The sequence below is a fragment of the Equus caballus genome, chromosome 1 (assembly GCF_041296265.1).
Source record: "Equus caballus isolate H_3958 breed thoroughbred chromosome 1, TB-T2T, whole genome shotgun sequence".
In the NCBI taxonomy this organism is placed as follows: Eukaryota; Metazoa; Chordata; class Mammalia; order Perissodactyla; family Equidae; genus Equus; species Equus caballus.
The window spans coordinates 144914187-144986275 of record NC_091684.1 but is presented as its reverse complement, the minus strand read 5'-3'; the positions used below and the strand labels follow the sequence as shown (position 1 = coordinate 144986275).

At 42.5% G+C, this 72089-nt stretch overlaps 1 long non-coding RNA gene across 10 annotated transcripts; it reads right to left on the bottom strand.

The window, feature by feature from the left end:
• Positions 1-19710: 19710 nt before the first annotated feature.
• On the bottom strand, positions 19711-50631 carry LOC102149812 (uncharacterized). 10 transcript variants are annotated; one of them, XR_011439941.1, is made up of 8 exons: positions 50514-50614; positions 36728-36956; positions 34786-34974; positions 33102-33209; positions 30990-31189; positions 29713-29802; positions 21895-22027; positions 19711-21093 (listed from the first exon to the last, which is right to left on the bottom strand). It is a non-coding gene; the product is annotated as an uncharacterized lncRNA (long non-coding RNA). The 10 variants fall into 10 exon arrangements; XR_011439922.1 differs by having other exon boundaries at positions 20432-21023; positions 50514-50608; XR_011439937.1 differs by lacking the exon at positions 33102-33209 and having other exon boundaries at positions 50514-50608.
• Between the last annotated feature and the right edge of the window lie 21458 nt (positions 50632-72089).

Sequence of the window (72089 nt, the reverse complement as noted above, 5' to 3'; positions counted from 1 at the left end):
GTTGAGGTAAAGGCTAAGGGTATATAGTTAACATGACAGTTAGTGTCTGCTACACTCTTCCACTCAGGAATTCCACTCCTAAGTACATACGCAACAGAAACACATGTATCTGTGCCCAAATAACAAGTACAAGAATGTGCATAGGAGCATTACTTGCCATGGCTTCCAACTGGAAACAACCCAAATGGCCATCAGCAGTTCAATGGATAAATAAATCGTGGTGAATGTGTACAATTTTCACTGCTCCAGTGCTAGTCCGGGCTACCATCTCTCACTTGTAGCCCTGCTGCAGCCTCCTAACTTGTCTTCCTGCCTCATTTTTGCTCTGTATAGTTCTTCCCCCACCTTAAAACCCTCTAATGGGGTTCCACTTCACTTAGAATAAAGTATAAGCTCTCTGACATGGACCCTACCCACCTCTCTGTCCTCTGTCTGTCCTTCCCCTTGCTCACTACACTCAGCCATAGTGGCCTTTTCCTGGCAGTCAACATAGCCACATGGGTTCCCACTCAGAATCTTGAAGCTTGCAGCTCCTGCCACTGGGATGTTCCCCAGACCTTCTCAGCTTGGCTACCTCCTTCCCTTCAATTTTTATTAAGGCACAACATACGTACAGGAAAGCGAAGAAATTTTAAGCAACGGAAAGGCATAGAAGAATTTTAGGTAAAGGCGACAGGGCGTGCTTTGAGTTTTAGAAAGATAGTCCTTGCAGCAAGGAGGAAAGGGAAGTGGTAAGAGGAAGCCAAGATGAAGGGAGACTACAGTTGAGGTGTTCGCCAGAAGTGAGATGAGAAATCACGAAGACTTGAACCAAGGCATTAACAATAGGAGAGAAAAGGAGGGGACAGAGAGATTCAAGAGAATCCATCTGGCATCTCAGGCCATCTGTAGTGGCTTGTAGAGACGTTAACCATCTTATTGTAATCAGTTTATAGATTTACCTTGATCTAGAAATAGGAAGCTCTCTAACTATAACTTGGATCGTAACTTAGTGTTTTTCACTAACCAGATTTGTAACTGCTTTTTCTTAGGAAGCCTAAGATTTTGGTCATGCCTTTTTAAAATTCCTTTGCTCATCTAAAAATCTGATTATTTTGATGCACTATGTTAATAATAATTCCTTCCTTATCTTGTATCCCAGTCTTCCCCCTACTTTTTCCCAGCCAGTATATGAATAAAATATTGAGCTGCTGATTAATGACCCTATACGCACCACTTTGAGATGTCTGAAGGAATTATCCAAATGCCGAGACAGCTCTATAATGTCACATTTAAATAGAGGCTGAATCTTTAAAAAGTTGTCCTCTGTTGCAAAGTCTGTGTTGTCAGGATGGTAATCAGACCTAACTTCCTTTTAAGAGCAAGAATAGAAGTATTATCTTTTAATGCCGAGAAAAGAGCATGAGGCACACTACTTATAATAGGCAAATATGTAAGTTAATACTTTGACTTCAGCTACGCCTAGTCCTAGACTGAAAGTGCGCCTTCTCAGGAGAGCCTAAGAACGGATGGCATTCTTGTTTTCGTTTTTAATTGCTTTTGTCTTAGAACAGAAACAATGTCACTTTGCCCTCCTTTGGCTCTTTTATGGGCATTGCACTTCTTCCCCTAGAGGGCACTGGTAGTTGGCATCGACTCCTTGTTACAGAAAAACACATCACCTATGAGGGCTATAAAGCAGTCAGCACAATCTTCGAGCTGACTATAACTGAGATTCCATATGGAAACACAACAACAAATCCACGAGGAGCTCTCAGTCCTCTTGATCATGAACGATAAGCAAAAAAATAGGCAATCGCAGCTGAACTAACAGTATTGGTGATAGCGATAATACAGCTGACGTGACTAAGCATATACTATGTTCCAGGTATTGCTGAGTAGTTTACACACTGCATCTCGTTTAAGCTTCTCAATTCTATGAGGCAGATATTCTGCTGTTATCCAAGGTCACGCTGCTGGGAAGAGGCAGGGTAAAGATCCAAACCAACATCTGTCTGATGCTAAAGAACATGCTTTTCACCACTGGATTATACTGTAAGATCTGTGCTACTACAAAACTTGATATTCATAGACTTAGCCCATGATGGCTGTCTCCGTGAAGCTATATCTTGGACAGTTTAACCTATGTTATTAAAAGGAAAGCAAACACTACATGGATGGGAACGCATAACCCCAAACGGAATGTCTGAATCTAGTGGCTGCATGACCAATAGTACTACAGACCTCAAAGGTTCCAGGGCAGCTCAAATTCATAACATTAGTTCCCTTATCAGGCCACATATTTGAATTTCTGGATTAAAAACTATGGTCGCGATAACCACGCTGATATTTTTAAGCCATGAAAAGGTGACATTTGTCTTTACATTGAGAGTCTTTTAAGACCTAAATGTTACTGAGCCCAACCAACATTGACCATGCTGCCTCCCAGAGGCCCATCACAGCTGCAAATGCTTTCATGTTACTATGTATATTACCTCACCCCAAAGCAACGTTTAGTGTTCTTGCGAAACCCCAAAGTCCTATCTAGAAAATGAGAAATAGTTTCAATGAACTTCAATGAACATGTGCAATGAACTTTTCTGAAAATGACAAAATTATTCTAAAGTTCATCTTGAAACAAAATATAAAAGAAGAATTGAGAGAAAAACAAAGCCTTGTATTTTAAAATGTACTTAAAAGTTTCAATAGTTAAAACAGTATGGTACTGGTACAAATATTGACAGATAAATATGAACTGATATATATTAACATATCTATATATATATTGAACTACATATATGACGAAGAAACAGTCACACACCAGTGATAAAGTGATGTATTATCACTCCTGTGGTATGAGAAAAACCAGCTCTGGGGAAAAAAGATTGTTAGCTCCTCACCTCAAACTATAGCTCTAAATACATTCCTCCTGCTGTGAAAAGTAAGCGTAAACATTAAAAACTTAGTTTTACTTTATTTATTTATTTTTTTTTGGTGAGGAAGATTGGACCTGAGCTAACATCTGTGCCAATCTTCCTCCATTTTATATGTGGGATGCTGCCACAGCATGGCTTGATAAGCAGTGCTAGGTCCACACCCAGGATCCAAACCCACAAACCCTGGGCCACCAAAGCAGAATGTGTGAGCTTAACCACTCTGCCACTGGGCCAGCCCCTATTTTAATATTTTTCAATGGGAAGAAAATATATAGAAGTATTTAACTTTTCTTAAATCTGGCAAGGAATGCCTAAGCACTAGAGAAATGGATGAAATCACAAGGAAAAGGTAAACAGATTTGACCACTTAAAAATTAAAACTGCCTGATAGTCAAAAAAACACAATAGAAAAATTATTTCCAACGAGCAGAGTAGATAGAGGATTAAAGTCTTTGATGTATTTTTTTCAGTTTTCAGATAATTACCAAAATAGAAAAAGAGCAAAATACATGAGAACTAATAAACTTATAAACATCCATAAAACTGAGCTAGTCCATTTTACTTGTAATAAAGAGATTTACTTATCATATTAAAAAGTTAATGTCAATGGGAATGCAGTGAGATAGAAACTCAAACATTAGTGGGAATGTGTATTATTACTACCTTTCTGTACAGCAATTTGACAAGTATATTAAAGTCATGACAAAGTTCACAGTCCTTATCAAAATAATTTTAAATCTGGAGATTTTGGTAAAAATCTTATCTACAAAAGTATTCATCAAAAGAATACTTATATTGTTCACAACTGAAAGGAACCAAGGCTCCTTGGAGAAACTGCTGACTCCAGAGCTGAGGCAGGAAATGTAAAAGTAATTCGGAATACACGGAACCCCAAAAGCAAGGAAACCCAAAGACGACCAGCGGGATCCCAAAAGACACGGAAGCCAGCCTGGAGGGGTGCCCAGTAGACGACCTGCGCATCAGAAAGTTATTATAGTTGATTGTAAAACACTCAAGAAAAATCCATGAGTCCATGACGACACTGAAAAAATAGTCAAATAAAGGAAAGAGAGAAAAACAAAACTCATTTATCTCACTTTTTAAAGTAGTTCTTAGAATATAAGAAGTAAATATTTACTCTGCATTTGGAGACAGAAAACTCCTTTCTAGAAGAATAGTAGCTATTAAGTGTAGGTGAAATAACAGAATTAGAAAACCACCATTTGACTCTCCCAATAAAACAATTAATTTAGGCAAGGTTGCTAAAAACCTTTAGGTGAAAAATTGTAAAAATTGTTGGGGACTAGGACAGTCATACGACATCAAAGCAGCACCCTATGACTGCGTACGAATTGCGAGGGGAAAAACAAAGCTCTAAGTAAAGAAATCTAGTGGTCACCACCTTGCCCAAGTCATTAACCTTCCCATCACTGATCATGGGCCAGCCTGATGTTACAGCCTCCTGATGACACACTCATCTAGGAATTGTCCTTCCAAAATTTTTTACCTAAATCAAATCCAAGACTTTAAACTTCCAGTTTACAGGAAATCCAGAGACTGGAGGAACAAGGTAAATGATATGACAAGGGAACAATCAGACAAGCCCAGCAGATGGAACATTCTATAAAACAACTGGCCTGGTATCTTCAAAAAGTCATTGATAAAACCGCAAAAGGCAACTGTCCTATGCTGGAGTGAAAGAGAAAAGAGTCACAACAACCAAATGCAGCGTGTAAACCTCCATGGGGTTCCGGGGGGAGAAAGGTAGCTATGAAGACTCTTCAGGGACACTCAGGAAATTTGAATACGGACTAGATATTACATGGTATTAGGGAATTACTGCTAATTTGCTTAGGTGTGATAAATGTATTGTGGTTACGGAGGAGAGTGTCTTTATTCTTAGAGGCATGCTGAAGTCTATGAGACTGAAATGTCATGACGTTTGCAATTTTCTTTAAGTGGTCCCACAAAACAGTAAAAAACCCTCAATATACGTATCTATATCCAAGAGATATGTGCACAGGAACACACACAAAAAAAGAGAAGATATGGCACAATGTTTAAAAAACACTTAAAATATGGGGGTGCGTTGTACTCTTCTTTCAACTTCTGTATACGTTTAAAGTTTTTCATAATAAAAAGTTAGAAAATACTATCTACAGAAAAACTAACATGTACATGCCCCAAATTATATGATGGTTATTTAAATTAGAGAAGACTCATAGACACCTTTTCAAAGAATTTCCAAACACATAGTCACGATGCAGCGGTAAGGGAGAAAAGCAGGATGCAAAACTTCATACATGCCTGGAACTCTTTTAGGTGCATAAGAAGAAAATACACCTTAGTGTTAATAGGGTTGTCCCTGGCTGTTAGGGTTGTAGGAGACCCTTATTAGCTTCTGTATAGTATATACTTCTGTATAGTATAGTATAGTATATAGTATATACATGTATATATGTATAGTATAATATTAGGTGAACAAACAGTACACAAAATCATGTACTTTTCTAAATTTTTCAAATTATATGCAATTATTTTTATAGTAAAAATAATAAGCATTTTGCTTAAAAGCAGTCGTTAGGAATTCGATATTAATAATAGCTATATTACCCAAGCACCTGGCGTGTGGCAGCCCCTCCTCTCCATGCTCTACAGGAACAAGCCTGCTTAGCCTGCCCAATAGCTCCTTCAGGTGAGTCTTATTTTTATCTGCATTTTACACACACACAGACACTGAGCACTGAGAGGTCTGGTAATTGGCCTAAGGCGATGATGCTTAAGATGGGGAGGCATTGCCCCCAAGGAACACTTAGCAATGATGGGAGACATTTTTTTGTCACACAAGGAGGAGGAGGAGTAGAGGCCAGGGATGTTGTTAAACATCCCATGATGCACAGGCCAGCTCCCCACAGCAAAAAGGTATCAGTCCCAAATGTCAATAATGTTGAGGTTGAGAAATGCTGGCCTAAGGTCACTCAGTTGGCAAGTGTCAGAGCCGAGCTTGGAGCCCAGGCAGCCTGCCTCCCAAGTCCACGCTCTTCATCACTCTACGCTGCCCTTAACCACTGCCAAACTAACATTTTGTCATTAAATATTAGAATATTTAGGGGCCGGCTCCGTGGCCGAGTGGTTAAGTTTGCGTGCTCCACTGTGGTGGCCCAGGGTTTGGATCCTGGGCGCGGATATGGCACCGCTCATCAGGCAATGTTGAGGCGGTGTCCCACATGTCACCACTAGAAGGACCTGCAACTAAGATATACAACTGTATACATGGGGGGTTTGGGAAGATAAAGCAGGAAAAAAAAAAAAAGATTGGCAACAGTTGTTAGCCCAGGTGCCAATCTTTAAAAAAAAATAAAAATAATAATATTTATTTATCGGGGGCAATTATTAGTAGCAATAATAATTGCTACCATATATGATGCTTTGTGATTTATCAAGAAATTTAAACAAAATATGAAAACGATAAAAAAAGTTCAGAAGGTACACACGAACTAAAATGGCATGTGACGTGGGGAAAGGGCATTCTTCTACAGCTGAAGTGAAAACTGGTCTAGTCAATTCTTTTAGAAAGCAATTTTGTAGTTTGCATCAAAATCTTAATATTTATAACCTTTGATCCAGAAATTCCACTTTGGGGAATTTGTTCTGAGAATATAAATCAAAATATAGCAAAATCCTGGTGTGCAGAAAGGAATTTACTCAGATGTCTAATAACAGAGGAGCTTAATAAACTGGGCACATGTGCTTGAGAGAATTTCTGTAAGGCTGTGGAAAATCACATACAGTATAATAGTAGGCGAACAAAAGAAATGGTATACAAAATCAGGTACGTTAAGTTTGCAACCGTGTTAAATGGCAGCATCTTTTAAAAGATAAAAAGGAAACATCGCGAGAGTTGCTGACTTAGGATAGTAAAGAGTGATTTCTTTGCCTTTTCTTTTTTCTGTCTTTTATCTTCAAAATTGCCTGAAATGTAGCTATGCATTTTTAAGGAGTCAAAACAATCAAAATATTTTTAGATGTCCTAAATCCTGGGAAAACGATATCTTTTTAAAAGAGAGGCCCTTTATAAATCCTGAAAGATGTGTAAACAAGCTTATGACCTAGATCTGTGCACTTTAAATGTAAAAACAAATCTGAGAACAGAGCCAGTGATCCTCCCAACACATCCTCTGTGTCGATATGAGATGAGAAAAATCTCCCTGGCAATCTTAATGTCTACTTCTCCCTCTATAATGACTTGATGCATAAAAATTAATCTTTTTCCTCCACTTTGATCCCTGAGCTCCTTAGCGAAGATTCCATCTTGTTCTATAACACATGATGAAGCATTTTCCCTGTTATAATGTGACAATGGCCCTACTGAGCACAACAATTTGAGTCTGAATGTGCCACAGCCAAAGAGGAAATCTTAAGAGGCAATTCCACCTAGAACTATATCGCAAATGCATAAAAAAGACACATTAACACTGTCTGAAAATAGTGCCCTTAACAAAAGAACACAAAACAGAGCTGGGAAAGGGGGAGAAGGAGACGGATGGAGAAAAGAAAAAGCAAAGACGAAAGATGTTCCTGGGGTTTTCCCCCAAAAGTGCTGTTCCTGTGGATCAGTCAGTTTCAGCCCCCCCAAAAAATACATTTGAAAACTTTCAATACAAAAGATTGTTTGTCAAGGCTAGGAAAAAAATTCTTTAATTAGTTTACTCAAATATTAAATCTGACATCTAGAATCTCAATATTAGCAAAAATGTGATAATTATAGCTAGAGGGGTTTTTTTATTGAATGTAAATTCATGTATAACACTTTCCGTGTATCTCACTCCCTATTGTTATTTCTCATACAATGTTCACACTTAACTGGAAGCCTTTGGGCTCCACTCTGAAATCTGATCTCAAATTCACAGTCTCCATCCTACCTTTTAAAATAGCTGCAGTTCAGCGACAACTACTATGACAAAGAACATGCAGAGTCCATCCCAAGGGACGATGCAACCTTGAGACATTATACCTGCCGACTTGGGGGTACTAGAACCTTTGGAATGCCCAGGCTGCTCCAGAAAGGGCTTTCTGTATTAAATGAAGTCCCACATCACACTACTTCTCCGCATAGAGGGTTCTCTGCGTTTTCTGGCAACCGTTTTGACCCATTTGGCTCTCAGTTCGGTAAGAGAGTTGGCCAACTCAATCCAGTTACCGGCTTGAAGGGGGAACAGAAGAAGCAGGGAACATGTGTTTGGTGTGAAAGTGGGTCAGGTCTGTGCAAACAGGCATTGCTCATTCTACCCTCACAGCATCCTCATTTTATAGAGGAGGATACTGGGACTGGATTAAATGTCTTGCCCAGCATCACATGATTAGTGAATGGCACAACCAGAACGGGAAGCTAGGTCTGCCTCACATCAAAGCTGGTGCTCTGCCCTCTGTATGACTTGCTGGGGTTGGGGGCGGGGAGAGAGTGCATGGCCACAAAGTGCACTGTGGACGCCTCACCACAGAAACAAATTAATATACACATGCCCAAGTGTGGGCTGACCATGTATACCTTCTCTCAAATAACAATGTATCATTGTGAGTTCTTGTAATAAACATCGAGAAGTGGTGGCATTTGGGCAGCGTGCGGAGGGGAGAGGTGGCAGCCATCGACAAAACTTCTAGGACTGTAATCTCAAATGCCCACAGTGGCCAAGCTGTTTTCAAGACACCAGGAAGAGGTGGGGACCATGGCACCCTGGAGGGAATATGCCCCTCCTAAAAGGACAGCTATATGACCAGTACCTCCTGTCACTATGAGCAATCGTGGGCCCTGTGTGCAGAGCCCTGGATTTTTCAAAAGATGGTGGAAATAAGGATTTTTACACAAACGCTCCCGATTTGTTTTAAAGTTGCCAATTATTAAAAAAAATATATTTTTTTCAATTGTGTGAGCCAAATAAAACATGTCCATGAGGCTTATTTGGCCTCAGCCCTTTGCTTCGCAGCTTCTGGTCTAGATGATATACCTGGAGACGATAAGGTAGGAAGGACCGCAGGTTAGCCCTCGTAGGAATAACAGACTCAGCTGAATCACTCCCACCACGCAGTCGGCGAAGAAACACCTTGTCCATTTCAGGCAGTGTTTGTCGTTCTAACATTATTATTTGAATAAAGGAAACAATTATCACAAATTCTATGTTAAAATATGCATAAATATCAAAACCAATGATCCAGAAAGTGGGCAAGAGAGGGATTTTACAGTTTAGCAAAATAGAAAAAGTACCCCCCCCCAAAAAGGATCAGTATTAAACAAATGCTTAACAGGAGTCGCATTCCAATCACCAGTGAGATACCCATCGCAGGATTTCCCTGTCAACTATTTTTTCAGAGGGAGAATGTTTCCCACCATCCATCCCTTCTCCCACCTCTTTTCTTTCCACCTCATTACCATCCTGTTTCTCAGGATGCTGATTCAGTCACAGACCAATTTCAGCTGCATTTTATTACTGAAATCCTCCTCTTGCAAAGGAGGAAATTGAAAGTGAAACATAACCTGGTGTTCCCAGCCATGTTGGCTCAGGCGCCCGAAAGAGCATCTTCAGACCACCTCACTATCTAGCAAGGTGAGCGCTCTCGTATGAAAATATGCTTAGAAGGAAGTATTTGAAGGCACATCTTTGCTCACAGAAACATGCGGATGCAGGCATAGCTCACGGTGCTGGGTTGAGAAGTGGAGGGGTCGAATTATAATGAGCTCACAGATGTGAGAGAACATTTGGGAAAATCCTATATTATTAGTTTGTTGCTAATATTTTAAATATCTCTCCAAATGGGACCTACCTTGTAACAAATTAATTCTAGCAGAAAAATACTTCTAGTAAAATAGCTCAAGTGTATAAATTTCTAAGTCTAAATAAAACCACTTTGCTGCTATTTGTGGGAGGGAAGCTGTGTCCTCTCTCTAGTTCACCAGGAAGAGGCGAAGAATTGTATGGGCCTGGAAATTTGTTATCAAGCCCAAGCCTTAAGCTCAGACCCTTGATTTTGTGGTCTGTGATTTCATTGGCAGTGACATAGTTTGATAGAAAAGCTTAAATAACATGGCCTTGCCCAAGGTCACAGAGCCAGCAAGTAGCAGACTGGGCACTCTATGAGGACATGACCTGGAGCAAGGCCATGATATTCAGCTGTTGTGGAGGGTGTGTCCCAGAGAAAACTGACATGAAATTTCAATCCCCACCCTACTCTGACTAGCTGTATAAACCTTGGGCAAGTTCCTTAATATCTCTGAGCCTCCTTGTCTCTAAAGGTAAGGGTGAAGACTTTAAAAATCACAATAGCTGACTTATTGCATGTCTTTTCTAAGCAGAAAACTCAGTGCTAAGTGCATTACACACCTTATCTCACTTATTATCGTTAATTATTAATGATAACATCAATAATTTATAAAGTTAATAACAATTGACAATACCATCTTCATTGGATCGTCATGATGATTAAGTGATAGAAAATAGGTTAAAGGTATTTGCCAATCAAAAAGATATATATAGATGTTAATACAACATATTGTCAAAAACAACAGGCCCAAAATGAAGTCGCCTACACTAAGTGCCTTGTCGCCAAACCAAGGCTTAATTACAGTTTTTTCTCTCCCAGAAATGGAATCTTAAACCAGTCCATCAGGAATCATCGGATCAGCACTAGTTAGGTCATCTACCTGACAGACCCCTGCCATCACCTAGAGGAAAGTGACATTGCAATAACCAACTGGCTTTTTTGTTCAGCGTAACTTCCTTGTTCCTGTTCCCTTCTGCTATATAAAAGTCTTCCATTTTGTACGGCCCCTTAGAGCTTCTTTCTATCTGCTAGACTGGACGCTGCCCAATTCAGATCAATTTTTGCTCAAATAAACTCTTAAAATTTTTAGTATGCCTCCGTTTATCTTTTAATAGGTCTGGTATCAAAAGAGGGAACCAAAAGAGACCCCTGACAGCCCCCAGGAGCAACGAGCAGCCAGGTGCACGTACCTGCTGAGTCCCTTGATCTGGCTGCTTTCTTGCTGCTTCTGGAGGTCATGGTTAAGTCCCTGTCGGTTCTTAGCTCTATAATCTTTCAATACGAGCTTTAAGACTTTATTTGAGGATTCTTTTGCCAGACTGGGTCCAGAAACTTGCCAGAGTAGGACTGGGTCCAGGGTCAGACTGGTTCCAACTTAAAAACTGGACGGCGTCCAGGGTCAGACTGGTTTTGATTTAGAAACTAGGCTGAGTCTGGGGTCAGACTAGTTCTGACTTAGAAACCAGACCAGGTCTGGGATTGGAATGGGTCTGACTTAAGCTAAACTAGGCTAGCGTGAGGCCTCAGGTGAATAAAACTTTGTTTTAAGGTTGAACAAGCAGGTTAACCTTACCAAAGATATTCTCAAATGACAGCGGCCACAGTGAAGCTATAACCCAGATAAGTGTATCCATTTATGAGGTGTCCTAGAGATAAAGGGGTCTCAGCTGGGCACTCACCATAATGGGTAGAAGGAAAATTATTTTTCCTTCTGCAGAGTTTCTGGTGACCAGGATGACACCTGCTGGGACACCTTACTCACTCCAGCATCTGCAGACGGGATCCTGGGAGAACCAGCAGAAGTTGCCAAAGAGTGAGAATTCTCACCAATGTGAGCTCTTTCAGATCTCTAACTATGTTGCCTGGTCGAGTGAGGAAGGTAAAATTTCATGTTGTCCCTTCCTTTCCAAATACAGATTGGCAGGAAAAAACAATTCTAAGAGTTAGATCTTGAATTGCGGCTCGTAAATTTGCTTTCGGGTACCCACTGGTTATCGATCTTTTCTCTCCCAGGGACGGCTATTGCCTTCGTTTGTCTCTTTTTGTGTCCTAAGAACTTGGCTGGGCAACCATCAGGTTGGGGGCCCAAAAAATATGGCTACACAGAAATATGGGCTGCACTCCATTTGTGGCGAGGGTCCTATCGACCTCTGCCAGTTCTCAGGGGAACTATCTAAGTCTGTCTTTCTTTTGGTTATGTGCGGGAGTAGCTCTGGATCTTGGAAGGGTAGCATCTTTTGCATCCTCTTTGCGGATGCCTCTTGCATCCGTGGGGTCATTCAATACTGCCAGGAATATTTACTGTTTATTCTAGCTGAAAACTGACAAGATATTTGAAAGGATTTTTTTTTTCTAAGTAGCTCTATGGTCAGAAGTTGGCCAGATTGCAAGCTGATATTCAGAGCTTGATAGGAATTTTTTGTTTTTGGCCTGTCCCTTAAGCTAAAATATACCTATGTAGCTAGAGGGAAAGAAAAACGTTCTGAAGCCTTTATAGAAGGATTTACTAAAACATTACAAAGACACACAGCTCTAAATCTAGAACATAGGAATCTTGATTTCCATCTTAGTTGAAGATCTTCTCCCTGATATAAAGAGGCAAATTGAAGACAATGTAGTTGGATGGGTGGGTCGGCCTCTGATATCATTCAGATTGCAACCCAATTCTTTGAGTAATTAAAAACAACTGTGTTTGTCTTACAACTCTGGTCTTTAAAAGAACAGAAATGTAGTTCTAGAAACAATTCAAAGCCCACCCATCCTTTCACTAATCCCCAAACCTCCTTATTCATCTTGAAAGGCTTGCAGATGTTGTAAAAGATCTGGATTTAGGAAACAAAAGTCCTTCTTGGTGGAACTTGCATTCTTTCTCTGTGCCTTTCGAGGTGTAAGTATTCCACCTGGTCTTCTCCAGGAACCAAGGTAGTTCCTATCAAAAGGAGGAAAAAAGAGGCTATTTTGAAAACTTGGCCTGTGAAAAACCTTAAAAGTCTCTTCCGCAAATAGTAAAAAGTTTAAGCCATTTCTGAGAAGGTAACCTTAACTTACGCCATCTGCCAGAAACCAATTTGGATCCAACTGTTCTTTAGAAACTAGTGAGTTTTGCATTATCATACCTGTTTCATGGCTAAAATTTTTAAATGAGAGCTGTAAGATCTCTGTTTGCATCTGTCCGTATGTTTATGTATAACTATGTATGTATGCTTTAAAAGCGTGATTTTTTTCTTGCCTCCAGATGACAATGCCAAAATTAGTTTGTAAAGAGCTCTACGTAATTGGTTTAAAGACAAACACGTGTTTATATAAACCAAGTACACTCTCAGAAATAAAGAAGCTAATCCGAATTTTTTCAAGTTCACGTGATTTAGGATAATCTTTGGTAAATAAAAGCTAGTTTAAGTTTGTTGGTTTATTTAAAAAGACAGGTCTTTAGAGTTATTAGCATTAAACATAGTGCTTTTATCCTATCTAGGTTTACTAAAATTCAAATAAGCTCCTGTCATCTCTGTTACAGAAATTGTCAGCAAGAAAGATACCTTAAGATGATGGCGAGCGGTTTAATGCCTTGTAAAACTTTCATGAGTAAGCTAAACATAACTGTTAACAACAAGTAAATTTAATAGATGTAAGTAGGACAAAAGTTTATAAGTGAACATTTCAATAATAATTATGCTTTATGGCATATCTACTTAAAAATAGTTTTGAAAATCTTTTTGGCAATTTGAAATCTTAAAGTTATATGGAGGTAAGTTAAACAATGGCTATTCATTGACTATCCAGATCATTTCCAAATAAGATAAAATACTGAAATGTTAATTACTGAACACAGGATTACCCACTTTTGGCTTCCCTTTACAAAGGAATTAAAGATATTAGGATCTATTAGTAATCAAGTATTGTGTCACACTGGAAAATTTACTGTGAGAAAGAATATACTTCTAGAAATTATACAATGTATTTATAAATTTGCCAATCCACAGAATGCTAGTGTAACAAACAGTTCACAATTACTTACTTCTTAGTTTTCACTAGGAATTAAGGATTCTAAGGGCTAAAAATTCTTATCAATATGTGTAATTAAAATTACTTAGAAATAGTAATAGTGAAAAGAAATGACTGTGAATGAAAAGTACGTAAGGCAAGTAAAATGATTGCTTGTTCCAGAATGAGAAAGAAGAAAAAACTTAGGAGAAAATCTGAATGGATGTAAGAGAGTTACAGAAAGTTTCTGTGAAAGAAATGCTGGGAAAGAAATTTGATGTGTGGTCAAGCTGACTAAGATTGGGATGAATTTAAGTTTTTAAAGGATGAATTTTAATATCACAAGCACACTGGTGCAAATCAGAATTTGGTTTCCTGTCTGTTAAAAGGACAAAGTTTTCTTAGATTATTGGTCTGTTCTTAAGATGAAATTGTAACTAACGATTTTTATTTACCTTTTAGTAATCTGCCTGGACAGCAAAGATTTTGTGTCTTACCAAAATAAGTTACTGTGTTTCATGTTGTCCTTATCAGGTCTTTGATTACTTAAGAAAAGCCAGTCTTCTCACTACTAAAGGAACTAAGTTTTGCTCACAACTATGTAACCTTTCGTGTTTGCCTTTAACATCTTCTACTGTCACTTTAGTTAAATAGATAACTAAGTATTATTTCACAATGATCTGTGATCCTGATTAAGCAAATGTTGAAACCTTTTGACATTTTCTCAAAATCAAATTCTAAATGGAGTCTTTTTGACCTTAAACCAACTTTGAGATTTCCCAGAGGGCCTGTGGAAAATATCAAAGATTTTGTCTCTCATCTTGTAAAAGATTGATGTTAAACTAATTAGATTTATTTGGTTTGTTAAATTACATGGAAAGCATGGTCAAATAAGTGATGATAAATGTTCTTAGGTTATGTTTGCATGGATGCATGTTAGGAATATAAGTATTCTTGAAATTGTATGAAATTCCTAAAAATCTAATATGTCCTGATATAATGTTATCAGTCATAATTCCAGTTATTATCTTAAAATGTGGCATGTCACAGAAATAACAAAACTTCCCTGTCAATTCCACTATAATGAACTCTCATCAGATCTTTAACCATGAGTTAAACATTTACAAACAGTTGTTGTTTTACTCTGATGCTTTTGCAAAAGTGAGATTCCTGGAAACAACCCACCCAATCACTCTTGATCATGGACACTGCTGCCAAACCACAAGGTGTCAAAACTTGAGTGCATATTTCACAACTGAAGAAGGTTCCACCTGACATCTGACTTTGTGCAAATGCTGGAGACCTCAAAATCAAATAAACTAGGAAGACAAGTAGCTGACATCGAAGTAGAGTCTTCCTCCCAAGACGCTGGATCAAGAATATTTCTTTCCATTCCTCCTTCCCTCTCTGACCATCCATTTCCTAATTCTTACACCATTAAGGTCTTTCTGGTTCTTTTGTTCACCTTTTATCTTGCTCTTGCCTAGACAGATAATTTCATTGTTCATATATCTCAGGCCATTGCAAGGGGGAGTAATCTAACCTCCAAACAACTGTTGGATTTGCCATGATGCTCATATGATGCTCATGATCCTATAGTTCTGCTTTCCACAAACTTCTCCCTGATTTCCAATGCCTCAGTTTCTCTGGAACAAACTCAGCCCTCTCTCTATTGTGTCAGGCTCCCTAACCCTGGAAGTCCATTTCCTTGTCTCTGATTAACAACCCCAAACCTGGAGAACCTTGCATCCAGATTCTATACAAAGAAAGGGACACAAGGCAAGGATAACCAGAATAAAACCACCTGTGCAGTCTACAGACCCTTGAATTTTAGTGGCTTCCATGGCTGTCACCTTTGCAGTCCTGCACCATAGACTCAAACAGGAATTACCTGGAAGCATTCATACTTCAATATTAGCTTCCTTTGGCAGACCCCTACTATTCCCACTAGGAGTAAGTGCAAATGAGGCTATGATCAGGAACTTCTCCTTACCTCTTTAAAATATTGTAGAATCTACTGCTAAAGCAATAGCTGCCCAAGAAAATCACTAGACTCTCTGGCCAAAGTTGTTCTTGATAGTAGGACAGCCCTTGATTATCTTTTAGCTGAGAAAGGTGTTCTATGGCCAACACCACTTGCTGCACTTGGATTGACATTTCTGGGGAAGTTGAGACTCAGCTACACAAGATCACTGAGCAAGCCTGTTGGCTTAAGAAAGTGACTCCTTCACTGGGGTCTTTCTTTGACTTATTTGATTCTGATCGGTTTGGGTCTTGGGGACCATGGCTCCGAAGTGCATTCCAGACATTTGGGAATTATGCTGCTTATAATAATCATGGTAGTCTCCCTGGTGTGCTGTGTTCTTTCAAAAGCTATAAATGCATGTTCGCAGCCACTAACCACCAAGCAAATGATCTCCCTAAGATTAGAACATCAGAAAAGGAACAAAGAAAATGAAGGACTTAAAGAATATGAACCCAATGCTGTGACCTGTGAATACCACACAGAGATTCAGCAAAAAACTGCAAGAACTCCAGAGTGGTAGCTGGGAATAGTGCTCATGCCTTAAATTTTGATCATATCTCTCAGTTAGGCTGAGAGTCTGATCCAAAGAGAGGAATTGTTTAAAACAAGACAACAGGCCCAAAATGGAGTCACTTACACTAAGCCCTGTGTCACCAAACCAAGACTTAATTATAGTTTCAGCTCTTCCAGAAATGGAATTGTAAACGAGCCAGTCAGGAAATGCCTGATCAGCACTAGTTAGGTTGTCTGCCTGAGAGATCCCAGCCACCCCTAAGGGAAAGTAGCATGCAATAACCAACCCGCTTTTCTCGCCTAGTAGAACTTCTTTGTTCCCAATCCCTTCTACCCATAAAAGTCTTTCATTTTGTACAGCTCCTCAGAGCTTCTTTCCATCTGCTAGCTTGAAAGCTGCCTGATTTGAATCAATTTTTGCTCAAATAAACTCCTAAAACTTTTAATATGCCTCAGTTTACCTTTTAACAATACACAATAAAATGTTAAAAGCACCCAGAAAATCCACAGATTACAAAATTCTTATCTGTGCACTGAAATACCTTTATCAGAGATCAAATGGTCTTTTACTCCAAAATTGCCACAGAGTTCAAAACCCATGAACCTGGAACCTCTGTTTGGGGATTTAGTGATCTAAATATCATACCAAGGCAGATAACATGGGTCATAAATCTTTTCTTAGGCCTGAGTTTTGCTCAGGCAGAGGGTACAGAAAGAACACATGGTCCTTGAAATCTCGGGAGGAGCAGGTAACAGTCTGGATCACAGAGAGGGGTAGGATGCAGAAAGGAAGGCTGGGACAGTTGGAGGCTGGCTGGCTTTGAGAACGGACTTCTCATAACGGACAGAGAGGAAGCTGTAAATTCTTAATCATAATAACAACAACATAATAGATATTTCCTCCGTTATAATACAGGGCATTTCATTCTATCAGCTAGCCTAATGCAGCTGTAACACCAGCATACCGGGACAATTACATCAGGAGAACCAACTTCAAATTTGAAAAGCTAAGAAAATAAATCCACCAAAGGTTTCATTAATTTGGACATCAATATGTCGGAATGCGTGATGACTTGAGTCAGGGCGAGGCTGATGCTCCCCTTTGCTTGGCAAAATGCCTCTTCACTGATCATGCAAATTGTGACTGCAAACAGTATCTCTGGGGGGCTTCTAAAGTACTTAAGGGAACACACTGCGTACTTCAGAAGCATTCCTTTTATATGCAATTAGTCTGTTCATGACACATCATTCTTATCTATTCATTAAAATAAGTCCCTGGCTTAGTCAGAGGTGTTTTATGGATTTATAAAAATCCCAGAAGCCCAGAATTGGCTGGAGCCTAAAGGTCATCCAGTTCACCACCTTGATAATGGTCACTCCTGCCTCCAACCTCTGTGCCTGGGCCACTGTCATTTCGGATCTTGTTCAGTGAGAGGCCACTCTTGACCTCCTCTAGCAGCCCTTGGAAAGATCATGAACTCTGTAGTCAGGAGGACCTGCCTCAAATCTCAACTTTATCCTTCACGACTTACTTGAGCCTCAGTTTCCTCAAGAGAATGGTGTGCACTGTGGCTGACATAGAGCCTGGTCTCAAAAATATAGACAGAAAGTAGATTAGCATTTGCCTGTGGGTAGGAATAAGGAGTAAGTACAAAGGGACGTGAAGTTTCTTCTGAGGGGGTGGAAATATTCTACAACTAGATTCTGACGATGGTCGCACAACTCTGTAAATTTACTAAAAGTCATTGAACTATAGACTCAAAACAAGTGAATTTTATGATACATAAATTATGCCTCAATAAAGTTGTTAAAAAAACAAGATAGAAAAATACATGGGGACTTTTGCCTTTAATTACAGAAAAAAAATCCAAGGTGCTAAGCATAGTATTCAAGAAATAAAAGCTAATTTGGGGTATTGTGGGAGAAAACATACATGATTAAAAAGCAAAAAGAATTTTAGAAAGGCATCTACTTGGTATTCGCAAGAAAATTAAAGAAAATCTATCTCTATAAAAGATAAAGATGAGATCATAAGACAGACTGAAAAAAAAAATAGTTCCACAACCCCTTAAAAGAAATCCATGAGACCAGTGTGTTTAAGAATTCAGAATTTTTTGAATTTTAGAAAGGTAATATGGGGCACTTTCCATAAATTACATAACACCCCCAACAGGGTATGTGGCAGCATCTCATAATTAAACACATTAATATTTCTTTAATGAAGTGTATGAATATTCATATTAAGTAGGATAAATACAAGACTATAAATAGATTCATGTCAGTTCAGGGCCTGGTTTTGCCACCCAGGGAGTTTGCTACAAACTTCAGGAAAATCTTGGTGTGTCAGACTCTTGGATTTCCGGGATAGGGATCTGGGGCTGTTATCATGGTTATCACGACCTTGCCCTTCACATTGGTGCTTTAGTGACTGTTACTTCCCTCTCCTCTCCCCATATCTTCTTATTTTATTTTATTTATTTATTTTTTTGAGGAAGATTATCCCTGTGCTAACATCTGCTGCCAATCCTCCTCTTTCTGCTGAGGAAGGCTGGCCCTGAGCTAACATCCACGCCCATCTTCCTCTACTTTATATGTGGGACGCCTACCACAGCATGGCTTGCCAAGCAGTGCCATGTCCGTACCCGGGATCGGAACCAGTGAACCCCGGGGCCGCTGAAGCAGAACGTGCGAACTTAACCGCTGTGCCACCGGGACGGCCCCTCCCCTCCCCATAGCTTATCCCCAGAGACTGTGACAGTCTTTCCCAAGGGAGACCTTGAAGTTGGGGACCAAGCTTGGAGATAGATTAGAATTTTTTTGCCCTGCCACTACTGACCTTAGATGAGAGGGACATACTGAAAGAAAATAGGATAAAATGGGAATTTTAAATGAGATATACTGTTGAGGATGTGGTGGGAAGAGAAGGAAAGACCAAGTTGTTTTAGCTCAGGATAATGGATAGAGAGTACATGCCCTTAAAAACTAGCACAAAAGCACAGGAAACAGAAAAATGAACATTTCTGGTCTGATTCATTAGTAAGTTCTGTATCACTTACTTGGCTCATTTATTTATTTCAGACTTACCCTTAGAAGCTTATGAAGCCTTGCAAATGATTCACCACCTGCTCTTCTCTATCTTCGAGGCAGTACGTGAGTGACCCCATCCTTCTGCCTCCACAATAGGATCCTGGCTCAGCAAGGGTCCAGGGTGCTGTGGCACCATGCCCAAGAGAGCCAGACTTCTCCCTCAGTCTGGTGACAGTGATGTGACAGCCCCCATGGCAAGTCAGACCACAACCTATGTCCCTGAGTTTCAGAGCAACACTTTCCCACTAGACTCAAAACTTCCTAAGGGCAGGGACCTTGTGAATCAGCGTTATATTTCCAGGGCCCAGCGAGGTGCTCAATAAATACATGTTAATTAATTAAACGGATGAAAGAACAAATAAATCGAATGTCAAGTAAAAGTAGTTTGATAGTTTACTGTTCTGCAAAGAGTACCAATCCTGCTCTAGGATCAAAAAACATTTCACAGGAAGGATGATTTTTCTTGGGTTCTCCTAATGCTACCCCAATGACACGTGTTCTAAGTACTTGCTTCTCCTTGTGGATAACCAGCATTAGGAGCCATGGGAGGTGAGCCGACTCTGGGGATGAATGAAGTGGTATACTGGCATCCTAAAAACTAAACGTAGCTTCTTAACACCTGACTCTCATCCATGGAATCATTAACCACTGGCAAGACTACAACAGAACATGCATTTTTATCTTCAGAGTGTTCTCATCACATTGATCAAGTTCACTAAGTTATAGGACAAGAGAGCCCCCAGTTTTCTACATGAGAGGGGCTTAAGAACCGGGGTGAGGGGCAGGTAGGGGACTTACGTTGATGGTGAATTTCCACAGCAAGCAAACAATTTGGGCTTAGACTGTGTATTTATCTGGGTTGTCTTAGAGACACTGAGGAGGCCCTGGAGGGGCTGAAGGCCTCCCCAGCCAACCTGTGGCCACTTTAGAGAAACAGAGCCTACTTCATTCACAGCCAGAGACTTCAGATAAGTCTATTCAAATTATCAGCTTTTTCCTTGGAGCTTTGTTTACCTCGTCACTACGTCTCCCCCGCCCCCCCCCCCGACACACAGACAATTTCATCAAGTCACAAAATCACAAGACTCTCAGATTCTGATGAGGCCTTTAAAATTAACAGACCACCTATGCAGTTTTAATACCCTCTCTGATGTAACTCCAGGTGCAAGGAACACGGAAGCCAACATTTATGGGCTTCCTGACATATGCCTGGCATTTTACGCATATCCACACACTTTACATTATTTCATATCCTTATAAGTACTTACCTCAATTTCCCCCCTCCTTTCTATGGATGAGGAAACTGGGACTCAGACACATTGCATGACTTTCACGTGGCCTACAGCTAATAAGAGTCAGAACGAGATACACACCCAGAGAAACTCCAAAGTCAGTGCCCTGTCCATGAAGTCTGTGGCCCCACTGGCTGCCAAGGAGCTGATTCTACTGGCGGTAAGAAAATCCCTTCTGAGAACCAGTAGAAATCACTTTCTTGAGCCTTTCACCCGTTGGCCCTGTGTCTGATCCTAGGAGGCCTCAGAGCTCAGGTCTAACTGCTCTTGCTCAGGCCAGCCCCTCGGATGCATGAAGACACATCTCAGGTCCAGCCCCGTCCTCGGGCCCAACTCCTTCAGCTGTTATCCCAGTGCCAGGTGTCTCCTCAGAGTGACCAGTGCTCCTCCACCCTGCAGAGTAGGACAGAAGAGGGAGCTGCGGAGAGCGAGCCACGAATACGTGCTGTTGATTATTCGGTGACTGCAAAAACACAGAGAGAAATGGCTTTGTTTTTTGAGACCCCTAGTCTGCAGCCTGAGAAACCAGCTGGTCTTGTTCCTCTGTTATCTAGGTGGGAGGTAAGCAGACAGGTGCATACAGGATGGACTGGGGGCGCCCTTTGCCCTCCCTGCCCGCCCACAGAGCACCAGGGCCACAGATGCCATTTCAGCCTTTTTGTTTTTCTCTTTCTTCTTTTCTCCCCAAAGCCCCCCAGTACATAGTTGTATATTCTAGCTGTGAGTGCCTCTGGTTGTGGTATGTGGGATGCTGCCTCAGTGTGGCCTGACGAGCGGTGCCATGTTGGCGCCCAGGATCCGAACCGGCAAAACCCTGGGCCACCGAAGTGGAGCACGCGAACTTAACCACTGGGCACGGGGCCGGCCCCAAGCCTGTTTGTCTTTTACAGCTTTTCTCCTTCCTTCCTTCCTCCCTCCCTCGCTCCTTTCCTTCCTCTTCCCACAGCATCACATTACAATAGAAATTCCAGTGAACTTAGAATCTGAAAGTCTGGGTTCAGAATCCGGCTTTGAGACTCACAGTTGGGGCGATCTTTGATAAGTCACTGCAGCTTCTTGAGCCTCAGTCCCCTCCCTTCTGTAAGGATTAGACTGACCCAGCACCCAGCGGTGACAATTAGACTAGAGGACGAAGCGCTCTGGAAGCGTAAGTGCCGCACACCGCAAGGGCCGTTTACTGCATGAGGGAGGGGAGTGGGAATGACCAGTAATAAGCGCTGACCGGCCCAGGGCTTATCTCAGAGCGTCTGCACATGTGTGTTACCTCGTATGGCGTTAGGACCTGAAGGGATGTGGCCTGTAGCTTTCATTCACCATTTAGTAATAGCAGGAAGGAGGACACTGTTTTGGGTGGTAGTATTTCAAGACGTACATTCATCTGGCTGTGGTTCTGAGGCCTTCAACAGAAACACATTAGGTAAGTTATTAACTAAATAAACATAGGCAATGACACATCCATTCAATAAGTTATCCCACAGCCAAAGAAAATGACATTGTAGAATATTTAATGACGTGGAAAAATGGCCCCAATATTTTTAAGTGAAATAAGCTGGTTACAAAACAGAATATACATTATGAGCCTTTCATAAATAATACAGGTTTACATAGAGGAGGCTATATCCCAACTTGTTTGGTTTTGTTATTTCTAATTGGTAGAACCGTGCGTGAGTTTTATTATTTCTTTTTCCTTATTGGTACTTCCTCAATTTTATGCAATAAAGATGTATTGCCTTTGTAATAAAGATTTTTAAAATAAACTCAAGCAAGTCCAATTCACCCAGTTCATTAACTTCTCATGTCCAGAGGATAGTGCTTGGCCCAATTACTTCTCCAGCAGCAGCAGGGTTGTATTTCTTGTAAATAAACTGCATCCTTACCCATGAATTCTAAGAGACTCAACCTCGATCTCAGGGTTGGCTGAGAAGTCAGTCACTCCCCTGGCTGCCCTGGAAACCACTGCCTGACCACAGTCTGTACATGGATGAATCCAAGACACGACACCATGCTGGTTTGGAAGCCTGGTACAAATGCTCTGCCATATTTTATAACGCACATATGAATGTATTTCCACAAGTGCAAAAGCAATTAGTAATCACTCTTTATAATGCATGTATTGTGCATGTATATGTGTTTATACCTGGCAAATTATGAATTCCCAGTGGCTATTAATACATATATAATTTATATAGAGAGATCAAAGTCTGGTTTAGCAGAAGGCCAGTGGACTGAGAATGAAATATTTGTTCTGGTTATTTTCTGCAATTTGTTCAAGACCATTTAGCTGCACGTGCCTCAGTTTACTCTTCTGTGTGGGAGCCATACCTTGGTTTAGTGGTGCCAGCAAGAACCTTTAAATAGACAAGCTGAGTTTGAATCCCAGTGATGTGCTTTGGTGGTCGTGTTACCTGAGGCGTGTTACTTAACTTTGTGAGCCTCGATTTTTCTCTCTGCCCAATGGGCAGTAATACCTACCCGTGGGGTATGATATCTGGTACACAGGAACTCTTCTGCCAATGATAGGGAGAATGGCCTGGCAATTGCATCTTTCACTTGAGTGGAAGACAAGAGAACTCGGTTCCTTTTTATTTCCCCATTGAAGTTCTGCAGAGTGCCACGTAGACACAATGCTGAGCATCATCAACAAGGTACATTGCTCACCTGATACGCACCTGCCGTAAAACAGTCTCCTATCTTCAACAGCATCAAGAAACAACCACTCCAAAGATACACTTTATCTTGACAATGAGGTTTCCTCTTTCCAGCAAGAAAATTTTGTGTTGACGGTTTTAGAGAAAAATCTTTCTAAAGTGTATTTTATAATAATTACCCATTAACCTGGCTTCTTAAACTAAACATATGTGTGTAACCTTTCATTGATGTCTCAGGTCCCCATTATTATGCTGTGCGGTGACAGCTCTCTCCCTGTTGCAATGTTTGCATCCTCTCCCTTCCTTGGCTCTCGTTCATGTTTCTTTTGCTGCTCCTGTCCCTCCCCTGAAAAGCAATCCTTATCACCTTCTGGGTGCAATAAAATCAGTGCTGTAGGATTACCTAGTGCAAACTCCCTCTTTGAGAAATAAGAAGCAAATTTGGAGAGGTGAAGAAAAACAATGGCGATAAAGTCTCCTCGAGGTGTTTAATCGACTGTGCATTGGGGAGCTGAGTAAAAGAGCTTAATAGGAATTGCATGGTAAATAAAAATCAATAAGGATCAGAGAAAAGTCTGTTGCAAGAAGGAAAGCACATGGCTTGAGTCCAGCCACTGTGCGGCACTTCATTTCCAGTCACCCTCAGAAATATTTTCTATACACCTCCGGGGATCAAGAGGGCTGCAGGAGCTGGGAAGCTGACCTCCAGATAAGGGAGGCTGCCCATATGTGTACGCGTGCACACACACACACGCAAGCTCCACAGGTGCATACACAGATACACATCCACGCACAGAGGAAGAGATTGGGTACCTATATGCATTAGCTCAACGAAATAAGCCCCTTTTAACCCCTCTTGGCTTAAACAGGTCTTCTTTTAAACAAGGCACTTTGAGATAACCTGCAGGAGATCTGGGCACTGCATGGGTTAAAGGGCTCGAGAAATCTACACCAGAGGGGAGTCAAATCCTTATTCTTATTTCCTGCCTGTTTCCTGCAGCACCAGCCTCGAATACCTATTGAAGAAACATGCCTTTTCTCTCCAATACCACAGATCGCCTGCCAGCGAAGGAACAAATACGAAAACTTTAACAGCATCTCAAGAGTGTTCCCCCTTTGCTCCTCACCAACTACTGACAATCAATGTAAAAGTAATCCTAGTTTTTATTTGAAGCTATCTTGGCTTTAAAAGAACTTTCCAAAAAATGATTGATGCGATGAATTAAACCCATAGGTAACCCCTGAAATCTGCTTTGAATAGCAACAAATTCCTAACAATATCTTCAACGCCTGCAGCAACGAAATCTAATCTCTGAACTCCTAAAGGTCAAGATTGGCTGTCTGGTAGCTCGGCTCAAGAGTAAGTGCTCCCTAACGCTGCGCTAGGCGATTGCTTTGCACTCAGACAATGTCAATTTTGTCCAAGTAGCTGCAGATGTGTCTAGCATTAAGTCAGAATGGTGTCAAGGGCCCTTCTTGAACACCGGCTGCTTCTCAGAGAAACTGGTCCTAAAGCCCTAGTCTATTACAGTCCATGCCCAAAAGGCAGACATTTAAGGCTTAAAGGAGGATGGAGAATAAAGCTGCATTAGATTTTTTAATGTTTCTGAGTCAGAAGACCTAGGGGAAGAAATTCTCTGCTGATCCAAATGTCCTTTCCTCTCCCCTCCCACCACCAAAAGCCTCTTGGATTTCCTGATTAAGCTGCTGCCACGATGTCTATGAAGTCCTATCCTCGAGCTGCTTTCCTGATAAACCATTCATCACCACTCTGGCCCATTCTAGGTATGGAAAAGCTATAATAGACTAATGAACCCATTAAATTAAGAAATGTATGTGTTGCAGGAAGTAATGTGCCAAGGGAAGGCATGGGGTAGGGGTAGGAGAGCAGAGACTGAGCAGAGTACTCGGTATAATGAAGTCTGCAAATGCACCCGCCCCTCCAGCCCCAGCTCTGCAAAGAAGACACGCCCTCCCAACACAATCCGCTTCTCTAATTTAAACCTTTTTTTATTTTTGAAAAGCAAGAAAACATTACAATTGATTTAAAGCATACTTAAAACTAGAAGATCTGAATGGAGGTATTTTGCTTTTTAAAATTGGTAGGGCCGAGTATAAGCCAAGTAATAGTTCTCATATTTTACAGAGAAAACCCATTTATCTGCCACCATTGGCATCTCTGCTGCTTTGGAGTAATCAATTTTTTATTCCTTTCCTTCTATATTTTCTTCATCCTCAGTTAGCCTTCAAATAAACAAATGTCTACCCGGGGCAGGTTGCCTTGAGTTTTCAGAGGCGTGCCTTGCCGGTCTGTAAAGGAAATTGTTCCTAAGACAGGGAAATCAAATGCTGTTCCTTGTGTCAAACAAAGGAATCTTCTCTTTGGCAACACATCTCACATTTCCACTTGGCCACATCCGTGACCCAGGAGGAGGGAACATGACACATAGTTTTCCAACATTTTCTGAGTCTCTTCCTTAGCAACAGATGAGTAACAAGTGGCAGAGGTTACCATCCAGTCACTCTGGACCATCTCTGTCCAAAACCACAATGCATTCCACAGATGAAATGTCATTCCTCCTGTGAAATCGACAAAGGAGGCAAGCCTAACTTGTCTGCATCAGGAAACACGATGTTATCGAAAACCCTGGGTTTGATTTTCTTCTTCACCTCAGTCCTGATTGCATCATGCTTTTGGCCCTTCTTCTCTGCCAACAACTTGCACTGGATGCCAAGTACCACCTGGGAGGAATGCTAACTTAGACCACGGGTGTAAACTACAGAATCCAGGCAGTTAACATAAATAAGTGAAGGAAGCAAGTGTAAAACAATAGTGAGTAGTGGGACCTGTGGTGACTTATTCAGCTTGAGCCAAGTGTTGCCATGTAAAAATGCCTACTTGCATCGCTGGATTCTCTGATTTTTTTTTAAGAGAAGAGAAATCCAGATTTTATTGTGGGAGAAATCTCCAGACTGTTGAATATTGGCTCAAATTTTTCAAAACATGATATAGGTCAAACAAAATTCAGCTGCCCACCAGATCTCATCCTTGGGATGCCATTTGGGATTTCTGCTTTAAACCCATTTACAGCTCAGCTCAAATGGGAAGTCATCTGACTCATTAGAAGTGGTGGTGGGAGATGAATGGGGGAGAAGCAGCATGAGATCTGTCTATAAACAGACCAGCTGGGGGAAAATCCACGCTGCATGTCCACATAGGCCTGCAGATTGAGCAATCCCAAGATTCTGCATATGAGAGAGGGTTCAAAGGTCTCTTACTCTAAAAATGGGAATATAGGCATAGTTTCAAAAGAGGTCTAAAACTAGGAGATGTAGCTAAAGAGGCTAAGAAAGGTGGATTGTGAATGCTGATAGCCCAAGGTCTAAACCAGAGATGCTGCTATGGACTGAATGTCTGTGTCCCCCCCAAATCCATATGTTGAAGCCCTAATTCCCAATGTGATGGTATTTGAAGGTAGGGTCTTTGGGAGGCAATTGGGTTTGGATGAGGTCATGGGGTGGACCCCCCTGGGATTGGTTCTCTCCCCCACTTTCTCTGTCTGTCGTTCTCTCTCTGCCATGTGAGGACACAACAAGAAAGCAACCATCTGTAGACCAGGAAGAGGGCCCTCACCAAGAACCCCACCATGCTGTCACCCTGATCTCAGCCTCCAGAACTGTGAGGAGTAAATGTTTACTGTTTGAGACCCCAGGGTATCATATTCTGTTACAGCAGCCCAAACTGATTAAGAGAGATGCAAAGCAGGATTAGTCACACCTGCCAGCTCCAACTTACTAGGTCGATAGGCTGCTGGGAGGGTGGGCAGCTGAGAGGAATGAGTGCTAAGGAGGGTGGTGACCTGAGTGTGGTGCTTTCGTCTCCCTGGCCTGACAGAGCCTAAGATTTGAAGGATTAGCAGACAGACAGCTCTGCATCAGCAGGCAGGGCTCCAGGTCCACAGCATAATCGTGGGCCCTCAGAACTACCCTGCATTCTACCTTTAAGTCACGTTTATAGTGATTCTACAGAATACATCAGAATTTGGATCTATATCGTGCGTTTTGAAACAAGAACATTCATCACATTGGAAATAACAGTTTAAAATATAGATTCTAAAGTGAACGACTCAGTATCTGTGACTATAAAGAAAAATAATGAGTGATAAGATGTATAAGGGCACATCCGCCCCATACTTGGCCCTTAATATTTAAATATCAGAATTATGGGAGTCCTTTCCCCGCTCTTTGGCCATCCACTGAAGCACTACTCACCAGCCCCTTCAGGACTACCAATTCACTGTCCCAGCTGCTGGGAGTGTGGGCTACTGAGGGCTCACAGCTGAGTCCTCCCCAGGCACTCCCTTCAGCCACAGAGCTGCTCCTGGGGGCAGCCTCCGTTCAATGGCTGCTCAAAGGAGGATATAAAGTCCTGACCTCCCTTGCCTCAATTGGGACAACTCTGAAGGGCCATCCCAGTTCCAAAGCACCCATAAGATCACCTGAAGCCTCTGTTGCAACCACATTGCAGTTCAATTCCTCCTCTGCCCAATCCTACTTCCTTCACTCTCCATTCTGCACATACATCTCCGAGTCTCAGAACCTATTTCTGGGAAACCGACATACAACAAGGACCTAATTGAAATATAGGAAAATAATAGAATATCAAAGATGTTGTATGCCAGGCTAATTTTAAATGACTTCCAGATTGATGGAATAAAATTGCAAAATTTAGAGAAATAAGGAAGATATTACATAAATTTTAATGAAAAACATTTCCATTTGTAAATAATATTGAGCTTTACTTATGTGTAGGGGATATATGTTGTTTCAATTTATCTAGGATGCCTCTCTGTTCATTTGGGGCACTTCTCTCCACTCTAATCATAAGATGTGAGGAGCAGGTGCCAACTGTTACTGCCCAAGTCCCTTGAGGCAGGAGTAGGCAAATGACCCTGGTCTGGCGAGTCCTGTTTCCCCATGTCCTGTCTATAATGACTAAGCCAAGAGAAGGCATGTGACCAAGGCATAGCCAACCAGAGTCACTCCACGAGGTTTAATAGTACACACCAAGAAGGATAGGCTCTTTCTGCTTATGCCCTAAGCCTGAAACTGCTAGCAGCCATGTACCTCACTGTCCATTTACAATAGAAGACAACAAGGCCAACACATAGATAGAAGCAGAGCCAAGAGATGAAGAGATAAAGAGAAAGAAGACAACACTGTCTATGCCCTTGGATCTAACTGTACTTAAGTCAGAACTAACCTTGTACCTCCCAGTTACATGAGCCAAAAACATTCCCTTTCATTTTGCTCAAGCTCCCTTGAGTTGGGATGTCCATCACCTGCAACTGAAAGAGTCCTGACTAATTCACTGCATCGATCACTCATTCAGAGACAGATGAAAACAAAACCAAATACCTCTAAGGGATAACAGCCAAGTAGAGGTCCCTAGCATCAGAGGCCAAGACTCTACCCAATCTCAGCAGAGTAATGCAGCCTTGAAACAGAGAGGATGCATTCTGGGGAAGCTCTTGGTCAAAAGCTCAAACCTAGAAGCAAAATTAATACAGAAAGAATACAGAATAGAATATAGACAGAAATAAAATGGCATTTACAGTGTAAAAAAGTCACTGATGATTTGTGAAAATAAAAACAAATGGGGCAATAAAAATTCATCTGATATTCTTGGAGTAGAGGAAACAATGTCAAGTTGAGGTCAGGAGAGGTGGAAGGGGGAGGCCTGACCTGGGCTCAGGAGGAGAAGGCTGATGGCAGTGGAGTGAGTACTGGTCCAGAGGCAGTCTGGAGGGAGGGGCTGTCAGATTCACGTCAGTGCAGGGGGCTTCCAGGTCAAGGAAGAAGCAGGTGAAGAGGGAGAGGCTCATTGGTTTGGCCACATCCAGCAGTTCATAAGCAGAGGCAGGTTAGATTGTGAAGCTAACAAAAATCAGGCTTCAGTGCCCCTCACTTGGAAAAACCTTTCCCAGATCTCATGAGGGGCTCTTGCAATTTGTTCACGTGGTTGTGTGTGTTTGTAAAATTTGCAAAAGTAAGATATTTTAGCCATAACATGTTAACAAGTGGTTTAAGACCCCATCTCTTTTTAACCCGATTTCCCCCCCTCTTTCATTCTGACCCTAACATTGTGTGGTGTTAAAGTGGTCATGAGCAGCTTGCGGATTCACCTGAGGGGAAGTTGAGTTGGAGATGCATTTCAATTGGGTTCAGTGGATTGTATTTTCTGTAGTTCAGGGTCTCTTCCATGAGGAGTTATGCCACTATCGCTTACCATCCTGGTCTAGGGACATCTTCCAGGAATACTCCTATTGCCCACTTTGCTGGCCCATACAGGTGCAGGGCAAGAGATGCTAGTGCCATGTGTCTGTGTCCTTTGCAACCTACACCAGACATATGTGGGAAGGGAAGAGAAATACCTTCTAAAATGCATTCAGAAATACATGGAAAATTCTTCCAATCATCAGATGTGAAAAATAAGAAGAGGAGGATCCAGTTCTCATCACCACCTAGTCAGAATAGAAGTTGCATCTGCTGTCAACAATAAACTCAATAATTCAGGGTTATAATTATTATATATTTTCTAAAATTTGTTAAGAATTGCATGACTCAGAATATGTAAGAATCCTTGGGTTTACAGGCACAAACTTTTAGCAGTATTACAAACAGCTGATACTTCTCTGTGACAAGTTGTATGCTTTATGCATTTCCACAAAAATATTGAACCAAGTCACACATTTTACGCTTCTCTACAAAATACGACATGAATGAAGATAAGACAAAATTCATATACTGTGTGCTCATCATTAGGACTTTGAAAACAAAATGGCTAATGCATGATATTATTTCAAAAAATATTTAAGATTAGTCCTTGCACAAGAAAACTTGAAATGTTCTGAAGTCTTACAGATCTTAAATGAAACAAACTATAGAAAATATTGCAGAATTGTCATTTGAGAAGGCAATCAAACTGTAGCTATAAAATATTGGGGGGAAAGTATTACAGAAGTATGCCAAGCAGATAATTAATGATGGGTCTAATTAATGTTATTTTCCTGGATTTTGTGATGCTTATGGTATTTTAAAATTTATCATTTATTTTGATTTCTATTAATATTCTAAATAAATATTCTCATTCATACCTAATTTTGTATCTGTCATTTTGTAATTTTTGGTAAGGCCCCCACACCATCCCCCAGATTGCATAAGCGTCAAGCCTCACAAAACCTGTTCTTGGGGCAGGCGTTCCTCCACTGGACAAGGGACAAAAGTCAGAGAGGAAGAGGCCTTGAACCAGTGTTAGTGGCAAAGATCTAAATTTTTGTTATCTGCAATCATAGCCAGTTGGGTAGACTTTAGCCTTATTCTAGGGACTCATTCCTTCCCACCTCTTTTGACCTGCTTGCTGAAATCTACCTTGGTGCCTGGGGATTCCTTTACCAGGGGTCAGAGAAGCCTATTTTTTTTTTTAAGATTCAGCTTAATATTTAGTGTGAATTAGGTTCATTTTTCACTCTAAGGTTTGTCGGGGAGGCTGGGGGGGGAACAAAAGGATCTGAGGGAGGAGGGGGGAAGAGGAAGAGAGAGAAGAGGGAGCAGGAAGGAGGAATGAGACTAAGCACCATCCCCATCCAGGGAGGCGGAAGGATATGGACTAGAAAAGCCTGGGAGCAGGGAACAACTCTTGTCCTCTTACCTTCAGCATGGTGGTAGTAAACATGAGCCATGCACCGAGTGTGGCCAGCATGCCGCTGCCAGCCCAGGTAGCGTGGCTGCGTGATTTATGAAGTTTTTTTGAGCACAGCCTCACATCCTACAGAGAAGGTTTGTTCCCTGGAGATTCGTTAATCAAGGAGCACTGTACAAACACCACTTCCTGTGGGATGTTAATAGTGTCTGTAAGCAGGAGAGAGAGAGAGCAGGGAATCATTGTTTAGCGGAGAGAGAAATTAGCTCGCAGCTGAAAAAGAAAACTTGCCTTGGTGTGGGAAAAGACCCCTTTGTTAACAAGTGAACAATAGGCAACTTTCTTATGTGAGCATTTTGACATTTGAAAAGTAGAGTCTGTATTTAACTAAAAAGTAAATACCTTCTTCAACCTCCTAGGCTTCTCGTGGTCAGGGTTTTCTTGGAATGACAGAACAGGCTGTTCTATCTGATTTCAGCCTGAAAGCTGGACTTTGGCTGTTTATTTACATGAGTTGTTTGTGTATGTGGTTTATTATGTGTGAAGGAGAAAGATGGGACTTCCAGAGAGACAGCCTGCCATCTGTCCCCACTCCCCTGGACTGGCTTCAGCCCTGGAGGGGAGGGGTGGGGCCAGAAGTAGAAGGAGCTGTTTACAGGAAAGGCTCTGAGCACAGGCAGTGCTGTGAGGGGCCAGAGACAAAGAATAGCACGGAGTTAAGGAGAGCAGAAATCTCCCTGGCTTGGGAGCATCAGGGAGCCGGGCCCTGGCCTAGATGCCAGCATTCTCCTGGTGCACTGTCAGCAGTGTGGTACTCACAAGTAGCTGCAACGGCAGGATAGTGACAAGGAAGAGTTAGAGCAGTGGAATAGGAGAGGAGAGAAGGTCTTGTGGTGACTGGAGCTGATAGACAGGATCATGATCCAGATGCCAAGCTGGCCTAGTGATCTCTTTGGCCTCACTCCCCTTGACCCATACCCCAAATAGATCTTACTCTTGCTAAGACCAGGAAAAAAGAGATCCCCCAGGAAAAGAAGAGAAGAGGCCGTGTTTCTCCCTTGCCTAGAACTAATTGCCTGTGTACTCCTCTCTGAGGAGAAGACTTGCTCCTGCATGGAGGGCAGCCCAGGGGTTCTCATTGCACCAGTTATAGAATAGGGGACAATTCAGTAGCATGAGATAATGAGGCCAGGTCTCTCAGAGCCTAAATACAAAGAAAGAATCCAGAGGTAAATTTTAAGTGGGAGACTCTAGGAACCCAGAATGAAAAGCCAACCCCAGTGCCTTTGACTTAATCCCCTACTTTGGTGGGGAATGGAGAGAGGGGAGAAGGGTTCTCTGAGCCCTTGTATCCTAGATGCCAACTAGAACCTTAGAACTCATTCCCCAGGACTGAGGCTTCCAGTGGGTCTGTGGAATCAGACAGAGCCCCTAGGGGTAACCCTGGGGCTGGGCAGAGGACAAATCTCTTCCTTCTGTCCCCTTATCTCCAACCCCTTGGAACATTGTTGGATCATTCAGGACTCTTATGATTGCAAATGGTGGAAACTCATTGAAACTGGCTTTAGCCACAAAAAGGTGGTAGTGGTGGGGATTATTTGTGCACATCATTGAGATGTCCAGAGGTTTACTTGTTGTCAGGTTTGGCTAAACAAAGGGGCTCAAATGATTTCATCAGGACAATGTCTCTAACTATTGGTGGTTCTCTTCTGTTGGGCCACCATGGCAGCAAAAAGGGCCCCAGCAGTTCCATATTTATATGGACCTTAGATCCTTCAATCTCAGAGACAGACTCTTTCCCAAAATGTTAGCAAAAGTAGTAAGTAGGTTCTCAATGGTAAGGCTTGGGCCATGTGGCCATTCTTGAACCAATCACCACATCCAAGAAGATGAGATTGGACAGTTGGAAATGGGAATAAGACCAGCTCCATTTGAAGAACATGGATTAAAAGTGGGGAGGCGTTCCCCAATGGAAAACTGAGAAGTGCTATCAAAACATGAGAAAAGAAAAGCTGGGCAAGCAAAAACAGATGTGCACTATGATTATTATGCATGTAAGATCTAATGTCAATGACAGAAAGGGCAGGCTTGAAGGGAACAGGCGTTACCAAAAATACTCACAATGGACATGTGAAAGAGAGAGGGGCATTCCACAGCTATTTTGTGCAGCAAAAAGAGTTACATTATGGGCCAGCTGTGTTCACTCAAGTTTCAGGTCTTTTACGGCTTCTGCTGGCAAACAAAGAAAGCCACCTTATTCTTCAACCCCACCTCTTTCCCCACTGGCCGTCTGTCTGCATGAGTCATGGGCTGTCTGTTCTGATCATGACAGTCAGGATGTCTGCCATGCCCAGTGTCATCTCCTAGCTGGGACTGCCCTGTCCTCAGCTCCCTTAACAGGGAGGAGCACTGACTTTCCTTGTTCAGGGGCAGCCACTGACTGGAGACTAGATGAGCACATGACACAAGAGTCCATCTGTGGGCTGGCAGGTGACTCCATAAGGTGGCTTGGAGGCAAGAGTAATTAACCAAACCAATCAGACTGGGAAACTGGGAGAGCACCTACTCCTGTGGCCACCTTTATTCTTGGTGGCTGTCTGCTTCCCATACTAGTTAGTCCACATGGCTCCTCATGCTAATCACCACGCCCTTTATAGGTAAGAGGTTCTTAGGAGGTTTTGTCACTTCAATTTAAACCTCTAATGCAGAGCAACAATTCACCACACCCTAGGGGTAGCAGTTTCAGTTGTCCCAAATCCTCTCTGGTGACAGGCTAAGTGACAGAGCAGCCCAGAGGGGGAGAGTATACAGCTAAATTCTCAAGGTTGTTTTCAGGAAACATGGATGCTCAGGGTGGCAGACAACATGGTGCGCACCCAGCGGGGTTTTGTGCTCTATCAAAGGTACCTATTCATAGAGCAAACTCTCTCCGCGGGAGAATGGCCCGGAAGACCCAAGAGTGTGGATGGGGAAGAAGGCCAGGATATCCAGCAGCACACAGCCCTCACTAGGAAAGGGCTCAAGAGAGCGGCTCGTTAAAAACACCACAGCCAGAGCAAGATGGAAAGGTGCTTCAGGCCACCCACATTTGCTCTGGAACACAGGTAAGCTTCAGAAAAAAAAGAGAGAGAAAACTATGGATAGGAACCAGTATAACAAATTAGAGCGAAAGCCATTGCTCCCAGCCGTATAATATATGAATTTCCTCCACTTGTCAACTTGTCAAAAATGGAATCCTGATTCCTCTCTGTCAACGTCAAACCTTTCCTGCCTCGTTAACATTTATAGGTGGAGGCACGGAAGAGGTGAGAGCAGCATTTGATAAGTGCTGGGGAGCACTGCGTTACACAAGCCCATTAACCCCTTTTGCCTGTTCCAGCTCCTGTGGGGGAGATAGAACAGGTGGGCTTAATTGGTTCTGAACAAAGTCCTGGAAATTCCCGAGAAAGCTATGCAACCAGATGTCACTCTCTGGCACTAAGGTTTAAAGAGGTGTCTTTGTAACAAGCCCAGTGGAAGGCAGATGGCAGATGTGTTTTCATGAAACTAAGCTCTCATGCTCAATTTACCAACATTTTAGGACACCTTTCCCCAGAAAAAAGACAAGGTCCTTACTGTAAATTTTACAATTGAAGTTCTAAGTGTATCTCATAGGGTTGAAATGAAGTTAACGGCCACCTTGTTAAAATAGTAATACCCATCAAAGTCACCCCCTTACACATTCTCTCTCACATTTCCTGATCTTTGAGGCTGCTTTATGATTCCTTATGGTATCACAGAAAGACCTCTTTACCAGGAGACAAACCTTGGATTTGAGTTCTGTTTTCATCCTTTACAATCTGTATGATCCTGGGCGCATCAGTTACCTACTTGGAGCCTCTGTTTCCTTCATCATCAAATGGGACAACTTTATGTCATGTCTGCCTCACAGGTTTACCATGAGGACGGAGTGTTTTCATTGGCCAGACACCTGCTTTGTTCCGGAACGGGTGTCCTGATAAGGGGGATATGAAGGAATACAGATTTGAATTAGACTCAGTTCTGACTTCGGGGAACTCAGTGGGCAGCCAGTGTACAGGAATGTGCTCTGCAAACTGAAGAGCTCTTCACAAAGGGAAGCCATTTCCATTTCCTGTTGCACAACCTGTCACTGTCCTCTAGATTTGTCCTAGATTTTGCCAAGCCCTTGTTCTCCTAGATAGTTTTAGCCTGCTCCCTCTTGGTCCCAGCTCCTTTCTTTTAACTCATTTTTAAGTTATGCCTTCTAAACGAGCTTCTCTTGTAAGCAGAGATGTTCCCAGTTTCTCTTCCAGGTTAATCTTTATTGAACATGACTCCTGGAAGGGGCAGCTCTCCTACTCTGAGACTCCACTCCTGGTCCAGGATAGCTTCTCCAACCAAGATAAGCCAATACATAGATGTAGTCTCTACCCAGGAATTCAGAATTGGACACTGAAAGAGCCTTGTACAGGGGTGCCATGTGACTAGCAATCTCGAGAATGGAGATTCATCACTTCACTAAGTGTGTCCCAGTGACTGTCTGCTTTACTTACATTAGTAGAAATGGGTTTTTGTTCCTTACAAACAAATGATCTCTGTCTGACAGCCTTTCCCAGATAAGCATGGCCCTAGGGTGCTGGCCTGCAAGGTCCTAGACGTCTAGGTTTAGCCCAGCAATGAGCCATGTGCCTGTGTGCAGCATATGAAGCTATAGCCATCTTTTTTAATGGAAAAAATGAAAAAGAAGCTATTGAAGAGCTAACCCAGTATAAACACAGTCTCCCAGTGAAAAGAAGCAGCGGAACCAGGGTCAATAATGTTATCATCTGTCAAAAACATTTAATAATAATTCAGTTAATACCGAAGTCAAGGGGTCAGCCCAGTAGTGCAGCAGTTAAGTTCGCATGTTCCGCTTCGGCGGCCCAGGGTTCGCCAGTTTGGATCCTGGGTGTGGACCTACACACCGCTTATCAAGCCATGCTGTGGCAGGTGTCCCACATATACATTAGAGGAAGATGGGTACAAATCTTAGCTCAGGGCCAGTCTTCCTCAGCAAAAATAGGAGGATTGGCAGCAGATGTTAGCTCAGGGATAATCTTCCTCAAAAAAAAAAAAGAAAAAAAAACCCAAGTCAACATTTTTAGAAGATACAATGCTGGTCCAAGCCATGGGACTGGATGTCTGCCTCAGTTTCCTTGCATTACACTCCACTGCGCCAATATTACGAAAGTTGAGAGTTGGACTTCGGCAGGAGCCTTGAAGCTCCATTGAGCCCATGCTTACCCCATTCTTTTGTGGCTACGCCCTCCTGCTGCAAGCTGGTGTCCCACCATTCATTCACTCATTCTTTTATTTAACAGATAATTATTTAATGGTTACTAGTTGGCAGGCCTATGTTTGGTACTCAGGATACACGGGAGGAAAAAAAATCTGTACTCTCAAGACCTCTCTGGAAAGCAGAAGAAACTTACCTTTTCATGAATAATCACACCACTGTGTGACAAACGCAGCACTAAAATGTGTTCAAGATGGAGAGCTGACACAGAGATGGGAGTGGCCAACAATGTCAGGGAGGATGACAGGAAAGGCTTTCTAGAAAAAGCTGGCTTTTAAAAACTGCACAGGAATTTGTCAGGAGAATAGGGTGAAGTTAGAGGGGGAGAAAGAACATTTGAGGAAGAGGGAATAGAGCATCATCCAGGACCACAACGCTTGAACCTCTACCTCTAACCCTCAGGATCACTTACCGCCCAGGCTCTTCTGGCCACTGTGCTCAGTGCCAAACTGGGTCCCCTGGACAGTGCCAGAACTGGCCACACCTTCCACTTCTGCAGACTTGGTGTGTCAGATCCTTGGTCAAGTTTACACAGGCCAGCAGTCCCTGCCACCACGTGCCTTTCTCCAGTCCTTGTCCATGGTCCTGATTTATTTTTCCTGTCCTGGTCCTTTGGTTGCTCCAGCTACTTCCAAATTCACCTGAGATAGGACCCCAAGGATGCAGTGAATGTCTCCTGCATGGGGGTGGGGCCAGTAAGTAAACTAAGCCATAGAGGATGAGAGGATTTCAGTGGGTAGCAGAGAGAAAATATTTGAGGTGGGGGAGTGGAGAGAAGGTGAGCCTACACTTAGCACCGTGAGGGAATGGTGTATTCCTCACTGAGCAGGATGAGAAGAAACCTGAGACGGATATTTACATCGGAAAAGACACTATTTCAAACAGAAATTTCCTGGGCAACCCATCACACAAAGGCACCAAGGGCACAGTGTATGCAAACAATCCCGAGAATGAGACCTTGTCCCACCATGGGTCAGAGTTGAGCAACATTCTAAAGCTCCAATTTGTCCTAAGTGAACCAATGTGCAGAACTAACGAGGTCATCAATTTTTCTTCCAGCTAATGAACTCGTCAGGAAGGGTGTGATGTGGGGAGATGATGAGATAAGCAACCAAACCTGATTAAATAGTTTCATCTTCATCAAAGAATCAGACACAGAGCTGAAGCCCCATTATTCACTGGAAGGGGATAATTACACAGAGGGGACTGCCATCAGGGCCACCCCTCCTCTCACCCAACTGGCTCTACTCCCTTTGGTATAGGGACTGTGTCAGACCTGGGAATGGGCACTCATTTAATTCAACAAGTATTTATGGGTAGCCTGCTTTATTTTAGGTGTGGGCCAAGAACAAAGGATGGAGACACATAAGGTCCTTGCCCGTAAGTAGTTATGGTTGATGTAGCATGGAACAACAACTAACTGAAACATGCTATGAAAGATGCTCTCTCAATACTTCAAACCAAATGCTGTGGGGATAGCAGGGCGTGGGAGAGGGGAGGGAACCAGGGAAGTCTTCTCCTAGGTGGTCACCCTTGCACTGGGCTTAAAGATGAGCAGAATTTCACTATGGGAGAAAGAAGGGAACAGAAAGGACATAGCAGTCAGAGGGACAAGTAAAAATGGTGGTATAATAACATGAAGCTTGTTTAGAGAAACAGCCCTTTCCTACCCAGCTTTACAGATTGTAAGCCACCCAAAGTCATTTATATGGGGTTAAAAACAAAACAATTAGTTCTTTTTGAATAATCCAAATTACGTCAGTCATTCCCAGACTTTTTGGTGGTGTGATCTTGTTGTTGGATGGATTTCATGAGAGCTTTTCCACTCACATTCTCCAAATTCTATGTCACTTACTTAGTTCTTTAAAAATTTTGTATTAATAAAAATTATATTTTGAAGGATTTTATGATCTCATTCTCCCATGTGAGATGTTCTAAAGTTGTATAAGACCAAAGCTCAGCCTAATGGCTTTCAATTGGGCTTTACAAGAGTTTTACAACCAAAGAATAGTAACAAAACATTTTGCACCACACTGGTCAAACTGTAGAGTTGAAATGTTCATTCTATGATGTAACCCTTGGTTCCACTTGGAAATAAATGCACTCTTACCTGGTAAATTAGTTCAGATGAAGCTAAGCTGCTGTGGTGAAGAGACCTAAAGATACAAGAACCATAAGAATATGGAAGCTTATCTCATGCAACAGTACTGAGGCGGCGGCCCTGTTCAGGATGACCATTCAAAGACTCAGATTCCTTCCAAGTTGTCGCTTTCCCATCTCTAGGGCATTGTCATCATCTGCACAGTTGAAGATGGGTTTCTACTATGTCCAGGTTCCAGGGGAAGGGGAAAGGAAATGTGGAGGACACCAGGTCCCAGAGCAAAAATGACAAACATCTCTTGAGCTCACATTCCATTAGCAAACATGTAGCCACATGGCCACACAACTTGAAAGGAGGCCCGGCAGCCCTGAGCAGCTGGCGGCCAACTCTGTTCCCATGGAAGGAAGAGGGACTGGGAGTTGGAGGACAAGGAGCAGTGCCCACTGCCATCCATCCTTCTGGTCTCCCATATCTGTGTGCACCCTCTTCCTCCCACACACTGCCCTCTCTCCAAGGAAGATTACTCCCAGTTCCACCCAGCGCTAAGTCCAGGATCTCTGCGAGAGGCACAGTCCTCTCAGGATCAGATTTGGTTTTTCTTGGTCTGGCAACCTATAAACTAAAAGACATGTTATCTCTTCCACCTCCCATATACAGTGGTGGAGCAGAACCAGGATAACCACCATAGCATGGAAAACACAGAGCAGCCACTGGCTGACAGCAATGATTAAATCCTACTGGGAAAAAATGAAAATCCCCCCTTTGCTGACATGGAGGAAATTCTCTGGTAGATTCCTGGATATATTCACCAAGAAAAACTTACTTATCTTCCTACATGGTCTCTAGCTTCACCCTCTAAAAAGTCCTTCCTTGTCCTTCATCCTCCATAGCCATATCTAAATTGAATGTTGGGAATATGCCCTTATTGGTGGCTGAACACCTTTCACAGCTACGCCCTGCTCGTTCAGATTTGGGAGCCTGAGTCTTGCCTTAAGGCTGGCACTGGCACTTGGCTTTTGGCCCTTGGCTGTGACAGGCGGAGCTCAGGGTTTCTTTGACAATACCTTAAATTTAGTAAGCTTAGTTGCTTCTAGCTAGTCCAATGTGACAGTGACCACACCTAAAGCATTTTTTTTTTAAAGATTTTATTTTTTCCTTTTTCTCCCCAAAGCCCCCCAGTACATAGTTGTATATTCTTCGTTGTGGGTCCTTCTAGTTGTGGCATGTGGGACACTGCCTCAGCGTGGTTTGATGAGCAGTGCCATGTCCGCACCCAGGATTCGAACCAACGAAACACTGGGCCACTTGCAGCGGAGCACACGAACTTAACCACTTGGCCACGGGGCCAGCCCCATCTAAAGAATTTTTTAGGCGTAGTTTCTTTCTTTCTTTCTTTCTTTTTTTTTTTTTGAGGATGATTAGCCCTGAGCTAACTACTGCCAATCCTCTTCTTTTTGCTGAGGAAGACTGGCCCTGAGCTAACATCCATGCCCATCTTCCTCTACTTTATACGTGAGACACCTACCACAGCATGGTTTGCCAAGTGATGCCATGTCCGCACCTAGGATCCGAACCAGGGAACCCTGGGCCACCGAGAAGCAGAATACGCGAACTTAACCGCTGTGCCACCAGGCCGGCCCCAGGCATAGTTTTTGAGCCTACTTTTTCCAAGTTTCTCTCTTCTATCTCTCTCTCTCTCTTTCCCCCCCTCTCCCTCTCTCCTTTAAGAGTGACTACCCTGGAGTCATCTGAAAAAAGGCATACAGGTGAGAAGGAAGCACTTTTACTTTTATCTTTGCCAAAGTCTTTGAGCAACTACAATTTTATCTCCTGAAGCAGCTACTTTTCCAACTTTTGAGGCTTCAAATTTCTGGGCATTCTCTGTTCTCTTCTATCTCTGCTTGAATGCTGGCTTAAAATCATCTCTTTCTCATAATATCTTGCTAAAAGCAAAGACATTACACATTAACATGCTGGCTCTTTCCAACTTGTTCCTCCAGAGCTATAGTTTTGGTAATTTCATAGTCTGTCTTCAAATTATAAGAAGAGACAGTGTTACCAAATATTTTGCCATGGTATAACAAAGGTCACCAGCTTTCTAGCCTGAAATATCTCTTTCCTCACCATCTGCCATCTGACTGCTAAGCCAGGTCTATGCAATTTAGGTTTGGGTTACGGCAGCCCCACACCTATGGTACTAATTTCAATGTTATTAAGGTTAAGCCAAGCTGCTATAACAAAAAGACCAAAAGAGGGAGTGGCCTCAAGAATATAGGCCTTTGTTTCTCTTTCCATAACAGTTCTGAGAAGAATGTTCCAAACTGATTGGGCTTTCTTCCTCCTTGAAGTCACATAGGGATCAAGGTTCCCTCTAAGTTCTAGCTCTGCCATCCTCTAGGGTACTATCATCATCTGAATGTGTGAAGATGGGTCTCAGCCATATCCAGGTTCCAGCCAGAGGGAGGGAGAAAGAGACCTTGGAGGAGGCTTATCTAATTAATGTCTTACGTCTCAGATAGAGAAATGGCACATATCCATCCAGCTCACGTTCTATTGGAAAGAAGAATGTCACATGACCAAACCTAACTGCAAGGGAGGCTGGGAAATGTAGTGTAGCTAAGATCAACTACAGTTGTAAGACCAGGGAAGAAAGGGGAGGATGGGTTTAGGTGGACACTGACGATTTCCGCAACACTGCCTAAGATCGTAAAAGTGCAATTTGTGGACTATTTTGTATTGTAATTTATTACTAGACTCGAGAAAATCCATAATAGACTTTAAATCTCTTCATTTTACTCACCACTGTAACCTTAACATAGCAGCACGCAGTAACCATTGAATGAATGGTAATTGATCAGAAAGGAGTCATAATTAAAACCAATAGTCTCTCACCACCTTAAACTATAATCAATCAATAAATAAATCTGTGCCTTCACACAAAAAAGCTAGAGATTTACTCTATCAGAAAAAATACTCCTATGGAATCCAGGTAAACCTCTGCAGAATTCCAAGGTTCCAGTGAACACAGTTTGAAACTCTCAAAACTATTGATAGGACGAGGTTGAAGACTTATCAAGAGTTCACCACGTGTTTTAGACTCATGAGCAAATCTCCACTTCTGCAAATAGACTAGAATTAGCATCTTTTCAGTTGTGGATTAGAAAAGCTAAAAGTTTTGATGGGAGTAGAGTATTTTGGTATCTACAAGCAAGTGCTCCCCCACCCACAACCTGTAAGATGTTCTTTAACCGCCCTACCGTGGCAGGCAAGGCTCCCTACAACCTGGTCCCAGCCTAACTTTCCCATCTCAATCCAACATTTCCTTCCCGCATGATCCCTAAACCACTTGCTATTTTATAAGTAGCCCATAACCTTTCCTACCCTTATACCTGTGTGCATACTGTTTTTTCCCCTTTGTTTGGAATGCCTTTCTCCTTTATTTCTGCCTATTTCAACTCTTTCATTCCTAAGAGCTACTGTGTCCATCAAATCTTTCCTCTTCCTTCCAACCACATGTGCTTTATTTCTCCACAGTTCTCTGCTTGCTCCTTATGACACATTACATTCTGATTAGTAACATTTTCTGGCTTCCTTAACAAACTCCACTGCTAGATTTAAGTTCTCCTGGGGTAAGGACTGAACCTTAGTCACCTCTTCATTCCTGCCATATCTAGCCTAGTATCTTGAGATACAGGTGCTCAAAAAAAGTTTCTTGAATTAACTCTCTAATCAGACGTCTTGAGACATTCATTATATATTAGTTTAAATTCAATCCCCTTTTAGGGAAGAGAAAGTATTTCCTCAAATAACTAGGTGGTCAGTAACTCTGATGTTACGGTATGATTCATAGTATGATTTTAGATTTAACAGCAAGCTATTTCATCCCAAACATAAATTTATTCAACTGTTCATTTAACAAATATTCTCTGAACATCTCCCATAACAGGCACCAGGAATCCAGTATTGAACAAGACAGGCCTGGCCGTTTTCCTTGAGGAGCTTATGGTGTAGTCTGTGAGACAGCCATCAAATGTGTCACTGACAACAGACAATAATTGAGAGCCCATTGTGTACACGGCATCATGCCATGGGGGCTGTGAATTTGCTGGGGTGTCGAAAGGGGAGCATCCAGAGGTTGGTCACTCACAGTCAGTATGCGGTTGAGGAGACACGACATATATTTAAGAAAAAACAAAAAGTCATAAGTACCAGATTGCTTTTTGTCCACCAGTCATCAGGGGATGCAGGTCTTTGGTGGTAGGATTTCTTGCTAAACCCAGGCACGTCTGAAAGAGTTCACGGAAGTAGAGGGACTTGCTCTGGGCCTTGGCAAATAGCTGGGGCTTGGATACATGGTGAAGAGAGAGTAGGGGGTACTCCAGGAAGTGAGAGAAGAAGGTATGGTGAGTTTAAGAAAAAACAAAAACTTTACAGGAGCCAAGCATTCACCCATCCTTTTTGTATTAATCCAGCGCTCACAATGTGCAAAGCACTGACAAGGTGCTAGGAGGTCATCACACAGGTATAAGGTGTGGCCCCTGCTCTAGAGCAGTTAAATCTAGACACTTGTGGGGCAAGCCTGGTGGTGTAGTGGTTAAGTTCGCACATTCTACTTCAGCAGCCTGGGGTTTGCCGGCTTGGATCCCGGGTGCGGACCTCTGCATGGCTTATCAAGCCATGCTGTGGCAGGCGTCCCACATATAAACTAGAGGAAGATGGGCACAGATGTTAGCTCAGGGCCAATCTTCTTCTTCAAAAAAAAAATCTACACACATGCAAAAATAACCAGCAATCAAGGCAGTATTTCATCTCCTGGTGTCATACCATTCTCCGCTTTGACTTAAACAAGGGTGGAGAGAGTTATCTCCAAGAGACCACTGCTCAAAGGCCATCTGGTGGGAGGACACTGAGGAGGCTGGTACCCCACTGATTACTTTATCCCATTAGACAGCTAATAGTGATGTTTAATGGAGATAAGGGATCTAGCGGGATAAAGAGGGGCCAGCAAGTATGATGGAGACCCCAGACCTTCCCCCGCAACTCCCCAGAATTATTCACCATTTCTTCCCCTCCTTCCTTCTTGAATAGCCCTTCTTCCATTCTCCTGTTCTGCTTAGCTGTGACTCACAGAACTCAAAAAGAACAGAGTTACTCTAGGGACGTTTCTTAAGGCAACGCCAAAAAGGAGAACAAAACGTCAAATGAAATAATGAGTCATGGTGGTTCTGAAATACCTCCTTTGAGGAGCAAAAATGTAATCAACACCTAACAACAAACAACAACAAAGTAGGATGAGAACTATCACATATATAGAAAAAACACCCCCTCACTTTCTGTCTTCCCTCTTACCCTTTCTGCCTCTGCCAAGGCAGCGCCAATTGTTTGCCTGGGGGGGCAATTTTAGCTTGGTTAACATGCTAAATAAATTTCATATAAGTTAGGAGCCTATAAAGCTCTAATAATTTTCCTTGGCTCTTTCTTTTCCTACTCAAATAATGGTTGGCAATTCTACAAAGAAGCCATCGTGGTTCTAACTTTTGACTAGAATTATTCTAGAATAACATACATTCTCAGGAATGACCTCCTCTGTCTTGAGGAGATCATTTTCTTGATAAGCCCCTGTCCTCTCCTTTGCAAGTCTGGCAGCATGGTTTATTGGCTTTCTAATAGGAAGCTCTCATCATTAGGGACTGAACTAAGATCACCAAACCATTTCCTGTACATCCTTAGTTGAGCTTTGAATCACAAAAGTAGTAGAAGGCCCAGCGTGATATCCCCTCTGAAATGAGCAATTCCGTAATTAAACAGAAGTAAATAGAGGTTACAATGTGTTCCTTAATTAAATAGATGTAAATGCCCAATCACTCTACTTTCCACACACATCAATTTCGCATCATCTCATTTTCCTGTTTGCCCAGTGGAAATGGAAATTCTGAGGCTCTATTTTGGTAAAAATCTCCTGAGTGTGCCTGCCAGGCTGGGTGTTCAATCATGAATATTTACCTACTGGTTTATAGAACTCTCTAGGTAGTGTCAATTCTCCCTTCCTTTGGCATCTGAGGGCTTAGGAATTACTATGAGCCTAACATAACTGGACCTTCAAAGAGAAGTGGCCCTGACTTTGCCCAACAAAGTATCTTGACTCCTGCCTTAGGAGGAACCTACCTGGAGGCACAGGTGAGGGGTGTGGTGTGGGAGGGGCATCTAACAGAAATACTAGACTCTGTGGCAGGTAGCACTGCATGACCCTCCGAGTCACAATGCCCCATGCCTGCTGCCTTTCTTTACACCCAATCTCGAGTTTAGGCAAATTCCTCCTGGAGACTGGAAATATAATTCATGGAATCTGTGACGGTTAATTTTATGTGTCCATTTGGCTAGGCTACAATGCCCAGTCGTTCAGTCAAACACTAGTCTAGGTGCGTCTGTGAAGGTATTTTGTAGTTGTCATTAATATCTACAATAAGTTGGCTTTAAGTAAAGGAGTTTATCCTCCATAATGTGGGAAAGGCTCATGCAATCAAGTGAAGACCTTAAGAGGAAAAACTGAGGTTTCCTGGAGAAGCAGGAATTTTGCCTCAAGGCTGTAATATAGAAGTGCTGAGTTTCTAGCCTGCCAGCCTGCATTACACGTTTCAGACTTGCCAGCCCCTACAATCACATGAGCCAATTCCTTAAAATAAGTCTCTCTTTATGTGTATATACATCCTATTGGTTCTGTTTCTCCGGAGAGCACTGACTGATACAGAATCCATCTGAATAGGGTGAGAACATCCTACTTCCAGTTTAGAGAGAGTAGCTCAATCCAGCGACAGCTCAAAGCAAGCTGATAGTGCCCCTTGAATCTCCAAGGCCGGAGAAGGAGTAAGGTGGAGAGGACAGAATCGAGTCCACACCCCTCAGAGTGGTGACCACCGTGAGGTGGCTCCCGTCTCCTTGCTTGTTCTGGCGAGGCCAACAACTTGCCATCCATGAATTGGATGGTTATCAGAGGACAGCAGCGGGTTAACAACACTTTAACTGAGTCAAACCGTTAATTGGAATAGAATCCATCTCAATTTATTCCTAGAAACAGTTCTGCTTTTCTGAGGCATTAAGAATAAATTGAGGTGGATCCTGTTCCAATTAGAATTTATGATTAAGACCATCATTTCAGGAGGACAAGCTAAGCAAAGCCACACACATTTGAAAATCTATATGACTGAGGGGTCTTAAATAAAAAGGTTACTTGCTGAGTACAAAGTCATCAGGACCCAATCTCCCTGGTGATTTCTTCTCAGTCTCCGAATTTCCAGCAAAGTGACCGACATTTGAAGGTTAGGCTCAAGGAGTATTTATCATTGAATCATAGGATTTCAGAGCTAGAAGGAACCTTTTATAAACGTGGGAACTAAGCTCAGAAAGGAGAAATGACTTGCTCAACAGCGACGACAAGAGGGGGGCCTGCTTCACCATCTTCCTCTGGAAGGACAGGTAAGCCCTCCACTTCAGCCTCAAGGGCAAAGTGAGTCAAGGGTTGAAACAACTCTCTTTGAGTGGCCTCTGTTTTTTCTCTCAAATCATTACTGTAAAGGTAATATGCAATTTTCACTTTTTACTACAGAGTCAACTGGTAGAGGGACCATGTGCCAAACCCAGCCTTTAGGACCAGGTCCATCATCTGAAGGGAAAATCATACGTATTAGGACCTACCATGTACCAAGGTCTGATAACAATCCAGCAGATATTATCAGAACACCTACTGTTTGCCTAGCACTGTACTAAGTACTTCACAATGAGTCTTTACAGCAAGCCTGTGGTAGGTCCTATTTTTATTCCTTATTTACACAAGAGGAAATTGAAGCAGAGAAGTTAAGTAACTTACCCAAAGGCACCCAGAGAGTGAGTGGCATAGCTAAGACATGAACCTGGGTGTGGTGGAACCAGAATCTACACTCTCACCACCCGGCTGTTCCAGGCCAGTTCTCACCTAATCTTCACACTTTTATCATGGTGCTATCATTCTCACCATTTTGCAGATTAGAAAACCAAGGCTCAGGAAGGTTGAGGAACTGGTGGGAGACCCACGCATTAGCCATTTTGTAGGCAACCTGCCCCCAGATCCAGTTGCTACACAGCTCACCAGTCATCTGTCTTCTGATCGTCCTTCACCCTCCAGCTTCCCCTGATGGCACATATGACTTTGACAAATTGATTTCCTCGATTAATGTTTGAATGAATTTCTGGGTAGATCAAAGTCAGTTCTTCCTTTATGGGATAGGAATAGAGAACAGGTGTTTGGGCCAACATCTTGGTATGCTTCAGTCCTGAGGAAAGGGCATACAGATCGTTCCTATTCACTAGTGTTTCCCAAAATTCCCTGAAAAAAACCACCTCGTTAAATACAAACTCCAGGACCTGCTCCCGGACTCATGCATTTCTAAACCCCATGGAGCAGCCTAGAAGGCACCGTGATTAACAAGTACCCCCATGTGATTCCGTTCCTTGGGGAAATTTGGGAATGCTGGATAGAACTGACCCTTTGCTGCCTCTTCCAGCCCCCAAATTAAATGGCAGCACAATGCTAGACAGACGTGCCTTTGAATAGACGGGCTTTACATCAGAAACACTTGCTTTGGTCCCTGCTCTATTACCAATTATACTTCTCAGATAAGTTCTTTAACCTTTTGCTACCTCAGTGTTCTTCTCCGTAAATGGGATTAATAATGTTTTCTATCTCACGGTGTTGTCCTGAGGGATAGTGAGATGAAGCAGGTAAAGTGCCCAGCACAGAGCCTGTCATAGAGGCAGGGCTCAAGAAATCATCCTTTCTTATTATTTCTCCTAGTCTAAGGGATTTACATTCCCAAGGATTCAGGGTCCTCAGTCCTCAAAGGGGAAATTTCAGCCTCTAGCAGTAGGTGCAGGAGCCAGCGGTAGGGAAGGGCGTGGCAGTCTTAGGTCCCCTGAAATCACACCAAACATGCCTTAGGGACTGGTAGAGCAATGAAGGTGCTCCTGAGCTCCAAGCTGCATGGGCTCCCACTTCTCCCCAGAGCACAGGGCTCACCTCGGCAGCCCCAGGTCCTGTCTGAGCCCGTCACAGTGACCACAGTTCCTATGAGGACCTAGAAAGCTCCCAGAGGTCCTGGTAAGCAAAGGGCCGAGAAGGAGTGTCTACTCGTGGCTGGGCTGGTCCCTTATCCTTGAGAGCAGGGAAGTCCTGCGGTCTCAGGCTCTCCAATAGGTCTCAGAGCTGGCTCAGTCAGAAGTACCACCTCTAAGTCAGCTCATGCCTGAACCCCGGACCCAAACCTGTAAGCGGGTGAGGGCAGCGACGCATCCATTCATTCACTTCCATGAACTTTTTATTTAGTCCCTGCTAAATATGGACTCAACCTTGTGCTGGCCCTCTTGATACCTGGTCCTGCCCTTCAGGAGTTTACTGCCTAACAGGCAAGACAGACGAACAAGCCAGGGTCACATAGTGTGGGTGGTGAGGTACGGAGGGGTAATCCTAGATGCCTCAAAAGGTCGTTTCCAATTCTGTTTCGAATCTTCAGCACAGCCCACAAGCGATGGGGTCACTTGGCTCCCAGTGACACCTACCAGCTTCGTGTCACACTCTTCTCCCATGGGCCACTGCATACCAGCCACCTGGTCTTCTTTGCTTTTCAGTGAACGGACCAAGGTCTTTCCAGGCTCAGGGCCAGGCTCTGCCCTGAACTCTGCCCCTTGTTTTGTCTGGACTTCGCAATTGTCCCTCCTTCAGGGAGTCCACCCTGATCCCCAGACCAGGAGACTTGCAGTGACATTTATCATTGTATCCCTGGCACCCAGCACTGCACCTGGTGTATGTGGTGCCAGAACCACATACATCTTGCGCTAAATATTAAAAACCTCCTTATTGATTCCCTCCCCTCTCTTGTCTCATATACCCAGGTGATAGACATGCCCACATCTCTGCCATCACTAACAAAACTTTCCTTTCTGCTTCAAGATGCCAACCTTTTGCAGCAAAAATCCCAGCAGATGCTACGAAATTACAGATTTTCTTTTCGCATGAGCCAACTCAAAATCTTATTTTGGGGTTAGGTTCCCTCCTCCTAATAGAAATGACAAAGCAACACTTCAGTAGGAGAGAGAGCTCCAGGTTTTTTGTTATTGGTTGTGGTGGGGTTTTTAACAGCAAATCTGTTTCTTCTGCAGGTGAGCTGGAGCCAGTTGTCGAATTTGGGGGAATTTTGTGAGCCCACTGTTAGACCCAAACATTATTAAAAATTACATAAATGTACAATTAAATAAATTACATTAAAAGCAAAAGTAATAAATATGCAAAATCCATCACTTTCTATGTATTTTATGACATTTTACTGCTATATCTGCTCTTGAGGTTATTTACACCCACTGTACCTGTGTGGTGAGCGGACACACATGCCACTGCTTCTCTCTTCCCAACTCCACGTTTAGTGACATTATGTTGGTAGCTTGAAATTGACATGGAGGGGACATTTACTAAGGAAATCGGCAAACGCTACAAACCAGGAGTTATTATTTTTTTAGGGAGCTGGTTTTGAAGCATTTACCAGCACACCACTGCCACTACCCAAAAACTAACAAGGTCAGTCCCTGCTTCCCAGAAGTTTGCAATCCAGTGGCAGAAACACACACACACACACACACAGAAACAGAGAGTTAAGCATGATCCAAGACAGAACGGCATGTATTAAATGGAGCAGTGGACAGCAGCCAGGAAGCGGCTGGCTGGAGCTAGGTTGCCTTCAGATGTGGCCACAAAATGAAAAGATTTACACAGGAGACCCAGAACAATTGCTCTGCCACCTAACTAATTCCTTGGATCCTTATTAAATTATTAAGAAAGATCTTTATATAGACATCCAAGCTTCAGCCTGTGATCAATTCACATGCTTCCCTTACGATGAGGTGCTTACCTTCTCCCTCAGTCAGACAGAGATCAATCTATACAGGTCAGACTGTTTGAATACATCAGAGAGCTTGGATTGCCTCCAGAGATGGGTGCTGAGAACCAGGCACTCAACGTGGTTAGTAATAATTTGGCCCGTTCATCAATGGAGCTCAGTAAAGCGTGTATTGATTTTTCTCCAAAAGATTTACCAATTTGAAGCAGTAGCCCGCAAAACCAAGATAAAACATCAATAGTATTAAAAAACATACTAGACATCTTTTGTGCTTATAAAGGCCAAGAAACTGTTAAAAATTTTAAAAGCTGAGTGGGGGGCTCTAAGTGACCAAGCTGCCAGTAGAGACATGCACAGTGGTCTCCCAGCCTTGGGTGGAAGACAGGATTCTCTGAGTTTAGCTCCTGCCACAGTCTTAATGGGGTGGTCACCGGGTGTTTTGTTGAACTTTAAACAGTTTCATTCCAACCTAACCTATACATTTGTAGCATTTGTTTAAAAGGTCAGCCAATTCCAGTTTTTAAATTATATCTACACACCTATGTGTATATATATGAACGAGTCAGGGAGTGAATGGAAAAGATATTAAGGGACCACAGAAGTGTGAGAGGAAAAGGAAGGGAGAGAGGACAGAGGGAGGGGAAGAGAGAAAGGAAGAGCATAAGGAGGGAGAGGAGAGAGGGTGGAAGGAGCGGCTGAAAGAGTGGGAGAGAGTTGCAAGATGAGAGGAATTTCTGAAAGGAAAGGAGAAGAGATGAAGACAGAGGATGGGAGGGGGCAAAACACAAACAAGGCAAAGGCCAGGAAGAGGGAGGGAGAGGAGAGAGGGAGAGACACGGCCCAGGGAAAGGGGGTGGGGAGGCGGCGGTGAAATCTGGGAGGGAGGAACACTGGTCCAGATTTGAATCCCAGCTCTTCCACCTGCGTCAATTACTGTTCCAGTCTCAGCCTCGGTTTTCTCATCTGTAAAATGGGGATGAGAAAACCTACACTGCAGGATTTTTTGAGGAATTAGGTGAGCGCGGACGTGTAAAGAGCAGGCCCAGCCGTGTCCACTAAGTGAGACGCCAGGGCGTCTGGTGCGGGCGTGGGTCACGTCTCTCTTTTAAAGAACACAATTTCTGCACGGTGGCCTGGGTTTGGCCTCCCTGGAAAACCGAGCCCAAGCATGCACTCACCCTAAAAGATGGCACCCTGCCCGGGCGCCAGGGCGCATCGCTGGAGAGCAGAGCGAGGCTTCCCGTGGCTGCGCCCGCCGCCGTCTGCGCACCGCGGAGGCGCGGGCAACCGCCAATGAACTTTCCACAAAGACAGTTTGCTTCGCGCGGATCTCAATCCATAACCTTTACTGGTCTCTGTAGAGTCATTACGACCATTAGGCTGTGGACTCAGCACTGCTTTAGCTCTTAAGTTAATACAACCGAGACTTTTTTACTTTCCTATTGGGAAGGAACATGTGCAATTTTAGTGATTTCTTAGATCATTCCATAAGTAAATCAAATATTCTTTCAAGCCCAGTTATCAAAATTGTGTCCTTTGATACCACGTCTTCCATCAAACTGCGGTAATCCAGATCAACACATTTTAAACCTCTGCTATCTCCTAATATCATCCTTACTAGATAGAGTAATTAAATTTGTACTTTTTTTACAAGTCGTACTCAATAAATCTGAATAAATTAACAACGCATTACTAAGACTGCTACATTAAATTTGCATAGTGCATTTAATGAATATGCAAGTGCAAGTGGAAAGGCCTGCTACCGCGAACCTTCTACATTAGCATAACTACTTCCAGCATGTTTCTTAAATAATGCACTCATTTGCACATCACTGACTTGGCTAATTCTAACTTCAGTCAGGGTAGCCTTGTAATTAAGACTCTTGCTTTAATTTTTAATGAAGTTTATGTTACATCAATCCTGACAGTAATGAGGGGACATGGAAACAAAAAGGCTGCTAATAATTAAATTCACAAACCAGTTTGAGGGATAATAATTCCTGAGGAGAAATTACATGACTAATTATTAATTAAATATTCATACTATTGCACAGCCATCTCACTTAACTGCTCTTCTTGTTGGTAATAATATTGAGATGTGGATGCCTTTTGCCAACCATTCTGAGTTTAAGGTCTCTGGTTCATTTTAGTGCGCCATTAATCAATATGACACAAAAAATAAAATTGTTTTAATTGGTATCATTTTATTGTGTCTAAATATTACTACAGTTGGTTTAGTTTGTGGAGAATTAATCTAGTTAGTCGGTGCCTGTTTTATGGAAACATAAATCCAGTTTATATCCATAAACATCTAATGGCAGGACAACTTGACCTTTTTTTTTGTAACATTACTGTTTACAGATAATTACACCAACTCTTTAAAAGGTTATTTAATAGCTTTGCATTCATCACAGTAAAATGAAAAACATGCAATATTATTTAACTCCAGCCTGCTCTGAGGAGATCTCTCAGACCCCCGTTTACCCACACTGGAAAGTAAGCAATATTAATGTGTGGGTTTTTAGAAAATGTATGAGAGCTTTTCTTTGAATGTGTACAAACTGATTTACATGTTTGGGTCTGGATCTTCGAATATCTCATTCATAACTGAGATGGGATCTGGTAAGGAAGAACGTGTTTCCCATGGTCACCACTTTCTCTTGCAGGAAAACATGAGGCTGAAGATTTTATGACTCTGGATATCAGAAATGGCAACAATTACCCTCAAAATCCAATAAACAAACGTTACAAAACCAGAGAAATTATGATGATGAAGCCTAATTGGCTGTAGACAAGCGTTTTTTTTTCTTTCCAGTTTCTAAGTGATATTGGGTATCTGCATTTATAACAAGAAAGTCCCCATCTGTGGGTAAGTTTAGCAAGGACAAGAAAAGATCTACAATATTTAAATGGCTAACATTAATCATTAAATTAAAACCGGTCATGACATTTGTTTAAAGCTCTGATAAAGTCAGGACAGGATGCTTCCTGGAACCATTACGCGTGTTCTAAAATGAAATAGACACAGAAAAGGACCTTTTATCCTGCCGGGGCATTTAGAAATTCTGGAACCAGGGCAAACATTCCATTTCATTTTTCTAATAACTCAAATTAGTTGATTCATCACAGTGAACCAAGTCTATGACCATAAACCATGGGACAAAGGTTCCCCTCAGCTGCTCTTGTCACCTTGCTGCAAACTGACAGGTTCATAGGGCATTATTACAGGGCCTGAGGGGTATCAGTCGTTCCCTTTTACTAAATCTTAAAAATCTTTTTAGCTTTCCTGTTCTATCTACTCTCTTAAACTAACACCTGAAGGCAATTTGAAAAGACCACTCAGCATGAAGTAGTTTGTGGGTGCGGGTCAGCGTAAAGATGTCACAGTAAGTCCTGGGGCCTGGTCCTGCTTTTTGATTCCTTCACTTGAGGAAATCCTTCTACGTGAGAAACTCTACTTGAGTGGCAGAAGGCCCTCCAAATGGGTAAAGTGGAGACCACAGAAGTGACCAGGGTCCTTGTTCTGGAGGAACGTGCCAAGTCCTGCCTCTTTCTCCTTTCCTTGCCAGGTGCATGCAGTATCTGTCCCTGGTGTAGCAGATGGAGGGAACCATCCAGCAGCAAGGAGACCAGCTCACCACAGGACCCTATCATCTCCTTTTAGGGAAGCAGCCAGAGCGCCAGAAAAGGTTAGGGCTTGGAAGCCAGACATACCTAGGTTCTAATCTCCCTTGGCCTAGTGAGTATCTTTAATAACTTCATCTGAATTGTAGTTTCCTTTTCTGAATGGGGATGATCATACCCCCTTGGCAGGTTGTTGTGAGAATTAGTCACACATGCAAGTGCTTAGCACGTGTCAGCCTCATGAGAGACCAGAGCAGAGTGCCAGTGATTGCTATCGTTATTTCTTCCAAGGAAGATAGTCGGAAATTCTACCATTAGAGAGTCACTCCTTTGAGCGACTCTCAAAGCTTCTTTTTAAAAATGCAAATTGCATTCGTTAAAAAGGGATACCAGATAAAGTCACCACTGGTCTCCAAAGCTTTTGTATGAGTTAATGTAGCAGCTCCCCTTTTGTCTGTAACAGGGGCAGATAAGGCAATACTAGCCAGGTGAGTCAGAGCAGAAGAGGGAGGTGGAGGGAGGAGGGTAGAAATGGAAAAGGAGGATATAGAAACCGGGGGAGGTGGAATTTGTGAGGAAAAAATATTATATATGTCGGGGCTGCTTAATCTCCATAAGGGGCATGAGGACTTATTGCTAGAGAAGGGATTACATATCGATTTCGAAGTTCATGAATCTGCTTCTGTAATATGACATTTACCATGGATTTTTCTTCCCCTCCACAGATCATCCAGATTTTCAACTTATTTCGACTCTGCTGTCCAGTAGTCTAACTAAATTGTTATGAGAATTAAATGAATTACTATTTGGGGCTGGCCCGGTTGTGTAGTGGTTAAGTTCACACACTCCACTTCAGCGGCCTGGGGTTTGTGGGCCTGGATCCTGGGCACAGATCTACACTGCTCATCTGGCCAGGCTGTGGTGGTGACCCACATACAAAAAATAGAGGAAGATTAGCACAGATGTTAGCTCAGTAACAATCTTCTTCAAACAAAAAGAGAAAGATTGGTAATACATGTTAGTTCAAGGCCCGTCTTCCTCACACACACACACACACACACACACACACACACACACAATAAATTAGTATTTATAAAACAACAGTGTCTGGTATATAGCCAGTGTAAATAAACAAAAATTTAAATACCATGCTCTAACAGTTAGAGTCTGACCCCTAAAAATCTATCCATTCTCATTTTATACCCCTCCTTCGCCTGCCCATCACACTCCATTATCACCAAATGGCAGACATATATGCAATTTCTTACCTCTGTGCCTTTGCAAATGCTGTTTCCTCTACCTTGAACGACTTTCTCTTTCTACTTGACCACCTATTGAACTCTTATTCATCCTTCAAAATCCAGCTAAACAACTACATCTTCCACAGAGGCTTCCCTCATATCTCCTTCTCTCTTGTAGGTTTCTTTCCTTTGCTTTCACTACAGTGTGCCCACACTTCTATTGTAGCTTGCACACCAAGCTATAGATAATCTAGTTATACTCACCGGGCGTGATCTTCCTCTCTCCAGCTCCTAGTATACTGCAGGGCACACACCGGCACTCCTCAGATGTTTGTTGAATCAAATTGACTCCATGTGACAAACAGCAATTCTATGATTATACTTATAAACCTGAACATCAGAATTTCAATATACATCTCACAATAATGCAGTATTTAACGAACAAAGCTTTTTTTTCTTTTTCTTCTTAATCAAGAGGCAAGAAGACAACAGTAATGAGATGAGAGTAGAGAAGTGAAAGTGGCGTGGAGATGGGAAGAGGTGGGGAAGAAAGTGATTTGTAATTTATAAATGGCCGTTTCTTACAGGTTAGGATCAATTCAGAATGAACTGTTCACTGGAATTATCAACGATTATTCAGTAACAAATCTAAAATTTCCATCTGAATTTTAATTAAAAGAGCCGCTAAATGTGCCAAGTCAGTTGGCACATATGCACAATTTTTTTTTCACAGTTATAAAATTTTCTGGCATGATGTTGAGAATTGCCTGAACCCAAGAGCATTTGCAGGCTGAAATGTTGACATTCCTCCTCCTTAATCCAAGAACCAGAGGGTGCTTGGGGTGAAAGTTGTTTGCTTTCAACAACTAGTGACATTTATAAGTCAAAATGCTCAGCTGCTTGACAGGGATGGACAGGTGGGTTATGCCCAAAGCAACCGATCAACCAGCACCATCTCCTGAGCTCCTGTGGCTCGCCAGTATGTGAGATAAGGAGCCTGCCCTCCAGCGACTGTCCCTCTTCATGAGAGGACTGTCTTCACAGAGAGGAGGTGTGAAGTCAGAAAGCACTGCCGGAGGTGAGAAGTAAGAGGAGAAGTCACTGTGGGGTAGACTGCTCCTTTTCCTCCTCTTTCCCCCTGGGCGTTGACCAGCTCCCTCGGATCTGTCCTCAGCCTTCTTCTCTTCTGTCAGGGGCAGCCGTCTGTAGCAGGTAAGAGCTCAGACTCGAGCACCTTCTTCGGTTCCAATCCCAGCTTTCCACTCAGATGTGTGACCATGGACAAGTTATGCATCTCTGTGTCTCATATCTGGAATGTGTTGTTAAGAGAGAAAAATGTTAGAGAGTATTATGTTTAGTATAGTATCATTTTTAAGTTGGAAAAACTATATTCTTGTAAGAGAAGAGAGAAAGGGTGGTAGATACAAATGATATGTTAACACTGATTAGCTGGGTGGGGGGGAATGAGGAAGCTTATTGAGATTCACCTTGAAATAGCAAAAAAAAAAAATCTAATAAAATAAATAAAAAGAAAAGAATGAGAGATTGATGAATTGATACCCCTTCTCTTTCCAAAAAAGGGTTTTTGATAGGTTGAAGGAAAAATAAGAGTAGCATGGTAAAATGAAGCTAGAAGTTAAATTAGTACCAGGAATTTTCTACAATAAGCATGCCTCAGACTAATAATGAGAAAAAAATAAAGTAATAACACAAAATGAAGGAAAATTTTCTCCAACACCAAATGGTGCTGCTCTTTGCTTCAGTCTTGTGCTTGTTTACTTTTAAGTCTTAATGAATTATTATAGTTACATCTTTTCACTAAAGGAAATCTTGAAAATTCACAGATATATAAAAAGACGAAAAAATATGGATATCATCCAAAGGCAATCGTGTTGCTATTAGAGTGTATTTCCTTTCCATCGTTTCTTTTTCCTTCGTGTACATGTTTTTGATGATAATGCTGTGAATATGTATTATACCTGTTGACTCGCGGGTCTTGGCTTGCTTTCCTCTCTAGACAGCCTCAGTCCTCCCAGGGATTGGTAAGAACAGGAAGAGCAATTCACACAACAGGCTGTTACAATTTCTACAACCCCACCAGCTTACATAGGAGGGGGCTTCGCTAGAAGGTGGCTTCCAGATGACAGTTCCATTGATATGTCCAGATGAGACCATGTGGTAGGGAAAATATCTGATTTATTCCAAGGGAACCGAGGGAGAGACAACAGATCTGCAGTCTCCATGCTCATAGGTTCACTGTTTTTCACAGTTAGAAAATTGTCTGTCATGATGTTGATGTTGCCCCCATCACATTCCTCCCAGGACCTTCTCCCAAGGTGTCTTTACCTCAAATTACTATTCACAAAATGTGCACGTGGTCCTTCTCATCATAAGGTAGGTGCCTCCTTGTCAAAGGCACCAGGCTTGGGGATTGCTCAGTGCAGCCTGTATTACAGTGAGCCCACGCCACACTTGGGCAAACTCCTACACTGTTCTTGGTCTCTCACCCCTGCAGTCAAAAAGTACAAACTAGGGGCCGACCCCATGGCCTAGTGGTTAAGCTCAGCACACCCCACTTCAGTGGCCTGGGTTCCGTTCCCAGGCATGGACCTATGCCACTCATCAGCAGCCACGCTGTTGCAGTGACCCATATACAAAATAGAGAATGATTGGCATGGATGTTAGCTCAGGGCGAATCTTCCTCAGCAAAAAGAAGTACAAACTATGTCAACTTTGTTCACCCCTCCTTGGTTTTTCTGTCTCTCCATCAAGTCCTGTTGAAATTCACACCTTTCAATGAATTTACTAATTTCATCCATTTTATATCACTTACCAATTCAACTTATTTACAATAACCTTATTCCCTTTCCCTCCTCTAGTACGATAGATTCCTACTCTGAATCCTCTTTCTGATCAATACTGTCCACCCAGCTCTGTCCTCCTTCCTTTCCTCCCTGTAACAATAGCACTTGCTTATTTCATTTCATAAGTTTGGTAATACCATTTGTAATGGTTGTACAATGTTTGATAGACTGTCATAGTTTACTCAAATATCCTCTCATTGGTTGAACACTTGGAATGTTCCAATTCTTTACTGTTAGGAATGGTACTGTAATAAACATTTTGAAGCATGAAACATTTTTTTATCTTTTAATATTTTTTCCCCTTAGAATAGAATCCAAATAGTGAAGATTTTGATATTTTATTTCCTTGGGAAAAAAAGTTTTATCCTCCATTAAAAATGAAGCAATTCCCATACATATTCATAAATATGTTAGATTCTTTTGTGAGGGGTAAGAGAAATGATTTCCTCTCGGTTGAAGGACATTTCTTGACTTTTCCCTTCTTTCTCCTCCTTACCTTACTTTCCCCTCAGAATCCACTTAGAAATCAAAACAAAACACTGAAGCACAAACCTTGGGAGAGTATTGTCAGTGCTGCTGTTTCGAGCAATCCAGTTATGGGCAAGTTACTTCACATCTTTACTGAATCCTCCCTGTAGTAAAAGCATCTACAAGCATCTTTAGCATCCAGCGCTAGACGTCTCTGAATCCTTCCACCTGTATTTATTCTGCTTTGAGCCAGCCCTCCTTTTTCAAGCGCACTCCTCTCTCCTTCTTAATTAGCAATGAAGAATGTTCAATTAAGCAAGCAAGCAAGCAAATAAATAGAAAAATCTACTCTTTGGAAAAGCATGGGCAAATGCTCCTTTACACCCAAGTTCCTTTTCTTCTTTTTTTGGCTAGAAAGGTAAATTAAGGTTCCATAAGGTTTCCTGTAAAGTTGACAATGCCTGCTTTGACAGGAGATGGCATCTTATTTTCTTTTGCAAATGTATTCCTATACCCTAAAAGGTTTAGGGTTAGATTCTCAGAATGGCCCTGCCCTTGGCAGTCTTAGTTTTTTAGGGCCAGAGAAATCAAACCCCTTGCCCAATTTGCAAGTCATGACCATAATAATAGTTCCTAATTGCCTAATATTTTATAATTTGAAAGTCAGTTCTACATATGTTATACCATTTATTCTTCTGCACAAGTCTATGAATTAGGGAGTATCCATGGGCTTATCTTTTCTTTATGGAGGAGGAAACTGAGACTCTAGAGCTAATTGCCTAAGACATGACAGCCAGACCTCTTGAATGTGGATCCAATGACTCCAGATTAAGTGTTCTTTTCCTGATATAGATCTACCTTGAAAGAGATCAAATATACTAAGTGATCCAGATGAAGTGACATTTATAAACCTTAGAAGTCTCAGGAAATGAGACATTCTAATTCGGAGATATTTATGGTTCTTTCCAAGATTAATTAGAAAATATTCTTGTTTTTATCTATTAAAAATGAACTTGTACAATAAGACAAGAATAAGTGACAAAATTTAACTTAAAAATACCTATTGAGAATATGTGCCACCACATGTTAAACTCATTATATGACACGTACAGCACTTTGAGGCAGAAATCAATACTCTTCCTATTTTACAAAGAAGCAAACAGATCTGAAGAGGTTAGCAATTTACCTGAGTCACAGAGCAGGAGTTGGTGAAGGGAAGATTTAGATCTGGGCCTTTTCAACTCCGTAGGTGGAGTTTATAAGTGTGGCTCCACCTGCCCTCTCCCAATCTCCCATGACTGAAAATCAGATCTTAGGATCAAATGACAAACTTGAATATTCTCTGATTAGGGTTGTAGATGGGTTGGGAAATAGATTAGGCACCACACTGCGCCCATCAAATACCTGATGCCTTTCTCACTATTCCTACCAGGTCACTCCAACACCTACAGAGACAAGATAAGTGACTGGAAGCTCCAGAGCAAGCTGTTCCACTATGTTTGACCTGATAGGTGAAAAGTACCTTCCTTATATTGGGCTAAAAACTTCAGCTCCTGTTCGCTTCCACCCACTGATCCTGGTTTTAGCTTCGAGGCTCCATAGAAAAATTCTAGTATTCCTCTTCTATGTGACATGCATTTGAAGACAATTATAGTGCTCTTTTGAGTCCGCTCTTCTTCAGAATAAAGAAGTACAGTTCCTTCTGCTCTTTCTCCAATGACATGATTTCAGCCTCACCACCTTGTTGAACACACTCGTTTTTTACTGAACGTGATTCTCGGGATGTGGTCTGCCTACAGAAGAACACGATTACTTCCTCCCCTGCTGAATGCTCTAGCCGCGCCCACGCTACCCACAGCTTCCTTCTCTCCACACTGTTGGGTTATATTGAGTTTGCAATCTACGAAAAGCTCTACACCCACGCCACACGAGATGCAACTGCGTTATGTCTCCCCAGTGCCGTGTTTGTGCAAATGAGTTTTTAGGATCAAATGCAAAAATAAACTTCTACTTTTACCTGGATTATTTTCTCTTGTATCAAAGTAGATTTGGCTCCCAAATTCCAAGCTATTAAGATTCTGAGACATGTTCATTCAGGCCATTGTAAAGAAATCTAATTCATCCTTTGAAAAAGCCACATCACGGTCTCTAGAATCAATGAGTCACAATTTATCCAAGTAACCCCTCACTGGCAGACATAAAGACTTGTTTCTTGTTTCTAATTTGTTTGGCCACCGTAAGCAATGCTACAAGAAATGTACTTACACACATAGCCTCACATACTGGGGTTTTATTTTGAAAACATAGAATCTCAAAAGCAGCCATGCTGGGTCAGATACTACCAGATTATTTTACCAGAAAGTTATAACAGTTCATAGTTATGCTGGCAACATATGGGGTAGTGGGAAGAGTTAGAAATAGATTTTTTTTAAAGTTTTTTTTTCTGCTTTATCTCCCCAACCCCCCCCCCCCCCCACCCCGTACACAGTTGTGTATCTTAGTTGCAGGTCCTTCTAGTTGTGGGATGTGGGACACCGCCTCAACATGGCCTGATGAGCGGTGCCATGTCCGTGCCCAGGATCCGAACCCTGGGCTGTCACAGCGGAGCGCGCGAACTCAACCACTCGGCCACGGAGCCAGCCCCAGAAATAGATTTTAAAAAGTAGGAGAGTAAAATCAAGCTAGAAGTAAAATAAGTCTTTGAGTTTTTATATATTGTACATGTATTGCTTTGATAAGCAGGGAAAAAAAGGTTTAAAAAAACTAGTGAAAAATTCTCTCTTAAAGCTCTTTGTTAATAAGCCTACCTAAATAATCATCTCTTCCTCGGCACTCCTGAAGTATCTACTATATGCGACACTCGCTATTTGTTCCACTTGTGAGGCAATTAATCACAAAGGACATGACCACCAACCCTTCTATTCTTATAATGAGTTGTCATTCAGGACTTTCATTGCCACCCACATCTTCATGATGGAAGAGCTCAGGCTTGGAGTCAAACTCACCAGGGCATAAATTCTAGTCATCTATCCACTTAACCAAATGTGTGGCTTTGAGGTGTTACTTAGAAGCTCTAAGTTTCAGCTTCTACATCTATAAAATGGGTATAATGTTGTTTGACTTGCAAGTTTTCAGAATTAATAACAGAATTCATGTAAAGGCCCTGAAAGAGTGTGTGGCGCATACTACCACTCCTTAGTCAATAATTGTATGTACTTCCACTGCAGACAGGCCTAGCCAGCATTAATTGAATGCTCATGTGCCAAGTACTTTCCAAAGCACTTTGCACATGTTATCTTACTTAAAACCAAAACTGTAACTCACACATGTAGCCATTCAATTAATAATTTCAGAATAAGGTAGGTCCTCTTAAGACCCCTGTTTTATAGATGAGAAAATGAGGATCAGAGAGGTAAAGTCATTTGTCTAGGGTCACACAGCTAGTAAGTGTCAGAATAGGGACTGGAACCTAGGTCTAACTATAAAGCCTTCACTCAAAGAATGACAATTATTATAATCACTACTATTCTTGTTGATCGCCTTAACTTACACAGCTTTAGCCATGAAACTTAATGGAACCTCAGGGTAGTTATTGGAGGAATGGGTGAGTGAAGGGGCTAACCCCGCTTTAGACTGCACTAGCACCCACATCCCAAGGGGCTAGAGCAGCCTGTGCAGAGGTCCCACCCCTCCAGAGTCTAGCCGTGGGGTGGAGAGAGTGGGCACCTGCTGACAGTGAACAGACATGGAATGCCAGAAGGTGGCAGTGTGGCGGTGCCTGGAGGGGTTTGACTGACCCGAAGTGGACTCGAACTGCTAGGCGGGGTCAGTGAGACGGCTCAGTCTCAGGGCACAGGGGTTTGGGAGGGTGCCAGCTGCACTCAAGATAGGACTTCAGTCCCTCTGGGCTTTTGCGTTCAAATCAGAAACAGGGTGAAAGCTCAGTGGTGATGACACAGGCACGGCAGGGGATTGGAGAGGACCACAGCTCTGGGCCATGGTGTCCTGGGGGCCCACCCCACAGATCCACCGCCTGAGGACCCCCAGTATCCTGCCAAGAGACATGTAGCTGACTCCGATAGCTCCCAGGCCTCGTGCCTGACACCAAGGGAAACCGGGAGGGAAAGATCCTGCATTCGTTGGACAGATTCAAAGTCGACTGTAGCCATGATTAGCTCCAGAGAATATACTGACATCCCAAACTTTGCTTTCCTTACCTGGGTTTTGTGTTCTACCAGAAGTTTTTGCCTCTTAAAAGCTCCCTCTAGCTCTCAATTCAAAAGAAGACAGTGATTAAAAGTTAAAACCAGGGGCAGGCCCCTTGGCATGGTGGTTAAGTTCAGTGCACTCCACTTTGGTGGCCTGGGTTTGTGGGTTCAAACCTATAACACTCATCAGCCATGCTGTGGCAGTGACCCACACACAAAGTAGAGGAAGATTGGCACAGATGTTAGCTCAGGGCCAATCTTCCTCAACAACAACAACAACAACAAGTTAAAAACAAAGGACAGGTCACATATCCCAGATGAACAGCAAAGATGAGTCTTGTAGGTCTGCTCTTTCAACAGCAGTTCTGCCTGTGATCTCTGCACCAAATTCCGGAAACTTCCTGATCTCACTCGCTCTCTTTCCCTCTTGTTCTCTCTTGCTTTCTCTCTCTTTCCTCTTACAGTTAAGAAAACTCCAGCATGTGACCCCCAGTGTGTGTCTCTCTATAAAGCATCCACTTACATAACTCTTCCTACCATTATCTAAAAATATGTCAGTGCACTTGGCTTGATAATCTTTTCTATAGTTAAATTTACACTCGACGCTTCAAAAGTATCACAGTAAGCCTGTTGAAACTTCCAGTGTAAAAGCTCAGAGATTCTAATAAGCACTAGACGACACTCACAAATAAAATCGTTCCTTCCAACCCTCTGCTGAAAGATTCTGGGAGAATAATTAGAACAATAAAGATAATACCTCCCCAAACTAAACCAATTTCTGCTCTCTCCAAAGGTCTTCGTTAAATGCAGGGGAAAGGCGCCAGGTTAGGTACCAGAAGACATGAGCTGGAATCCTTTCCTAGCTGCTTGCTAGCTCTGTAACGTGGGGTAACTCAGTTGATCGTTCTGAGCCTCAGTTTCCTTATTTGTAAAACGAGGGTGTTCGAAACCCCATGGAGTCGTTGAGAGGATCACCTGCGACAACGTAGCTGAAAGCTGCAGAGCTGTCGTATGCCCTCTCTTCCTTTTCCTTCGATAGGAACTGTGCATCGATTAGCTTTCAAGACAAGGACATTTGTCACCACTTTTAGATAAGCTCCTTGGTAGAAGACTCAGAAGTAGGACCCTCACGTGGCTCCACCACTCCCTGGGTTGTCCTGGAAAAGCCACCTCAATCTCTGCATCTTGGATTCCCTGAGAGATACAGGTTTGACCAGATGGTTGGTCCTAAGTGATCTATGATTTGGGGTTTAACCTTTAAATTCAGCAGCACCCCCTTGTGAGTTATCCAAACAAATAGTTAGACTGCAGGATTTCTTTTTCCATGTTGGCAGATTAGTTTTCTGGCTGGTGGGTTCTGGGGTTCAGACTTATGTATTTTTCTTCCTGCTTTGCTCTATGCTTCTCAAGTTGTAATCTGGTTTAGTTCTCACAAGAACCTTGTGAATTTGCTTGGGCAGATATTACTGCCTGGCATCATTTTATATATTACTGCCTGGCATCATTTTATAGGTGAGGACAACGAAACCCTGGGAGCGTGGAGATGCACTCAGACCACCCAGGTAGTTGGAGAAGCTCTCCAGACTCTGGAAGGCCGGTGGTTGTGCAGGGATCAGTGCACCCATAGAGACACTTCTCACCACTCCCCTGCACCCACCTTTGTCAGGGCCACCATCATCTCTTGCCTGGGGTATTGTAATAGCTTTATAATCATCTCCCTAGTGGCACCCTTGCCCCACAAACAGCCACTTCTCAACCAGAACCCAGAGGAATGCTCTAAAAATATAATTCAGATCATGTTCCTCCTCTGCTCTGATCCCCTCCAAGGGCTGCCATCCTATTGAGTGTCCATCCTTACACTGGCCCCAGGCCCCATGTGTCCATCTGTCTGGCCTCCCTTCTGTCAACACATGGCTGCCTCATTCACTCTGCTCCAAACCCATCAGTCTCCTTACTGGTCCTTGCACACACTAGGCACCCTCAGGAACTTTGCACTCCAATTCCCTCGGCCTGAAAGGGCTTCCCGAAGATATCTGCATAGTCATTCCTCTACTTCCTTCAGGCTCCTGCTCAAATATCTCCAAGTTAGAAAGGTCTTGCCCAACACCTGTATAAAGTTATACTCCTGATTACCTTTACCTTCTGGTACATTTTTCCCACAGCACCTATGACCTGCCAGCATATATCATTTACTTTTCAAACGTTTGCTGCTCATTGTCCATTTCTTCTTCTAGAATGTATGCTCCCTGAGGGCAGGGGTGTTTGTTTATTTGTTGATAGATTGCAAGTGCTCAGAACTGTTCTGGCACACAGTAAGTGTAGGAGGAATGCTTGTTGAATGGATGAATGAACCAAAACAGAGCACAGAAATGTGGCCAGAGGAACATCGAGGAACAAATCATGAAAATTATCCATTTGCCAAGCTACATAAAGGAATTGGCTATGAGGAAGCAGGTGTGTTACCAGAGCTGCAGGGTTGCCCTTTACTCAGGGGGAAGAAACCTTTCTGGTGAACCAACATGTGGAACTTACTGAACCTCCTGAGATTAAGTGGGGGTTGCATTCAAAGTGGACAAGGGCTCAGAGCCATTAGGGCTACTATCATATGCACGTATCTCTACTTTTGCACGCTTTTCCCTCAACTTTCAATGCCCCCTTCCTCCTCATCCTCCGCCCCCAACTTGGGGAACTCCTATTCAGTCTCTAAGGCCAGCTCTAACCTGGCTTTTCCTGAGCCCTCAGGCTGATCAGCTGGTTCCCTATCTGTGCTCACTACCTTGTGTTATTGTTAAGGATCTGCATGTCTTTCTTCCCTAATACAGTGTGACTGCCAGGGTCACCTTGTGCTATAACCAGGACAGCCCCAGGCAAAGCAGGACAGTGGGTCACCCTAAGTGTGAGCTCCCTACGGGATCCTGTATCACTTTTCTTTTTCTGTCCAGAGTTTATGTGAGACCTGAAGCCTCGAAAGCTTAGTTCAATGGAAAATGTGCAGGTGTGCGCTCCAGCTTCTAGAGCCTAGACTGTGTTCTCTCTGAGTTTCTTAAAGATGAGCTCTGCACAGCCCAGAACAAAGTGAGAAACATCAGCACGAAAAAGTCCTACCAGAAACAGAAGGTCCTTTCATGCTGGCCCGGCAGACCAGTAGATGCTGAAGGACACAGCCTTAAAATATGCAAATCAAATACACAGGTGGTTCTCAGCCTTTGGCATCTTGTTGCTCAAAGTATAGTCCACCGACAAGAAACAGCAGCAGCTCCTGAGACCACGTTAGAAACGCCGAATCTCAGGCTCTATCTTAAACATACTGAATCAGAATCTGCAGCTAAGACAATCCCCAGCTGATTCATATACACCGTAGATGTAGAGAAGTGCTGCTTTAGGGCACATCGGAAACACGTGAGGATCAACGTCAAGGGAGACGTTGCCAGCCTCACGCCTGCAAATGTTGATTTGGTGGGCAATTTTGATATAGAGCAAAGACTGAGAACTGCTAGAAGTGTCTTTATCCTACTGCCCTAGTTTCTCAAAATATGGCACCTGGGCCACCTGTGTCTAGTGCTTGCAGCAAGGGCAAATTTCTGAGCAACGCCTGAACACATGGACTCAGAATCGCAAACGTGGAGTAAGGCCCTGAAATCAGTATTTTCAATAAATTTCCCAGGGGATTCTTATGTATACCAAAATTTACTAACCTCTGCTCTAGGTAAAGGGATGATCGAGAAGGAACGAGACAAGTGCTCCTGTTGCTTTTTGCCTGTCTAGAATTCCTTCACTGACGCCAAAGCTAACGTTGTATAACATCGCTCTTGGAGAACAAATCTCGCTTATCTTCAGTCCAACTGGCTTAGACATGACTTGCCCTTCCAGAAGGATGCATGTAACCTTGGCCCGACAAATGAGAAGATTCCTTCTCCCTGCCCACCGTGATCGCTTCAAGGTTGAGCATATGACTGAAAGTTTGTCAATGAGATCAGCGTTATTTCTAGAATTATCAGGAAAGAGATGCTCTTTCTTCTGGGCTCCTATGCTGTAGAACTTGAGTCTTGTGCTGCTCTCAGTCATCTTTGCTAACGTTTGGGGAAGCCTGCCAACACAGAAGAAGGCTCAGGCAGATTGAGTGAGGGAAGGGTACACAGAGCAATGACAACTAGTTGTGTTGATTCAGTTTTTCAAAGCTGGCTATACCACAGCTTGACATTGGGTATTAAATGAAAAATAGTTTGTGAAACAACACATTAAACAAATATCCACAGAGTTCACTTCTCTCCTTAATATGCCTAAGTGCACTTTGAGTTTCTAAGATGTGGCATTTTACAAACAGGGAGTTTTAAAATATATATATATATACAGCATATTATGGTACTGTGTCCCTTGGAAAGAATACAGGTTAACAGTTTACAAAATGTTTCCACACATATTATTTTATTTAATCCTTCCAACAGTTTTTGAGGGAAGCACTATTGGTACAGAAGAAAAAAAGACCAGAGGAGTTGAGTGAACCGCCCAAGGCTGCCAGCCAGCCAGCGGCCAACCTAGTCCCACAGAGGTTAGCCGCAGAGCAAGATGGTGGAGATGTGGCATCTCCTGACGCCCAGCACTGTGGTCTTTCTGATGTTCTCCTCTGCTACCTGACGTGGCAGTTCCAGGAATAAAGACAAGCCAAGGAGAGTTGGTTGGTCAGTGCGGACACAGCGAGATTACAGCGAATTTTCCATATGTTAATTGATGCAAATATACTACAAATAACTTCCTGGCCTTTTTCTTTCAGGTGGGTCTTCAGAAAATATTTGTCAAGACCATTAGTCCAGGAAATTAGAAGCTAGAAAGGGAGTCCTAACCCGTCTTTCCAATTGAAGTCAAGGTTCCCATGAGATTAAAGAAACTGAGGCCACAGACGTGGAGCATCTCCTGTCCCTGGATAACATTCCCTCCCTCCCCCGGCACAGCCAGCCTGCTGATGCTATGCCGGTATAGTCAGATAGGCCCAGGGATTCGTTTTATAGATCAAATTTGGAAACTTATCCAAATCAAACTCAAGAATGCCCCCAGATTCATCATGTGCTGAGGTTAAATCTACCTTTCTATCAATCCTTAAAAGATTCAAAATGATAAAACTAGAAAGTAAAACAGTATTTTCGGATGTAAAACCCATGTTCTTTCTGCACCACCACATGAGAAGGATTTAACAGGAAAGGATTAGGTTGAAATACCAGCTTCCCTGAGATTCAGCTGTGTGGCCTTAGGCAAGACACACAACCTCTCTCAACCAGTCGCCTCAGCTATAGGATAGAGGAAATAATGTCTGTTCCGCAGGGGTGTTATGGGGGTGAAATGACACAAGTTACATGAATCTGCACTTTGATAATTATGACATGCAAAGCAAGCGTTATTTATCAGACTTAACCAAGTATTACTGCTTCTACCACTATTCTACACCTAATAATAATCAATCTCACAATAGAAATAAATGTTAGGATTAAATAGAGAGGGAGATACAAGGAGATATAATAAAATTCAAACTCTTTCCCCTTTCCATTGTCCCTCCTCCAGGTCTTGGAAAAACAAATGTGATCGTCTTTCTTATCCAAGTCTTGACTTAGGAAAATGACAATAGACATTTCCAAAGTTGTCAACATTGACAAAATGAGTTCACACCTATTATGTTGTTTCAGTAGTTCACACAGCATTTCCAGGTACGCCCTCTGCACCAGGCCCTGTGTTGACAACCGGTGAAGCCTTTAATCATCAAACGCTCCCACAGTGAAGAAGATGAAATGTGAGGCAAATTAACACACAGGCACTTAACTTGCAGGTGCTTGCATGTATTCCTCAGCCACGCACAGTAATATCATTTCCGTGGAAAGAGTACTTTTTACGAGGTATCCATTAGGGTATAGTCCTGGTTTCAAATCCTTTCCCTCATTTTCTGACCATGGGCCACATTTTTATGCTGAAAATGTAGTTAGCATAATTTTCATCACTTTGAGATTTCTCATGTTTATGCAAATCTAATTTGGCATTCAGCATCTGGCTTTCAGCTCTCAGAACCAAGATGCAGATGCAGACTTTTAGATGAACTTAGCAGTTTAGTTCAACCAACATTTATTGAGTGCCCTTGAAGGTGAGGCATTCTGAAACTCCCGAATCTTCACCATGCAGATTGACTACCAAGGCCGGCAAGGCCGAGCCCAGCCACTCAGTGGAGGGAAAGAGCCTTCTTTGATGGAGTTAATGTGTACCCTAAAGGAAAACTTCAGCCTGTGTTATTACAGGTCTTTCTTTTCTGCTGGGCCATGCATGCCGAGGAACTCAGAAGTCTTTTTTATTTTAATGGTGAAACATTCCAGCTAAATAACATCCTCACGGCTGGCATGTTTAATTGAGCTCCTGAGAGGCCGTGTCGGTGAGACTTCGGGACGAATCGCCCGCAGTCCCATTGGTCTCACCAAGAACCCATTGATGTTTCATAAATCCAAGTCGGTACAAATCTAATTGAGTTACCATGCTGAATTAGCTCACTTCTAAATGGCATTCATGTCTACAAATGGAATAATTAGAGTCTAGAAAATGGGATATATCAAGTGGCATCCCAAGTGACAACAGAGAGGCATTTGTATTCATTCAATCAACCGCTTAAAAAAAAAATTCCGCTGTAAGACTTGACTTGGGCTGGATGATTAGATGCGGTGTGTGGGCGCTTGGTTTTTCTTATTGTTTTATATTTATATTTACCTGCAAGAGGCCCCATTACTCATTCATCAGATATGTGAAAAAGAAATGTCAGGCCTGAAGTTATTTTTGACCACTTAGTTTTAAAAAGAAAAAGAGAAAAGGGAGAGAGTGATAGTTCCATTTCAGTCGACAGATCTGTTTGTTTTCGACGATCGGAAATGGCTTCCTTATTTCACTCCTTTTGAGCTTTATTTTTTTTTTCTTCTGCATTTGCTTCTAAGTACCCTGGTTAAGATGAATTCACACCCTGGGGGGCAGGTGGATTTGGATGTGAATGCCAGACCATCTTCTACTTGGAGAGTGCCTAAGTACCTAATCATAAAAAAATAAAGTTCACATCTTGTCCAGAAAAGATCTCATTAAATAGTTTTATTTCCAAGTCATTTTAGTTGTGAAATTTTAGGATATTTGAATTTAATGCTTCCTCGATTAATAGTTCAACTCAGCAAATATTACGAACAGGAAGAAGGCATTTTGACTATGCAGGCTAATGGCCTCCTTCTAATTCACACTGTAGTCTTCAATCTAATTTACATGCTTAGTTTATTTATTACCCCAATTAAGTTTTGCAAATAGTTTGCAATGAGGTCCCCATGACCTCATAACTCACAATTACTCTTGGGATCTCCTGCCCACTTTGGCACGTTTTGAATAATACTGCAATATCTTCCAGGAAAGGATTGTACTTAGAAAATGATGGATGGCGATTGAGAACATCTTGTCTATAAAAGACAAGCTCTGAAATGTGTCTTTGGTCTGCTAGTTGGTGTGTAGTTCACAAACCTAAGCATTTTGAACTTTGGGTTATCGATGCTCCCTGTGGCCATTGGTTTTCCTATCATCAGAGCTCCCTATGTCTGTTGACTTTCTCAACAAGGGTGGGGATGCTGCAGTGTTAGCAGTTTGCCTGCGATAAGGCTGGCCTCTGTAGCACTCATGGAGTACACAGTATTATTTGATGGGGACCAGAAGATTTTATGTCCCTGATCCTATTTCCACTCTCTGATTTACTTTAATTTGTCCATTAAAAATTTGAACAGGTGAAATCCAAATTAAATCTGTAGTTTAGATCATAGTTGTACCAATGTTAATTTCTTAGTTTTGGTAAATGTACCATGATTAAGTGAGATGTTAACCTTAGGAGAAGCTGGGTGAGAAGTGTATAGGGACTCCCTGTACTATCTTTGCAGCTTTTCTGTAAATACGAAATTACTTCAAAACATAAAGTTAAGGGGCCGGCCCGATGGCATGGTAGTTAAGTTCGCACACTACACTTTGGCAGCCCTCTCTTCGCAGGTTCACATCCTGGGCAAGGACCTACACACCACTCATCAAACCATGCTGTGGCAGCATCTCACATACAAAGTAGAGGAAGATTGCCACAGATGTTAGCTCAGCGACAATCTTCCTCAAGCAAAAGAGGTAGATTGGCAACAGATGTTAGTTCAGGGCCAATCTTCCTCACCAAAAAAGTTAGAATCTCTTTCTATCTGCAATCCCAAAGGCTAGTATTTTTATAAGAGTTCTCCTAAGAAAGTCCACTCAAGAGAGGACAGCTTGAGCCTGAGCCTGGTGGGAGTTGGGTTGGGGAAGGGGAAATGGAGGGAGCCTGGGCACAACTCCTGGCTCTGATATGCACCAGCCAGGGACCTGGGACAAGCCCCTTCTGTACCCTAGTTATCTCATCTGACTAGAGGTGTCATCAATAATGCCGCCATTTCATGCCTCAGAAAGGAACAAATTTGAAAACAATGACTATGCTTTGGGAAGCTAAAAAGTTCTAAAAATTTTTGTTAAACACTTCTGATGGGAGTGAGTGTCAAAAGCAAAACAGAGATGGGGTATGAGCAATACCTTCAGGTATTATAGAAATCAAGGAAAGAGTTTTTGGAGCTAATTAGCCCAATCTACCTTTACAGATGAGAGACCCGAAGTGCAGAAAGTGACTCACCCAAGGATCATGGTCAGAAGCACAACTCACACCTCCTGATTCCCTAGCCAGTGCCCTCTCCCCGGGGCTGTCATATTTCCCAAAGTTGTGTTCAGGACTGGCCCTGGCAAAGGTCAAGGAAAATGATCTGCTAGATGTTTCCTTTCCAGTTTTGATTTGAAAAGCACCACTCCCCACTTCTAATATTTTATTAGCATATAATCACAATGACTTTCCAAACCAACAGGCTTGCCTGTTAAGGATAGTGTAGTTATTCATGCAGAGGAAATTTGTTCAAATGAATGCAATCGAAGGACTGTATAAAAGTGGGAATTCCAAAAGCCTGATGACATCCAGCTGCATAAAACACCGCTACGGACCTTCCTGCAACAACTGAGATTAAATGCCTTGACATCTAAGCTCATCTAAAACCAGAATCCCCTCCCAGTGTCTCCGTTTCTGTCACAGCATCACGCTCCTTACAGTTCTCCAGGTGCAAAATCTTGGAGTCACTTTTCTCTTTTTCTGTTACTGTCTTAAGTTAATGTCTTATTTAGGATCCTCTTGGGAGTAGAATCTAAGTCTGACTCATCTTCACAAACTCCCCAGCACCTCACAGGATGCCTGATGCCTCGCACACATAGGTGTTCGAGACTGTAACGTGAATGTGTCTGTGTGAAAGCTCTTTTGTGAAATCTTTCAAAAGCTCATGTCGGGCTTCCTCTGGGTCCCAAGGAAAAAAGATTTCTCTCTGCTTCTTTTCACACCTAAAGTCGTGAGCTATTAGAGATAAATTAATGCTGTCACTGAACGTTGGACTAATGTGTTGACTACCCTGCATAAGTCAGATCCCAAAAAGATATTCAGAAAAGAATTCTCCAACTGCAAGGTTAAAGGAGACTGCACTCTTAATATGAAATATTTCCACTGTGGGTTAATATAAATTTCATTAACATGTTTGCTATTCTAATCCATGGATATGTCCATTTATCATCATACTGTAGTTTACCTTGTACTATTTACCTTGTTTCTGTTAACATCTCATACTGGTAATTCAATCCCGAAATGTGTACATTTTGCAATAATCAAATGCAAATTGGCTTAACATTTTGAACGCTGTACCCAGCAAAAGTGCAGAGGTATGGAAAAGTAACCTGGTTGAAGTCTTAAATAGGTTTTCTTAATTCTAAACTGGAGCAGTGCAGGTAAGAGTCTGCTTCTAACTGAAATAAATTTATCCTTTACCTGGCCTCTTTGCAGTAGAGGACCAACATGGGAACAGCAGAGCAATCTACTCGGCTTTCAAGAGAAAATTTCCTGAGGAACTGTGAGCCAACAAGAGAAAGCTTTGGGGAAGGGTTGTCTTGGCTGACAATAATTGAAAGAGTTCTGGTACAGTTTTATGTATCCACCTAATCCTGGATTCATTTGTTCAAGCCATTTATTTATTCGAAAAATAGAGAAATGGAATCAATAGGCAAGATGAAAGTCCCAGTGCTCATCCAGTAAAAAGAGTCAAAATTTCTGGGTTACATAGGAAAAAAATGTAACTCTGTCAAGGATAAAAGTTTATGTTGCTCTTACCTGCACCTGCCAGGAACCCTAACTCCAATGACTTAATAAAAGAGGAGATATATTACATGATGAGGAAGTACTGAACTGGACAGCTCCACCAGCAGCTTGG